The 72,089-nt window shown below is 41.3% G+C and overlaps 1 protein-coding gene across 1 annotated transcript; it reads left to right on the forward strand.

Annotated features, from left to right (window-relative positions):
* The first annotated feature begins 22,493 nt into the window (after window positions 1-22,493).
* LOC147641945 (uncharacterized) lies at window positions 22,494-24,532 on the forward strand. Its single transcript, XM_086801434.1, has 2 exons — window positions 22,494-23,805; window positions 24,092-24,532. Exons 1-2 carry the CDS (start codon window positions 22,734-22,736, stop codon window positions 24,169-24,171), a joined length of 1,152 nt encoding a protein of 383 aa, XP_086657560.1. The 5' UTR covers window positions 22,494-22,733; the 3' UTR covers window positions 24,172-24,532.
* The last annotated feature ends 47,557 nt before the right edge of the window (window positions 24,533-72,089 follow it).

Here is a 72,089-nt window from a genome sequence, read left to right on the forward strand (position 1 = left end):
GAGAGTACTTCTCTAATGAGTTTAGTGAGTACTTGAGAAAGCATGGAATTCAGAGGCAATTCACATGCAGGTACACTTCGTAACAAAATGATGTGCTGAGAGGAAGATTAGGCACATTGTAGAGATTTCTTATGCATTGATGGTAGCTGAGAAGAGCATGCATAGCATGGTGTGACTCCAGAGCACATAAGTATACTGGCAGAAAACCAAATTTTTCACACTTGAAAGTGTTTGGATGCATTGCATATGCTCACAATCTAGATGAGCTATGCAATAGTAAGTTGGATCCAAAGGTTAAAACATGTGTACTCCCTTGAGCAAAAGAGGTACAAATGTTATGACCCTATCACGTGAGATGAGGGTAAGCAGGGATGTTATCTTTGATGAGATGACCAGTTGGTATGCTGATGTAAAAGACTCAAGTGGGGCTGATGCAAAGGATCACGTGGTTATGTAGAACACAGGTCAACAATCACAGTCATTGAGATGAGTAGGGATGTTATCTTTGATGAGATGAGTAGTTTGTTTGTTGATATGTAAAAGACTTGAGTGGGGCTGATGTACAGGAGCAGGTGGTTGCATAGAATACAAGTCAACAATCACAGTCATTGAGTGGACCGAGAGAGTTCTCTAGCAGTGGATCTATTGATAGACCACGAAGTGGTAGACTGCATGAAAAAATCAATTATGCAAGTTCAACAAGTGCATCATATAAAGGTAAAGAGAAGGTTGATGAGTCTCTTGGTATGCTTGACATTTCAGCAAAGCATTCATATGTTGATGGAGAGTGTAATGGCTTGGAGAAGAGCCTTCATGAAGTTTGGGATTCATGCTATTAGGACACTTGGTGCAAGGAAGGCTAAGGTAGACAAAAGGACACCAAGGATATATCTAGGATCACGTAGGTTGGGTAGGGTCAAAAAACCTATTCAAAGAGTGATGTATGATGCTTATGTAGCTCACAATTATGCATACATGGCAAAGGTTGTGTAAGAGGTTGAACCCACATGTTTTGGAGATGTTGTTGGGCATGTACAATAGGAGAAAGCCACATATGAAGAAATAGTTGCGTTGGATGCAAATAATTGGTGCCTTTGCTTGAGGGTAAAAAGACTATTGGATGTAAGTGGGTCTCAACTCAGATAGAAGCCTTAGCACGTACAAGGCGAGGTTGGTTGCCAAAGGTTATGATGAGACCTTCGGCATTGATTATGAGGAGAAATTCAGCCATGTTACCAAGATGGCAACAACTATGAGATCTATTATTGCAATGGTGTTATGTGCACATTATATGTGCATATACTAGGAGGCTAACCCACCCTAGGCATGTAAACATGGGAGTATGGGAACATGCTCTAGTGATGTAAGGATTAGGTCTAACCTTGGGTTGAGGTTAAGGTTAGGCAACCAAGGATCACACATGGAAATGGAGAGTCAAGCGTCACTTGAGGGCCCTCCTATATAATAAGGGCATGGGGCATTCTCAAGGGATGTTCTCTTGTGCAGAGCATTGTGTCTACTCTCTTGCCATTTCAAGCTAGAGTTAAGTGCTGCTGGAGTGAAGTCATATCTCTTGGCGGTATGGGACACTAAGGTAAGATATGTGATAACCCAACCAAGGATCACACATGGAAATGGAGAGTCAAGAGTCACTTGAGGGCCCTCCTATATAATAAGGGCATGGGGCATTCTCAAGGGATGTTCTCTTGTGCAGAGCATTGTGTCTACTCTCTTGCCATTTCAAGCTAGAGTTAAGTGCTGCTGGAGTGAAGTCATATCTCTTGGCGGTATGGAGTGAAGTCATATACTAGGAGGCTAACCCACCCTAGGCATGTAAACATGGGAGTATGGGAACATGCTCTAGTGATGCAAGGATTAGGTCTAACCTTGGGTTGAGGTTAGGGTTAGGCAACCAAGGATCACACATGAAAATGGAGAGTCAAGAGTCACTTGAGGGCCCTCCTATATAATAAGGGCATGGGGCATTCTCAAGGGATGTTCTCTTGTGCAGAGCATTGTGTCTACTCTCTTGCCATTTCAAGCTAGAGTTAAGTGCTGCTGGAGTGAAGTCATATCTCTTGGCGGTATGGGACACTAAGGTAAGATATGTGATACTTCATTGTATTTATGTGCACCCTTGTGCTTAGGGGTTGTTGGCTAGATGAGTATATGCCTAGTTCATGCATGATTATTAGCTAGAGTGATCTTTAGGGTTTTAACAGTGGTATCACAGCGGTCTCTAGTTAATTTTTTAATGTTTTTCTCCTCTTATTTTTCTCTCATTATTCCAAAAATTTTTACATTTTTAAGTAAATTTTAAACATTTACTAAGCAAAAAAAAGTTACTTTTTGGTTTGTTTTGGTGGTCTATGCATTTGGAATGTCAATATGGCAGTTAGAACGCGGTGCTTCTTAACTTGGATGACATGTCGACATTGCGAGGAAATTCCATGAGTGGAAATGCTATTTTTCTTTATTTTTATGGTTAAAATAAGCATTTACATATTCTTTAACCAAAATACTGCACATGATAATGTGGATATTTTGCTTAAAAAGGATTCCCCTACATCTCAAACAAATTTAGGATTTTTCTCCTAATTTTTAGGACATTGTTTGAGCATTTTTTGGTTTAAAAAGCATTTTTAATGCATTTTTTGGTTTAAAAAGCATTTTTAATGCATTATTTACAGGTTTCTCGCGGGCATGCTATCAAATCTCTACCGATTTTTTGCTGAAATGCAATAGGGGATAGCATGTTGATGCATCGGGTTCTCTTCCGTGTGCATGGCATTTTTTCCATCTCTCAAATCTGAATTTTCCTTCATATTCTTCTCCCTTGTGTGAACACCTCTTAGGTGGGGTTGATTAATATTAAATATCATTAAGCTTTAATCATGATTAACAAAGAAAATTATGATTAAGACTTTAGTCACATTCACAGAATAGAGAGTGGAGAAGAAGGGTTGAAGGAAGAGAGAGTGGAGATGGAGGATGAGTGGGGGAGTGAGCTTTGCTCCTCTCCCCTCTCCCTTTTAGTCATGCGTGCTACCACCGAGGGGGGGGGGGGGGGGGTTCTACAGGCCGCCGCCACACAGGCCCCCCCACGTTTTTCTTGAAAAGGTCCCCAAGGCCTTGTCTTTGACATCAACAAGGGTTTGAGTGTGAATCAGGTACTACACATGAGTGCAACACATGTTTAAAATGGCTCCAAGGCTAGTGGCCCATAATATTCCAAGATATGTTTGAAATAGCCTTCTAGATTTCCTACAATAGCCCAATACTAGTGTGCATGACTTCTATTGGCACTATTCCATCTACTACTAGTAACTCCCGAACCCATGCCACCCCAACTCTGATTCCGAGGACAAAATTGTGATTAACGAGGGGGATATGTTAGCCACATTGGTTGACATTACTTCGGACATGTAGCTGCACCATTTTGGTCACGTCTTGCAATGCATTAAATGTAATAGATTTTGGGATATATCACCCAACAACTTACGACTTATGTAATGCATGTTGATCCATATTTACCAAGACTACGATACGCTAGTTGATCCATACTTACCAAGATTTTGTGTAATGGTTTGTGATCCATACTTGTTGCCAAGCTTATGACATGTGTAGCATAGCTAAGGAAACTAGCTTATTTTAGCTTTTGGGCACCGGGAGATTATTCCTTGGTGGTCAAGCATTGCACATAAGGGTACATAAGAGGTTTGCATATAAGTCATTTTAGACTAACAAGAAAACACATAACCTCATTCCTTGGTGGTCAAGCATTGCACATAAGGGCACATAAGATGTTTGCATATAAGTCATTTTAGACTAACAAGAAAACACATAACCTCATTCTCACAATTTGAGTTTAGTTTTTTGTGCCAGGTTGCTTGCTCGTTTACTTTCTCTTGATGCTTGCTTGCTTTGGATTATGTGTGAGTGTATTGAGTAAATATTACATGCTCTTCTTTTCTCCATCTCATTATCTAGCTCCATCTCTCCCCCATTCTTTGCACTCATGTTGGCACACTCAGGTAGAGATAGAGCCTTCTATAACTCTTTCCTTCCTTGCTCCATGCATAACTCCATTGGGGTGACACCAATGAAGGCAAGATATAGGACCCTTCAATCTTGAATAGCGAAGGTTGCACACTGGCTATGACACTTACATTCATTCCCTTGCTTCTCCACAAGAGAGGGTTGTTCTATCTTGAATGGATAAGGGTGAAAATGGGCTATAACTCTTGCATTCATTCCTTTCTTCCCCTCATGTGCAAGGCACAAGAGCTCCCCTTGTGGGTGGTGAACATCTTTGGGGTGATGCTAAGAGAGGCAAGGCTAAGGACGCTTGCTTCTCCACAAAAGAGGGCTGTTCGATCTTGAATGGCTAGGGGAACAAACCAACTATGATTATTTCATTTGTTCCCTTCTTCCCCTTGTGAAATCCCCTCGGGCACAAGCCACAAGAATTTCCATTTTGGTGAACATCTTGGCACCTTAAGCATAAATATGGTGGGTCAAAGATAATCTAGGCAAGCACATGAGTTTTATAGATCCATGAAGCCAACTACCATAGTAGTCAAGTAAGAGCAAGAGGGAAAGGATGATAATGTAGATGATAACAGTGGTGGTGATGATGTAAGAGTCAAGTAAGAGCAAGAGTCAAGTAAGAGCAAGAGTCAAGTAAGAGCAAGAAGGAAAGGATGATAAAGTAGATGATGACAGTGGTGGTGATGATGTAGGTAAACCATGAGTTTCAAAGATCCATGTAGCCAACTACCACAGTTAAGCAAGAGCAAGAGGGCAAGGATGATAATGAAGATGATGATTGTAGTGATGATGATGTCATCAAGAGGGGAAGGAGGCGACCACATGATCTAACCCTAGAAGGTGGCACATGTCCTCAAGGCCCTCCTATGGGAGATCGATCTTCTTCTACTACCCCCTCTACCAGTTTAGCTATTCTAGTAACTAGAGAGACTGCCCAAGAAGCCTCATACCCACTGCCACCATTAGTGGATCTCCAGCCTCCCTCTACCACCACCGCCACTCATAGGATGCTTTTTTATGGTGCATCGTTTTTGGATGTGCAACTCACAATAGTGACCGCACCCCTCTTTCCACCACTTCCACCATGCCAAATACTCCCTTAATGGCCACACCCCCTACCTCATCAATCCCACCCTCACCTCCCCAACTCTTTTTCGAACCACCACCGCTTTCCCACTTCCATCTTGGGAGACTTCCTCAAGGGACTAGACATGCCTACCACTTGACATGCTTTCATTTCCCATGTCGCCTCATCATCACTACCTCACCAACTACCCTTGCAAAAGGCCATTTTTTGTTTGGTGTTGGTAGAGGTATAGAGACTCTACCTCTAAAGTTGATGCTTGGAGGTGCGCAAGCTTCCCCTACCCAATAATAATATTCTACATCAACCTAGTTAACTGGAATTTACATATTAAGAACACATCTTTGATGCAATGTGTAAATTAAATATAAATGACAATGTAAAAAGGCATTGATCTTTGTATTAACTGCTCTCGGCATGTACAAATTTTTGTCATGCGGGATGCTAATAAGGCATTTTTGTATCTCCATGTTGTAATGATGATCTCTATGATATAGTGGGTAGTACCAAGAAAACTTTCTTCGTGGTAATGTCTTTACATGAAATGGTCCTTTCATTCTCCACGGTACCTATATGCAGAATTCAAAGTAATGTATATAAGTAATAGCCTATTATGGCTTAATGTTGAAATCTAGACATTTTCAAGGTAGAGGAGCAAGGATGCCTAGGATGCGTGGTTGCCATTGAAGCAAATAGAAAGAAAAATATATAAAAAGAAGAAAGAAGTAAAATTTATACAACACATAGACCAAAGATAATTCTTGAAATCTTATTATAGATGGAAAGGTTACAATCTCAAGATGATTCCATAACCTCTAGGATAGGTGGTCCGATACAAATAGAGTAGGTTTTGGAAGCTTCAATCCTACTTCCGATTTTCCTACCATCTAACTTAAAATATAAATCCCTCGGTGCATCACTACATATCAATTGGATCTCTTGTCTAAGAAAGGCCAATGGCTTTCTAGATTGACCACCACTAACGGTTCTTGACCTTGTGATTGGATTACAACATCTATGATAGAAGAGTGAGTTCCATCACGCACATGTCTTGATCCAAGCTTTGCCAGATGCCTCTCCCCTGTCGCCATCTTCTGTAACAAAATCACATGCATAAAGTTTTCCTCCCAATGAAATACCTAGTTATAGAAACAACCAATGCTAAAAATTAACGGCTGTCACCCTAACAGAATTTTCTACATACACAAATAAACTTTATATTCTGATTTTACCTGAATGTAACATCTGGCATTGTTACTTTGTATTCAATGGTATGTTCTACAGAGGTTCTCTTTACATCCCGTCTCTCCCCTAAAAATCAATTCATTGTTATGGGCTACCACACCTCCAAGAGGGAACTCAATGTACAACTGTCGTAGGGCACTTACCAATGCTTCGAACTTGAGTCCCTTGAGACCTCCAAGCTCACTTGTTAAGCTCCAACCTCCACCTCAACACTGTCACCGTAGAGTTTCTCACACCGTCGCCGCATAAGGCAATCACTCTCTCTCACTCTTCCACACAAGCATGAATCATACAAGCATAGAAGAGGAAAAATGCTAGAATGCTCTCTCTCTCTCAATCTCTCTCAAGACACAAGGAAGAGATCTCTATAGCACAAAGGGGATTGTGTCGTTTCATTATGAGAAAATGCCTTGTATACATTTGGCCCTTATTCACACTTAGGTGCCCAAAACTTGCTTAACTAGGCCTTGGGTGGCCAATATCTCATAATGTACAACTTTTATAGTGCCGTTTCATGACACTTATTAATGTCCTCAATTGGAGGATCATGTTTGTTAATACAAAATGGGATTAACATCCCCCCCTTCCCTAATGTAGGTTCTGTTTGCCGCAGAACCTATTTTATCGAGGTCTAAATACCTAGTCACCGAACTCATGTCGGTAGAAATTTCTTCTCGACTGGAGCTTTCTTAGTGTGCGTCAGAATGCTGAGTGGTGGGGTCTCCAAAATCCTGTATCCACCATGTCTTAGAATGTTATATGCATGTAGCCCGGAAGACATCTCAATTGGTGGTAGTAGAGCATGATGCCCCCTGTCGGATGGCCCTTGGTTCATGTCGACGAACTTCAATTATTCTGCTTCATAGCCATCGTAGTGCTCCTTGGGTTGATCTATCAGCAGTTATATGCATGTAGCCCAGAAGACATCTCAATTGGTGGTAGTAGAGCATGATGCCCTTGTCGGATGGCCCTTGGTTTATGTCGAACTTCAATTATTCTGCTTCATAGCCATCGTAGTGCTCCTTGGGTTGATCTATCAGCACCACCAGCAATTTTAAAAATCTGATGCTATCCAGAATTGCTGAGTTTGGAATTCTGCGCCATGCCCATATCCATGTAAGCATTTGCTGTCTTTGCTCATGTATGTTTGCAAATGTTGCTGGTATGAAAATTGGGAAGCTATAGCAACCATGTGAGTCGCACCTTTTGGCTTCCTGAAATTCCAGCGGTGTCCATCTTCTTTTAACTGGCATGTATAAAGAATCAACCCTATGTTGGTGCGCACCCATATAGACCTGGCTATCAGGTACTCCTTCTACTAGTCTAGTTGTATGCCAAAATCTTCCAATCTCTGGGTTGCCCTTCATTGGTGACTATGGTGGCATAGCCGCCTCTTGTGTGCACAGGGTGTGCTTTCCTCCACCTTCAGAAGAAGTAGCTGATCATGAATGTAACAATCCGTATTTCCGAGCAGATTAGCTAACTGGGGGTTTGCCAACCTTGTGTGCTTTGCCACATTTGCCCATAATGTGCCCTCTCCAGCCAAAGGAATTAATTCTTCTAAGTCAGGGCAGCATGGAGCTCGAAGAGGGTATGGCACATTATGCTGTTTTGTTGGGGTGATCTCCGAGTAAGCTTCTGGCATGATTCGTCTAGTCAACTCAAATGGAATTATCTGCATGAGGACCTTGAACATTAACTTTGTCTTCAAAAGAGGGTTGCCAGCACGAATGAAACCCTCATACTCTACACCTGACAAAGATTCTAAAATGGTGTCATCAGTGAATGCCTCAATATTATCTTGCAGGATAGGATGTCGTACCTCTTGAGAGTTTCTTTGTGCAGACGGGTGAGGTGCCAGTATCTCCTCGGGGGCAAGAGGGTTAGTGGGAAATCTATCTTTGGAGGATTGAAGGTTGAGAAAATGCAGTCAGCTTGAAATGTGTTAGTAGGTGGCGTGTTAGGATAGGGGTTAAGGAGCTTACTAACGACATTAGAATAGACAAGGTAAGTTGATTTTGAAGATGAAGAAGAGGATTCTTCTTGACCCTGACCTATGCTAGAAGGTGAGTGGCTAGTCTTATGAGACTTAATAAATTCTTGTAAGTCTGGAATCTCTTTGGAATTGATAGTGGGATATTCAATGTGGGTAGCATCAAAATTGTATTGTACATTTGTTAGCATGGCTTCTAAGTGCTTGTAGATATTAGAGTAGAGTTTTAGAATGCCAAAAGGATGATATAAAGTGGACTCACATAAATTTAGATGCTGGTGAGTGTTATATACTTCTAGCCACACATGACTTATAATCCATTGGTAACTATGTACTACTACCTCATAGTTGGCGAGTGTCTCACGAATGTCATTTGGGACAAATAGGTCTAATTTTTTGACACTGTTGTCCAAAATTTTTTAATTTTAGAGGATGCGACACCAACTATGAAGGTTTAGCACTATAGGATGTAAAGGGTAGAAGAACATTTCTTGTGGATTAGTTAATGATTCTAGGAAACGATCCTAGATCTGTGCTAGTAAATGCAATATCTAATGGGAAGAAATGATAGCGTTGTTAAGCACGAGCAACAAAATCATGTCCATACCCTTATGGAGCATGACAAAAGAGGAAAACAGATCATAAATGATGAAAAAACAACACCGAATACAGTGGCAACATCTCTTAAAATAGAACAAGCATCAGTCCTCCCACAAAGCTTGCACACACAATACCCAAAATCTAAGGGTACACAAAAGTGGGTACCCAAAATCTAAGGGTACACAAAAGTGGGTGCCCAAGATTCAACTTAAAAATCAACCTGACAAAAAGGACACCATGAATAATATGGGGACCACAAGAAGAATCTGCAAAAAATTCAAAAGTCAGACCTTGCTAACACAAACAGATTGGCAGGACTCCAAGCATCCTAATAGACCTCAAAGGTTCCATAAGCAATGGGTCCGAAAAGACTTATTACGAGCACAAGGATACTACCAAGGTAATACGGCAATATGGATACCCAAACCCCACTCAGTGGCCAACACCACAAGCAGTTCAAATCATAAAAACGAGAACCAAGTCAAAGCTGGAAACCCTTGTATGGAGAAAAAAGCCAACTCAGCAAATTGGGTTGGGAATTGCCAAAGCAACGACAGTAGCCACTGCGATTACAGAACTGAACAGGGAGCCTAAAGATAGAAACAAAGAAGTGCAGCAAAGGGACAGAGATAGAAACCCTCCACCACAAGGCACAGTAACAACATTGTTCAGTTGGGTGGAAGGAACAATTAAAAACTCCCACATAGAGCTAAAACGACTGCATCAACAACAAATGCCTAGGTGACCCCTTGGTTCTCGTGGCAGTAAAACAAAAGGGTGTCCAATGGTTGCACAACGGGTACAAGGTACGCAAGGTATCATTCATTCATTATGTGCACGTCAAATTCAAAAAGGTTCACGTCGTGAACATATTTGCAAAGGTTCACGCCGTGAACAAATTCAAAAATGTTCACACCATGAAACGGTAATTTCTCACGGGCCAATCAAGCAGTGTCATGTGGTTTTCTTCATTAAGGCAGCCGCCTTGTCTGATGGCTACGTTATAAAATCAAATTTCTTTCCCCTTTTATCATTTTGCATCGTGTGACCTGCACTTTTGATTGCGCGTCGCTTCCACTCTTGATCGTTCTACATCTCCCATCCTGGATTTTGGACTTAATCGACTGTCTCCTTTTGAGGTGGGAGCTTGATCCTTTTTCTTTTCGTTTTCTCTTTCTTCTTGTATTTTTGTTGATCTTCATGATTGATCAAAATCTTGTCAACACTACTTTGTGTACATACATTATAATTATTGTAAACAATTTCTTCATGGTATCCTCATGTGCATCTCTACAATAAAAGCAAACCCTCATAATAACAAAAAACCTTAACTAACGATTCACGATATTAACACCTTGCAGTTTCACGGAGCCTCTGGTTCGTGAACCTGCGGTTTCATGGAACCTACAGTTTCACGAAACCTGCAGTTTCACAAAAACTAACTTTTTCACGGAACCTGAATGGTTCACACCTAACCGGTTCATGGAAGCTCAAAGGTTCACGGAACCTCAATGGTTCACAGAACCTGCAGTTTCACGAAAACTAACTTTTTCACGGAACCTCAATGGTTCACGCCTAAACGGTTCACGAAACCTACAGTTTCACGAAAACTAACTTTTTCACGGAACCTCGATGGTTTATGCCTAATTAGTTTCAAAGGTTCATGGAACCTCACTTTTTCACGAAACACAATTTTTCACGGAAACTTACTGTTTCACGGAACCTGACTTCACAGCTTACAGATTCACGAAACCACTCTAGCCCTGCACCTTCATGCCATAGCCTTCACCTGTCTATTAACACACCCTACGATTCCTCCTACACTAACAAACTCCTCAATTCAACTAACCAATTACCCATTAAAAAAAACAAAGAAAAGAAAAAGATGGTACCAACCCCACCAGTCGATAGACTGATGGGCTATTCATGTACAGATGTTGGCCTTAGAGTTGGAATCTCTCGAGACCTCAACTCTATGACTCAAGCCAGTACCACTGGATCACTAGTAAGTCAGAGAAAGAGGCCAGCATGGGTCCCAAAGTTGAACTTTTTGGGCCCTTATGCCCAGGCCTTCCATGGGGCCATAATCAGCAAAGAAGCTCTTCGGCCCATGGAAAGGTAGCCCTACATTAGCACAGCCTAGAATGCCTCCAAATTCTAGAGGAGGCCGAAGTCAAAACAAAGCTGGGCAAGGTTGGTCTGGGAAAAATGGCATAGATACTGTGAGACCCCTCTGCCCCCTCCGCGCACCAAATTCTCGGTTACTAGTAGCAGAGCAAAAGTAGCTTCCTCTTGCACGGGGTAGGGTTTCCCACTCGGGGCCTCGCCCTCGAATGTCCGGACACGAGACTAATCTGGTGGTCATTCTTCCGAAACCGAAACCGGGAAAATTTCCCTTGCCCAAAAAACGGGGACAATTCCACCTTTTTGATTTTCTTAACGAATTTTCTAACGGTGTCAAGAGATTAAACTATCCTTCACCTTATTAAACAAGATAGAAGGAAAACAATCACTGACTTAATTTACAAAAATCAATGCTTTTTCCTAACCAAAATCAGGCACAGCCGTTGATCTAAATCATCTGAGGAAATCAATGCTTTTTTCCTAACCGAAATCAAGCACAGCCGTTGATCTACTTATTTGAGAAATTCTTCAGGGTTTTATTTAACTACTCGAATTCTAAGCGTATTCCTATTATTTCAATTTGATTATTAAAACTCCACTAACCCCATCCGGCCCATGGGTTAGCCACCACCCAACCACCACTGGAATCCGTAGAACCAGACAATTACTCACCCACCCATAATTGAATGCCTTTCTTAACTTTTGCTTTCGAATACAGATACGCACACACTCCTCTTTAAAACTTTAACTTATAAAATAATCCATTGACAAACAGTTATTAGTTACAGATATCATAACTCAAAATTTCCATCTAGTCCCTTGTTTCTCAAAAAACAGTATCACTCTGGACTCTGTGTTGAGACCAACTGGTCAGCAACAACGAGATCTGTTGAAATTAGAGCAATGTGATGAGCTATGGTGGATCAAATACTAGAATCAACATCATTAACAAAGTGATTAGAAAATAATTAAGATGTAATTAGTGAGTAATTAGCAAATAGCTTAATGTAGGCATCGCATGGTCAGAACCCTCCAGGATCCTCCTTAGGTGTCCTGGCACTTCACTCAAGGACCGCTTTGTTGGCCCTCGTCCATCGTACCAAAAGTACACCATTTTTTAACCATACCGAGGCTGGGCAGGCTTTGCCGTGAGCCGTCCTTTGAACACTCCCCGCCAACTTCTTGATCGGAATTCTAAATTTCATACCAGAATTCCTCGAATTCTATAACCTTGATCCACAGATCAATTCGAAGGGTCTCAAACTTAGTTTCAGATTTGGAGGGAGTTTTGAGAGTATTTTTCTAAACTGGTCACACCTTCTTTCCTCGAAACTAGCGAAAGAGTTTGGTCTTGGTCATGGTCTGATTCAAGGTTCGAGTCGGATAAGATTTTTCCTGAACTATCTTTCTCGAAAAGGTTTGATAATTCAGTTTACTGTTTTACTGAATTTCTTTCTTTGAATATTCACTTAACTAAATTTCTCTCTTAGAGTATTTAATTATTCATTTATCAATTACTCATAGCATTTAAACATAGAATTTAAGAGAATTCTAATTTTGATATAAAAATTCTTTATGCATCTATTTATGCATAAAAATCAACTTCAATGGGAATAACACTTTTATATAAAAGAAAATCCTTTTATGCATCTATTTATGCATAAAATCAATTTAATAGGAATAACACTTTTAAAATTAAAAAAATCCCTTTATGCATCTTTCTATGCATAGAAATTAAATTTAATGAGAATAACACTTTTATAATTAAAAAATTTACTTTATGCATCTTTCTATGCATAAAAATTAAATTTAATGAGAATAACACTTTTATTTTATGCATCTTTCTATGCATAGAAATCAAATTTAATGAGAATAACACTTTTATAATAAAAAAATTTCTTTATGCATCTTTCTATGCATAGAAATCAAATTTAATGAGAATAACACTTTTATAATTAAAAAAATTCCTTTATGCGTCTTTCTATGCATAGAAATTAAATTTAATGAGAATAACACTTTTATAATAAAAAAATTTCCTTTATGCATAAAAATCAAATTTAATGAGAATAACACTTTTATAAAAAAAAAATCCTTTATGCATTTTTCTATGCAAAAAAATCAAATTTAATGAGAATAACACTTTTATAATAAAAAAATTTCCTTTATGCATCTTTCTATGCATAAAAATTAAATTTTATAATTAATATCAGTGATATCCATGCATATTCATAGGTAAATATATACATGGAATAATTAGAATATTTCTTTTCGATGCAAAAATGGTGGGAATTACTCTTTTGGAATAACATAAAAACAAACTTTCTTTTCCACAAAATTTTGGAAAATTTTGCCATAACCTCCTTTGTATGACTGACCATTTCTCATTTTTATCATTCTTTATTTTGACTTAAATTAACCCAAATTAGATTTATAGAACTCTAATCTACATAATTTTCTAAATTCAAGAGAGTAAACAATAAGAAGAGTTTAAAAACAAGATCTTTTATTATTCTGAAAAGGGGATTGATTACAGGGGAAGAAACTGGACATCTTGAGGGCTGGGGAGGAATCTTACAGATACTCCCAAGAAGTATTGACACAGAACTCTGTGCCGCGAGTACATCAAGACCTATGAGACAAGGGCACCAAAATGGGAACTATCACACCAAGGCTGACAGCACTACCGAGAAACTCCTCATCACAGAAGAGCTCATATGGGATGCTCTGCAGCTCTCGCCCGTAGAGTAAAGGTCCATGCACACGCCATCGACAAAATGCCTCTGGATGCAATGCTCAAGAAAAGTTCTTATAACTCAAATGGGGCCGAGTATGAAAACATCACGGAAAAAGCTTGAGGGCCATGTCTTTGATGATGCAGGTGAAGCCCATGGATAGATATAACAGGGTGCCCTTGAACAAAATTGCAAAAGTACATGAGGAGAAAGAAGAAGATTGGGCCTACTATGTCCATAGAGATATGGAGAACTACTTAAAGGCACACTAATCCAAAATCAGTAACCCATACCTACTCACACAAGTTCTGAATCACGTAGCAAAAAGGCCTCTCCCAAAGCCCGAACCAGCGGAGCACTTGAAGTTGGCATGACTTCCAAAAGAATCCACATTAACAGTTGAAGATATGCAAGAGGGGCAGGCTATCTTGATAGAGACCTAGGCAATCATGAAGGAAATCAAGAAAGGGAGAAGGAAGAAGACATATAAGAAGATGACGAGAGTAATTCCAGATATAGTTGCTGAGTCACAAAGATTAGAGGTGGAAGTGGCCCAGGAAATCCAAACATACCAAGAGGCATTGCAAGAGACCACTCAGCCAAGCCACACATGAGCCCCTGCAACAAGTTACACCTTTGACAAGCCTGGCTCAACTAATATTTACAGATCTATCCCCCCTCAAAGAATCAGAGCCATCCAGTCCAAGCAAGAGAAGGCGGTTGGAAGATGAAGTAAGAATACCCTAGCTGGCCTCCCTGCAGAACATAGACTATCAACAATTCTTGCAAGAGACCATGGAAGGACTAGATGAGCTGCTCATCAACCAACCACGGACTCGACTGGAAGAAGAAGCAAGCACAAGTGCAAGCTAGGAGCAAGAACAAAAGGTATGGTAGTGCCACCTCATCACAAATGCACATGCTCCATGACCGTAACGCCGCCTTTGGAAATAGTTTAAGGATGCATGCACACAAGTGCAAACATTAAAAGACCACTTGGCAGCAGGTGAAGCTACCCATAAGGATGTAATCATGAAGAGCTTGAAGGCCACGAAGGAGCAAGAGAATAGGTATAAAGCCCTGGAAAGCAATAACACGGTCCTCAGCCAAACAATCGTGTGCAAAGAATCAAGGAAAATGTGGACCTCAATGCAAAATTAGAACAAGCTAAGGAGCAGCTTCAGAAAGAGGTCACCCACACAAATGAGCCCACTACACTTCATGCACACCAAATAAAATAGCTCCAAACCAATGCCAGGGCCAAAGAAGAAGACTTGCAATGCCAAATCTAGCAGCTAACAGCATAGCTAAAGGTAGCGAAGGAAAGGGCAACTCATTTACAGCGCACGAGAGGGAACTAACAAACAAGACCCATGCAGGAAAGATTAGAACACTTAACGACACAATAAATGCAAGCCAGGCCAAAGTACAAAGAAAAGAGTTGGCACACCAAGAGGCAATGGCATAGCTTACACAACAACTACACGACATTCAGAGGCTGGCTTTCTCCAACAAATCACCTAAGCTCAGGAAAGAGAAGCAACAGCCAAGCGTGCCCAAGAGGATGTAACTAGACGGTTTGAGGAGTTAGATGCTGCAAGGATGGTACAGGAAACATCAATTTCAAACCTCCTCAACAACACTGACTCCCAATTACAAGAGTTAGAGCGTCAGCTATGGTGATCCAAGATAGAAGTCAGCGGCCGGACCCTAATGATGATCTTCGCCTCCTCCTTGAGCGTGCCTCCGAGTTGGGTCAGCTGCCAGTAACTCCTCAGGCCCCTCCTCAAACTCTCACCTTGTTTTTGTCTACACTAACACTCTCTCTACTTCAGTATGGCATAAATCTATCTAAAGATATAGGCCTAGGAGAATTAACCCTACTTAAATAAAATACTGAAAGAGATGCTGACCCTACCATAATAATGGGAGTTTTGCTGGGAGACTTAGTATTTCCTCTTCCATAGAACTTGCAGGTATGACAAACACCTTCCCGAGACCAAGGAATTATTTCTGATGGAAATGTTAACATTTAAAAATCCCTCAACTCTCGTAGTTATCAAGTGAACAATATATACTTACGCATCAGTGGGTTCGAGGCGTGGTCTATCTAATGCTACCCAGGTTTCATATGAGATCAAGTTATGACTTAACCCCATATCTATTAATGCCATGCTTGTTGCATGGCCTTTAGCTATAGTAAGTCCCACCTTGCGTCGTTGTTGCTGGCTCAATGTTTAGTTCCTCTTCGTCCAAGAGAGTCACGGAATCCATGTTGACATGTATTAGCCTCTTTTGCAGTAATTGTTTAGCTTTGGCCTCCTTGGCCTTAGCTTCTTGAGCTTGCTGGATTTTTTCCTCTGCGAGCTATTTCTGTTGTTTTAAGAGATGTTCTAGCAAGAGCATCTCTTGGGTCAGTGGTCCAAAATATTTTTTTAATTTACTTCCATTGACATAACCCGCCATTAGTATGACGTTAATTGTCTCAATTCGAACATACCCTTGAGGCGTGATCTCAGATACTCGGAATGGTCCCAAGCCTTGGTATTTGAGTTTCTTTTTCCTGGTGCTCCCTACACCATACATGAGGACAAGGTCCCCCGTTTCCAGTTCTTTTTTGTTTTAGATTTTTGTCGAACCAATGTTTCCTGCATAAGTTTTCGACCATAAGTCCATGTGATGCTATCAGCCTGGTCTCATCAAGCTTCTCTAAGTCAATTAGTCTTTCAGCTAATGCGTTCTCCGTCAGACGTTCTTGTATTGCAATCCTTAAGCTTGGGACTAGGTATTCCATGGGCATAACTACTTCAACACCATAAGCTAGACGGAAGGGAGTGTACCCCATCGCTACCTTATAGGATATTCGATACGCCCATAGGGTTGCTTCTGTCAGCTTATGTTCCCAATTTGTTCGACTTGCTTCCAAGGTTTTTGTCAAGATAGTACACAAAATTTTATTTGTACTCTCTGCTTGACCATTGGCATGTGGATAATAAGGTGATGATTTTCGATGGACCACTAAGAATCCTGCAAGTAAATGATGAATCGCCTCATTTATAAAATTTGAGCCGCGATCACTAAACTAATTCTAATGGGCAACCGAACCTTGAGATAATTTGCTCGTATAAGAATTTTGTTGTTGTTCGTGCATCAGCTCTCCTTGAGGCTTTGGCTTTTGCCCATTTTGTGAAATAGTCCGTGGACACGATCACGTATCAGGCTTGGGATGGATGTGCCGCTGGACTAATAGGTCCAACAAAATCTACTCCCCATTTCTTGAATGGTTGTCTTACAATAATAGGGGTGAGCGGCATCTTGTCCTTTTGTTGTGGGATAGCGAAACGTTGACATTCTTCGCACCTCTTGACAAATTCTATAGCATCTCTGAATAACGTAGGCCACCATAGTCCTGCTTGAAGCACTTTTCGAGCTATGATCTCTCCAACAAAATGCTCACCTGCTATCCCTGAATGAGCTTCATCCAATATTGTGACGAACTCATCTTCTCTAACGCATCTTCTTAGCACATTATCTTTTCCTAGCTTATATAGTTCTCCCACAATCAGTTGATAAGGTGCAGCAAGCTTGATAAGCCACCGCATTTTATCTTTATTCAAAGGTATTTCCTCGGCGAAAAACCATAAGCTAGATAATTGGAGATTTCCTCACTCCATTCGGGTACCATGTCGAACTTGAACAAACAAGCATCAGGGAGATCATCATCAACACCAATTTGCTGGTTCCACATTTGGAATTCTTGACATATGATTGTCTAACACATGATGTGTTCCTTTTCTTACCATGACTGTAAAGTCGAATTCCAATAATAATAGCAACCATCGTGTGATCCTTCCCGTGGTGCAAGGCTTATTCATCAGGTATAATAAGGTTTGATCTTCCACGAAGAATACAAATTTGTTGGCCAAGAGGTAATGTCGATATTTATTGACGACGTAAACCATGGCCAATCCTTCCCTCTCTATGGTGGTGTAGTTCACCTCTGCATCATTTAATTGACGACTAGCGAAGCAGACTGGATAGTCCAATTTGAACTCACCAAGCTGGGCTAGTATGCAACCAATAGCAAAATTTGATGCATCAATATGCACATGAAATATGAGATCCCAATTGGGGGGTCGTAGAATTCGTGCGCTAGCCAATGCTTGCTTTAGTATGTTTCCTGGCATTCCTCAGTCCATTCAAAGACAATGAGGATCTTGTACAATGGTCTGGCTATTTCAGCATAGAAAATTATGAAACGGTGATAATACCCCACATGGCCCATAAATCTTTGCACACCCTTGTAATTCGTGGGCGGTGGTATCTCTAATATCAACTTGACCTTGCTATCATCCGTGGATATACCATTGTTTGAGACAATGTGTCCCAATATCACACCATGTTTGACCCAAAACTAACACTTTAAAGGGTTCAGGGATGTACGATATAATCGACATTGCTCGAACACTTTTCTTAAGCAGGCCACCAATAAGTGCATCATGTCCTTCTGCTTCTCATAAAAGACCTGTGCAGTCAAGTTGGGTCGATCTTGGGCAACCTGACTTGGTAATAAAGCATTGGTTATTTTGTCCCACTTAGGATTGCAAGTAAAGGTGATAAATAGGTCAAGTTTACCTATCTTTCTTACAATAGCCATTGAATCTAGGTACAATTGATGCATATATCTAGGCCCCCCAGTAGATGGCAGTACCACCCTGCATCCAGCAATGTTAATAGAGTCTCTCTCTCTCTCTCTCTCTCTCTCTCTCTCTCTCTCTCTCTCTCTCTCTCTCTCTCTCTCTCTCTCCACTTTTCCTTCTTATGAATTTTTAAGTGGCTACTAGTGGTTTTTTTTTTTGGCTTCTACACACATATAGACACCCTCCAAGTTTGCTTGGATAGTAACCACTCTCAACAACGAATAGCTCTCAATTTTCTAGCTCACCTTTTTATTTCTATACACCTTATTCATTTCTCTTATTTTTTTTATCACTTTTCAAAATTGGATCACACATATTCATGGAATCTTGCTTAATGGCTACATCCCATCGCAAGCATGCTAATCCATCTTGGCTTGGAGTTTCCCTACTCACATCTATCTTGTTTTTTAAAAAAAGTGAGATATTAATTTTTCTCATCAACTATGTTTCTCTAATTCAATAATTTGGTCCACCTATTCGCTCTCTCTCTCTCTCTCTCTCTCTCACACACACACACACACACACACACACAAAAATTTAAGTGGTTGCTAGTGGGTTGTAATGTGTTTTCACTTCCACACACACATACACAAAATTTTTAGTGGCTAGTGGGTTGTAATGTGTGTGTGCATGTATGCATAGACACATTTATGCTTACATGCAAAACAAGTATCCATCCACACATGTGCATGGACACATGCATATGCAGGGCTCGCGCACGTGCGCGCGTGCACACACACACACACACACACATTTTATCATTTTATAATCCTTGGGATAATTCTCAATGATATTTTACAATAAGGGTTTAAGTAAGAAATGTTAACTCAGGCCAAAGGCTTAGTAATAAGCATTGTGTAATTAAGTATAACCTAGAGGGTATGTCTTTGTCATCATTACATTTTCTATACAATTTTTGGGATGTATCAGTGGTGCGAATTTTATATAATCAAGGCTTCATTCAAGACTTGCAAATTGATGAATGAAAAAATATTTAAAAAAATAAATGGAAATCAAGAAGATGAATATGCACTAGTTATCACACACTTATAGTAGTGGAAGTGAATTAACAAAAAACATGTAGAAAATCATTTTTGTGTGTGTGATAAATGACACGTTTGGCTTTGGAGGCCCAAATTATTATGGGAAATTAATGCAGTTAAAGCTTTTATTAATAGATGCATTATGTTGTGCATGCTCGTGCTATTTACTACCTAAGAGTTGCATTATATTATGCTATACTCTCTCTCTCTCTCTCTCTCTCTCTCTCTCTCTCTCATTTTATGTATGTGTGTGTATGCATGCATGTATTTATGTATATATGCATGTATGTACATATGTGTACATGCATATATCATCTTTCTATATTCTTGAGAGCTTGGGTTCATAACTATATTCTCTACCATTGGATGAAGATTTTGAACTCCACATAACATGCACTACTCAACATAAGCTTTCTTTGTCTCTCCAAGTATTCCCATATTTATAAAGAGGGGCATTTTATCATGGTAACCCTATTTAACAAATGCTAGACTTTAATAAACATTATCGAGCATTGTAAATGACTACTCCTAATTTCTTTTGAGATAGTGCCCTATATTTCTTAGGATTCAAAGGTGAGGCTCAAGCATGAGACTAACTCTTTTGTTTTTTTATATTGCGAGGACTATTTTTATTTTATTTTATTGTGAGGAAAGGGACATGCCACATGTCACTTAGGCATGCGGGAGGAGGGGGCGAGTATTGAACCCAAGCTGTGGGGAGGTGTAGGGCAAGAGCCTTTACCGCTGGGCTATCCCCCCTACCTCATGAGACTAACTTATAAGAGTGCTTTAGACTAATCCATCTTTGATATTGCACTTTTTTGTAACATACATACATTCATTGCACAATTTTTAATTATTCCACTTTATCATTTCATGTTAAGATGTCTGTAGAACCTAGCCAAGGAAAAATGAGATGAAAGTATGTACCGATTGTTATACATGTGTGCTTTTATAAGATCCTAACATGGAGATGCAAGTTCACAAAATTTAAAGTCATTGCAAACTATCTCTTGCACATGAAATTGAACTCAAGATTGGACATATTAAAGCCCGAATTTGTAAGATCCTAACATGGAGATGCAAGTTCACAAAATTTAAAGTCATTGCAAACTATCTCTTGCACATGAAATTGAACTCAAAATTGGACATATTAAAGCCCGAATTTGTAAGACTTCTTGATTTTTACTTGGTGATTGTTGGTGGAGTTCTGATATTTGGCTAGGTGGTTGGTGGAGTCATTCATTGAGTTATGCATGTGCATGATTGTGATCTTTTTTACATGGCAAGTTTGTGTTTTGACATGCTATTCATAAAATTGGTTAAAGAATTGATGAAATTATTGCTTATACATCTATGTAAAACTAACATTGAAAATGTGGTGTTCACATGGAAAATAAGCTTTGCAAATACATTAAAAATCAATTTAAGCTTTCTAGAGCAATTTAAAGATTTGACTAGTAATAATACATTGTTGTATGTATAGCAATAATGCAACATTCTCACATGCTTGAGATCTTTTACAGGATCCAATGAGGGTTTGGAATTGTGACATTTCACTAAATCACTATTTAAATACATTGAAGGTTAGAAGTGTGAGGAAGAGAGGGGTGGCCCATTGGATCTATGTGGTAGTGGCCAAGTTGGAGGATTGAAAAGGAAGAGAGGAATAAAATGATGCATGGAGAGGTTGGAACTACGTGGTAGTGGCCAAGTGGGAGGATTGTAAAGGAAGAGAGGAATAAAATGATACTAGGTACTCATGAATTTTCCTTACTTCTTTTAAGCTTATCCTAAACTCTAATGTATTCCCATATTGACTTGAAAGGCCAAGTTTTTTTTTAAAAAAAATGTATGACTTGAAAGGTCAAGTTGGTGGATGTGGGGACCCATACATGCTTTTCATGTTAGTTGAAGGTGAAGGGCATGAACTTCGAAAATTGTTTTTATTTAACAAATTGTTAACAAGATGGCATTTTTATTTGTTTATTTATAGTTGAAGGTGAAGCACATGAACTTTGAAAATTGTTTTTTTAACAAACATGCTCTTATTGTTGACGGATAGCATTTTTAATTGTTTTATTTATAGTTGGCATTAATGTTTTCTAATCTCTGATTAATTGTTTTATTTATAGTTGGCATTAATGTTTTCTAATCTCTGATTATGTTACACATTGTTAGCAGAGAAAGAAGGTACAAACATCATGGATGCCAATACATTTTGGATTTATCTTCTATTTGGGAGTTAATTTAAATGGAGATGGGAAATCATGCTACTTCAACAAATAATGAAGGGGGACATTGGCCGAGGATTTGGTGTTGTTTTAGTGGGAGATGCTAATGGAATATTATCAGGAACATTATTGGAAAGAATTTTATGGTGGTGGGTTTGGGGCCCCACCTGGCCAATCATGGAGGTAAGGTTGATGACTCGTGAGGACACGCCGTGGGGGTAAAGGCCGCCCATTTGAAAATTATTATTTTGAAATTCATGTGAGAAGAATATTAAAGATTTGAAATCAAACAAAGGTGTCTTCGCCGTGACGCGTCCAGGGAAGTGGGCAGGTTGTTTGAAAGGGTTGACTTTGAAAAACCACAGTTGGCGTGCTTTGATTGGGAGTTTCTGCAAACACATTTGTTCCATTTCTGATTTTAGTTGCCACGTGTAACGGAAGTCGTGGCAAGCCTGCCAACGTGGGGAGAAAGTGGTTCGTTGATGTTTACAGCTGGCGTTTTTCGCTTGTTAAAGTAGCCAAACACTTTTTCTGTTGCCACGTGCAGCAGAGTGGGTGGCCGTGTATTGCTGACGTAGGAAAGCGTGCATTAGGATAACGTGGCAGGTTTGCCGACGTGGACAGAATCGGGGCTGTTAAGACGCCAAAGACGTTTAGGGTCGTCTCCTTCTCTATATGGGGAGGAAAACCATGCATTTTCCTTATTTGCCTTCCTGCGGGAAGGGGGCCGAAGGCTCTCTGCAGGCCCTCCGCCACAGCCTCAACCTCTCTCAACCTCTCTCTTCAGCTTCCTTCCCTCCTCTGTCTCTCTCTCTCTTTTTCTCGGTACAAAGAATAGAGCTTACTCGCAACAGCAGCCATCTCTCTCTCTCTCTCTCTCTCTCTCATTGTGTGTGTGCGTGCGTGTGCGCGCCTTGGCCCCCCTGGAATGAAGGAGAGAGCCTCTCACACTCTTGCTCAATGGCCAAAGCTGGGCATCTCTGCGCCTGAGAAAGACGCAGCAGACCTTTACCTTCCCTTTTCTGAAGAAGATAACCAGAAGCCGAGGGGGGCCTTCGAGGCGCCCAAGCCCTTCGCAGCATTCGGCTCCTTCAGGCAGAGACATGGAGATGTGTTTGGGCTTAATCATGCCGGCAGCGGCCTCTGTATTGAAGCTCCGGCTAAGCTCGAATCAGGTATAGCTGGAGGGGCCCATAGAGGTGCCCTGTCTCAAACCCTCGCTGAGCATAATGACAGCGACTGGAGCTTCATCGAAGCGACTTCGCCGATAGGCTGCAGACGGCCGGCCATGGCCAACCCCAAGCAGCACCACCACCACAGGCTCCAGCCCAAAGGTAGGTCTTTCTCCACAGATCTTGACCGTGAAGAAGCCTGGGAACGCAAGAAAGAGCAGTACTTGCTTGAAGAAGAAGAAGATGATAATGGTGGTGGTGAAGAGTATGATGCTGATGAGGGCGTCTATGATGATTTATATGATAGTGATAGTCATAGTGAAAGCAATGCTGGTGCTGTCCATGATGAAGGGGGTCATAGTAAACATGATGGTGAAGATGGTGACAGCAATGATGATGGTGAACATCTTGACGTCGTGCATGGTGATGATGGTGGCCGTCCTTCTGTCGTACATGTTGATGGCTGTCCTGGTGATGATGGCATTGAAAAAGCAAGCAAGAGGGTGCCTGGCTACAAAAAGAAGCGATGTTCAAGACCACCTAACAAGCCGCTGCTAAGATTGAGAACCAAGAGCTTGACAGATGAGGATATGGAAGAGCTGAGAGGTTCCATTGACCTGGGTTTTGGGTTCAGCTACAATGAGAGATGCAACTTGAAAAGCACACTTCCTGCACTGGAGCTTTACTTTGCCATCAATCGGAGCTTTGCCGATGCAAAGTGTCGCTCTTCGCCTGTTTCCCCGCTTGATGGGAATGCACTTGTTCGGACCAACAGTGCAGGCAGCACTTCCAGCCCTTCCAATGAGATTTGGCGTATCTCCAGCCCAGGTTTGTGCTTTTGAACTCTTATGTTTGACATGTTTTATTTTGATTAGAGTCTTTCCAATCTTGGGTATGACATTTTTTCTATTAATTGTGATGTCTGCACAGAATATTGTTGAGACCCTTAAAATGAAATCCGAAAAGGTCACTAGCTGTGGCATTTTTGTGTGATTCTGTGAGAGTCCATTTTAATGTCAGCGTTGTGCCTTGAAATATGAATGCATGTCTGCTTCATGAGGATTGTATGTAATCCTTTGAGGATAATCTTGACTTATTAGTGTCCTGAATGCAGGTGACCATCCTAGCCAGGTTAAGACACGGCTACGACATTGGGCTCAGGCTGTGGCATGTTCTGTCAAGCAGGGGTTCTAGCATATGCCAATCAAAACTTAGTAGTTCTGTGAAGTAATACTTTTAAGAGATTCAGTACTTTAACATCAGTTTTATGGGGTTTTTAGAGATACCTAGGTTACAACTATTAAGTAGTTGATAGAGATTTGAAGTATATTCTATAAGGACTATTGTTTATGCTTCTATTATTTGTCAATGCTTAGGTAGCAGGGGGTACTGTGGATCTTATTTATTGTTAGTAAGGAGTTGTATATCTATCACTTGACCATTGTTAAGGCAAACATGTATGAACCTATTGGGGTGTATGTTTGTGTTTTATTTGTTCTGGTTGTTGGTTGTAGTGGTGTAGGACTTTGATCAATTTGAACATGCTTCTTTGCCACACTGCCTTACACCTACAGCATTTGGTTGACTAATGAGCAATTCTTATGTTGGCTATCAAACAGTCCAAATGTAATTTGCATGTTCGAATTATGACCTTATACTTCCTACTTATCAAGTAAGCACTCTAAAGCACCGAAAAGCTGCACTTCAGACTTCATTTTCAGGTTTTAGATTGACTAAGCCTGCATACTAAACTTTCCTTGAAAGCCACCAAAGTGGAGTCTTAGATGTTTTTATCTAGTATCAGGAATATCATAGTTGGATACTTGGGATTTCCTTGTTGGTTTGCAGCTTTGAGTAAATTGTGCTGTGGGAAAATAGAAGTTGTACTATACTTGTCACCTTGTGCTGAGGTGCAAAAGCAATGTGCACTTCTATGAGCATGAAAGCATGTACTTCTAGGAGTAGATACAAGGCTCATGGTGCAGAGAAGAGACTTGTCATTCCATTACATGAAACCATGCACATCTAGTAGTAATTACGAGTCCATGCTTTGTATGGATGCTCTCATGGTCGAATATTGCGAACATCTGAGTGCTACGTTGAGGAAGAGGCTTTGATAATTGAGGTATCCAAATTGGATTGATGCCTTCGTAGTAGTAGCCTTGGGCTACACGTAGCTTCTTCTCCACCCACCTTTTGATACCATTAAGATACCTTGATTTGTGTTATCTTGGTGGATTTTTCTTTTTGGTGGAAGTGGAAGGTTTTGGGCCTTCCTTCACATTGGTTGGCGTCGAGGTTGCAGGTTTGAGACTCATGGGTGTTGTTGACGATGAGATTCGAGTCTCTTGTAGAGTGGTGGTTATTGATGTGAAGGCTTTTGAGCATGCAACCCTCTCTTTTAGCGAGGTTGGTTGATGAGAGGAGGCGTTTGCTTTGAGGGTTTTCCCTTGAGTTTTTTGTTAGATGGTTGCACTTGGGGAACTTCTTCAGGAATAGAAGTAGATTGCGAGATTGTGGCATTGAACTTTGTTTGTGAGGATGGAGTTGAAAGAGTAGATGCTCTATTGGAGTCGGTCGTTGAGGCAGATGGTAGGTTATTGTGTAGAGGGGCTTCCCGGTGGGGAAGAGGCTTGTAACTTTTTGTGTTCAGTATCATAGAAATCCATTAGGGTTGGATTCTCTTCTGTGCAATATGGTATTGTCAACTCTGTGTCATTGACTGTCATGATGACCCTATCGCTAGAAGCAAAGCACAATGGTGCTTGGGCAACAATAGTCCATTTATGTCCCAAGATCAAATTTGCTTCCAACACATACTCAACCACAAAAAAATGCAAGTAAGGGGGTTAGTTTCAATATACATTGTATGTTCAAAGTATCCCAGACATGGCATGTGCAAGTCTTGTGTAAATGGAATTCTTTCAAAAAACAAGTCATGGGGAGTGGTTCAAGGAGATGAAAAACCTTGAAAGACCAGGTTTTGCGGAAACAGGGGATGACACTACTCATCCAATTGCCCATGTTGGAGATGTACCATTGTCTATGCAGGATGGCAAAGTGAAGTACCTTGTAGATGTACTTCATGTTTCGAACATAACAAAGAATCTGGTTTCAGTTGGCCAGATGATTGAGCAGGGTTTGCAGGTTCGGTTTATTCTTGATGGTTGTTATGTTGAAGACTGTAAAGGTAACAGAGTGAGCAGAATGTTTACATTGAATGTAAACATGCCTGAAGTGAGTGCTGCGATGTTTGCAAATGGTTCAGGAATTGTTGCAGACACAAACATTTGGCATAAAAGAATTGGACATGTGAATGTGCAGAGAATGAAGTCTATGCAGACTAAAGGAATTGTGACACGGCTGCCAAAGTTTAATGTAGAAGGTATGCAGAAAATATGTGAAGCATGCCAATTTGGAAAGCAAATAAAGCATGTATTTTCACGTGAAAGAAATGTGAGCAGAAATGCACTAGATGTTGTGCATTCAGATGTATGGGGTCCTACGAAGACCATGCCTATGGGAGGCTACAGGTATTATGTGACATTTATTGATGACCACACAAGGAAAGTGTGGGTATACTTCATGAAGGAGAAGAGTGAGGTGTTCACTCATTTTCAGAATTTCAGAGTTATGGTTGAAAAGCAAACAGGGAAACATGTAAAGTGCCTAAGGTCAGATGGAGGGGGAGAGTATTTCTCCAATGAGTGCTCTAAATTTTTGAAGAAGAATGGTATTCAGAGAGACAGTTTACATGCAGATACACTCCGCAACAAAATGGAGTTGCTGAGCGAAAAAACAGGCACATTGCTAAGATTGCGTGAGCATTGATGGGAGAGAAGAATATACCGCATAACTATTGGGCTGAGGTTGATTTTGCAGCAGTTTATATCATGAATAAGACTCCAAATACAGTCATACATGATGTAACTCTAGAGAAGAGGTTTATTGGTAGAAAACCTGATTTGTCTCATCTGAAAGTCTTTGGATGCATTGCATATGTGCATGTGCTAGATGAGCTGAGAACTAAGCTGGATCCAAAAGCTGAAAAATGTGTGTTTATTGGGTATTCCCTTGAGCAAAAGGGATACAGGTGTTATAACCCTGCTACACGTGAGTTGAGGGTAAGCAGGGATGTTTTTTATGAGATGATCAGCTGGTATGTTGCTGAAAAAGAAGTTGTTGGGACTGATGTGAGTGGAAATGTGGTTGCACAGAATGCAAGTCAACAATCACAGTCTTTGAGTGGACCAGGAGAGTCCTCATCTAGTGGTTCAGTTGATAAACCATGGAGTGGCAGGCTGCATCATAATACCAGTCTTGCAAATGTGATTAGTACATCACATAAAGGCAAAGAGAAAGTGGTTGAGCCCCTTAGTATGCCTGACATTTCTGCAGGGCATTCTCATGTTGATGGAGAGTCTAGTGGCTCAGAGATGAGCCTTGATGAGGATCTTGGGATACCAGCTATGAGAACACCTGGTGTAAAGAAGGCTATGGAAGCCATGAATGCAAAGTTGCGAAGATCTGGGAGAGTGAAGAATCCTGTGCAGAGGTTTACCTATGATGGTTATGTGGCACATCACTATGCATACATGGCAAAAGTTATACAGGTTGTAGAGCCCACATGCATTGATGAGGCTGTTGAAAATGTGTGTGGGGAGAAAGCTATGGATGAGGAGATGGATGCACTATATGGAAATGAGACTTGGGATTTAGTGCAATTGCCTGAAGGCAAGAAAGCCATTGGATGCAAGTGGGTGTACAAAGTAAAACATAATAGTGATAGAAGCATAAGCAGGTACAAGGCTAGATTGGTAGCCAAAGGATATGCGCACACATATGGCATTGATTATGAGGAAACTTTCAGCCCAGTTGCCAAGATGGCAACAGTGAGGTGGCTGTGTCAAAGCAATGGTCTTTACATCAGATGGATGTAAAGAATGCATTCTTGCATGGGGATTTGCAGGAAGAGGTGTATATATTGTAGCCACCTGGTTATGAGGATGTGAGTCACCCCGAGCATGTTTGCAGGTTGAAGAAAGCCTTGTATGGCTTAAAACAAGCACCAAGAGCATGGTCTGACAAGATTTTTGAATATCTTGTCACTATTGGCTTTCATGTAGCCAATGCAGATTTCTCGCTGTATATGAGACACAGTGATAGAGGGGTTGTGCTTGTTGTCATCTATGTAGATGACTTGATCATTACGGATGACCATAATGCAGAGATCTTTGATATAAAGATCTTGCTTAGACAGAAGTTTGAGATGAAGGATCTGGGGGAGCTCAGATATTTCTTAGGCATTGAGGTGATTAGGTCACCACATGGTATTGGATTACTGCAAAGACAGTATGGCTTGGACATGTTGTCCAAGTATGGTATGACAGGCTGTAAGCCTATCTCAGTGCCATTAGATCAGAATGGCAAGTTGAGTGCAGATTCAGGAGAGATTTTGGAGGATCCTACTATGTATAGGCGCATAGTAGGAAGCTTGATCTACATGACGATCACCAGGCCAGATTTGAGCTATGCTGTTGGGTTGGTGAGTCAGTTTATGTAGGTTCCTCGTCGAAAGCCGCATTTGGATGCATTGAGACACATACTGAGGTATGTGAGGTCTACTTTGCATTGTGGACTATTTTATGAAACTGGGACAGAGATATGTGTACATGTGGTAGTATCTCAGATAGAAGATCTACTAGTGGCTTTATATTTTCTTTGGGGAGCGCTACTGTAACTTGGAGTAGCAAGAAGCAGCTACGGTTGCTCTATCCAGTACTACAGAGGCCGAGTACAGAGGTGCTGCTATGGCAGCATGTGAGGTAGCTTGGTTGAGAAAGCTACTTGCAGATTTGGGTCTGTCAGTGGATAGACAAGTCATTTTTTGTGACAACATTAGCAGTATACAGTTGGCCATGAACCCAGTTTTTCATGCTCGCACGAAGCATATAGAGGTCCACTACCATATTGTCAGAGAGAAGGTTTTGGTAGGAGACGTTGACCTTGAGCACACATGATCAGGTCGCTGACATCTTCACCAAAGCATTGGGTAGTACAGAGAAGCTTTGCAGATTCAGGGCTTCGCTTGGTGTACATGAGATGGAGTTAAGCTTGAGAGGGAGTGTTGAGATATCGAGCTCATCTAGTGAGACGGTGGACACTGATGACCCGCCTGAGAGATAGGCCCCACACTTACACCACTGGCATGGCTGGTGAGATCATGGGTGATATGTGGCCAATGGGATGATAGGCTGTGTGACAGCCATTCTAGAGACGGGCATAGTTATAGCGCCAGCTCATTTAGTTGGGTTCACACTATAGAGAACCCTAGTATGTATTTGGTTGAGTACCTTTTCATATTGTGTGTACTCTTATCTTTGTATATGGTGTGTTGAGTGGTGTGAAGAAGAAGAAGATTTTCAGCCTCTCACCTTGTGTTGAGTGTTGTGTGAAGAAGAAGAAGATTTTTAGCCTCTCACCTTGTGTGCTCTCTTTTAGGGTTTTGTGAATGTGTGTGTGCTTGCAAGAGCTCAAGCTCTCTTCTCCCCTACATACTCCTCTGATTCTTATATGTTGGTTTCTTTTTTAGGATTGGCATTATTAGGTTCAATCACAACCGGTGATCCTGTATTACACTCAACAATGGCAAGCATGCTCTCTTGAGCTTGCTTTTTGTGTTCCGCATATGTCAATGATCATGATTTTCAATTTGGGATGGTTGGACGGGTTCTAGTTTCTTGATTGGTCTATTAAGTGATTGAGTGACGAATCAGAACTTGTTTCATCCTCACTAAGTGAAGTACTAGAACTTGTTTCATCTTCTAACTTTCTTTGAATTGTCAAGTTTTCATTATGTTTGCCCATGTGACGAGATCGAATTCGGGTTTTTCTATCCTATGTTGCACATGTGGGTGTTGTGGTTTGAGTGGTGACCTTTGACGTGGATGCTTTTGCATCATGTGTAGCTTTTGGCTCTTTTGGGTTTATGTTTTCCATAGGTTCCTTTTCCATGTTCTCTCTTTCAACCTTGGTTTTGATAGTTTATCGTCCCTTGTTTTTCTTGGGTTTAGAAGGTTTTATTTTTTGAAGTGTTATTTTTAATGTTCTTTTTGACCATTTCTCATGCCTTGGCTTGCAATCGCGTAAGCACATTCAAGGATACCATGGACAATTGTCCATTTTGCACACTTAAGATGTTAAGAGTTGTATTTTGTGAGATAGGTTGCGTGTAGTGAAGCAACTCGCCTTGGGCAATCTTGGAATAGGTGATCGATGCCACATCGTTCATATATGGTTTGCAAAGTGTCTGTGACTATGGGCATGAAAGTATTCCAAACAGTGCAATCTACCACCTTGTGCGGTTCACGACAATAGAAACACTGAAGTGTTTGCGGTTCACGACAATAGAAACACTGAAGTGTTTGCTTAACTGCTTCTTGAGCAGTTTCTACCCTTTGGATTGTTTCTGCTTGGTGCACAAGAGATGGAGGTTTTGAGTTATTTGTAGATGAATTGGGACACTGGGTAGTGTTATAACCAAAGGTTTTGCAATATATGCAGTACAAAAAAACAGGTATCTTGTACGCACAATGGGGATTGGGATGGTGGTTATATATTGATTGCACTGAACACAAGGCATTTCGCTCATCACTTGGAGAGGCAGTAAGGATGTTTGGTTTTGAAGGATCTCATCCTCTCTTAGAGATGTCAATTGAAAGCTTTTAAGCAAGGTTGCATAGAATTCAGGGAATGAAAATTTCGAGATCAATTTTTCTTTTGCCATTGCATGTGAGCCTAGCAACAAAGAAAAAGAACTTTATATGAAAAAAATACTTATATGAAATAACTCTCATACTTGATCCAAAAGCACCCATGACATTTGATGCAAACTTAATTTGAACTAATTGCAGCGCATCAAACTAGACCTTCTAAAAGCCACCAAGCCTTCAATCTTAGCAAACAACCATCAAGGCTAGACTCCTTCGGATCCACCTCAAGCGAGGAGATTTGGGAAGAAATGAGCTAATGAAATGTGGGAGGAGAAATAGTGGAATACCTAGAGGCAGGAGTTGCCATGGTCCTCTGAACTCTAGATTCACCAACATGCTCTTTAAACATCACCCTAAATTTTATGAAGAAGGCTTTCAACCACTCTGTCTCTTTGGGTGTAGCTCTAGTGAAGGAGCGGGGTAGGAACCTCAAGGTTTGCTCCCATAGGAAGCGGTTAAACCATGTTCGGATGCCACAATGTTTCAAACATTTAGTGTCGATTCTGATGTGGGTTTATCTCAAGCAAACCATGACCACAACAAGTAGCCCAACAACCATAGTTGTGGCAAACATGATATGTCTCCTTTGTTATACCACTAGGGAAAAATGTTCCATAGTATGCCCAACATCAAGCACACATAGTACAACTAGGAGTCCCACTCTCCACAGGAGCCCATTAGAAGCACCTTTACTACAGAAACTAGTTCTAGTTCCTCTCCATTTGGACAAGGAACATAGAACATATAGAGGGGTAAGTAGCTAGTGTATGGGAATACCTGGTCAGAAAGGGATCCACACAAGTATTTACAAAACGTGTCCTTAGCTACGCTAGTGAGCCAAGAGCCTCAAGACGTGTGGCTGGTAGAGGATAAGTGCCATTGGAAACCGCCCATAGGGCAAGAAATCCCAAACCTTGGAATAGGGAGTTTTGTGTAACCACTCCCTTACATTCTGCTGTGGGCGTGAATATGAAGAAGACATGTTTAGGATGACATTTGAAATGGGAAGGGGGGTTATAACTAACATATCACCTAGAAGCTCAGAGTTGAGCCAATCCACATCTTAAGGATGATGACCAAATTTGATGGACCTGGAGATCCCATTTAGTACCTAGAGAAGTTCGATCAAGTTTGTGAGGCCATGGGACATATTGATGATTCCACCAAGATCTTCTCAGTTGGACTTTGCCTTAAAGGCAAAGTAGGCTGGTGGTTTAGGTCACAAAATCCACTTGAAAAGGCCAGCTCTACAAGGTCTTGAGACACACTTTCATAGTGGGATTCTTGCCCAGTGGAGCTAGATGGAGCCCTATTGCACATATATACAACCTCAAGTAGGAGGAGGGCGAAACAATATGGGAATATATTGCTAGAACCAAGTACCGCCACATGAGATGCAATACCCATGCGCGAAAGACGAGATGAATTATTACTCAAAATCGATTGATTAATGAACGGTCTTAAGATAAAGAGGCTTCACGACCATCTGTATAAGTCTAGGCACTACATATTCAATGAGTGCTACCGTGAGGTAGTAGATCTAGTGAATAATCTACATGACAAGGATGTAGAAGTCGTCCACACAAACCAAGAGGTAGGGGGGGACACATCATCCAAAGCCTCATCAACCAAGGGTGCCCAACAACGAGCACAAGTTAGAGTCCTAGTCAAGGGCATGAGCATGGATGACTTGGCATAAAATATTCTTAACCATTTAGGCTAACAAGGCCAGCCCCAAGGCCCAAGGGCCAACCTCAAAGCCAACCCCAACTAGCACCTTAAGCAAGGCACCTACACCTATTCCCCCATGAAGAGATATGGTTTGGTGTGTAATTTATTACCAAAATCATACAAGCACCGAGTGTCCAATGTTGAGGCCTAGACAATAACAGTATTATGCGCATTATTTTGCTAGTGCCATGGGAACCATGACAATACTCATTATGATACCAAGGAAACCCGACACCATAACCTATGCCCCGGTGCCAATGCAACCACATACCCTATCTCCCATACCAAATACGTCTCAACCAATACATAATCTAAGGGTTACATCTTATAACCCCGTATCATGAAGTATGTACAAACCACCACCAATGCCATATCCACCTTTGGTATTACCACCCCAACCAGTTCCTCTTGGAACTGCACCAACACAATAGGATTTGGTGACATTGCCAGTGGACTCAAAGAGTCTAGAACAGGAGAGCTATGAGTCATATGAGCAATACGATTCATATGGATATCTAGAGCAACCTCTAGCCATAGACTATCCCTCTTTGTTTGAAGTCATGCTATAAAAAAGAGTGAGATACCTCAATAATATGGCATGCATGCCATATTATTGAGGTATGATTCATATGGATATCTAGAGAAACCTCTATCCATAGACTATACCTCTTTGTTCGAAGTTGTTCGAAGCTATGTTAACAAAGAGTGAGAGACCTTAATAATATGGCATGCATGCCACCTCAATGTTTCCATTATAAGGGCCTGCACTGTGTTATTGAGTGTCCTCATGGAACCACCATCACACCTCGAATCTAGTGCCAAACCCTAATGTCATTCCATATGGATACACATGTTACAAGTGTGGATTTGAACATGCCTTCATCCAAAAGAAGAAGAGATCAAACAGCTCGTGGGAGCATAACACATGATCAATTGTCAGGGGCAACAATGTTGGTGACCATTATTGAAAGTGGTTCGACAATAACTCCGAAGCTGCCTTCCTCGCGCAAAGACAGTGAGCGATCTCCAATTTAAACTAGCTCTTCCCAAATAAAAGAAACCCATTGACTATGCAAAACCTCCAAAGAAACTCAAGGAGTACCCCAAACTTGTGGATAAAGAGAAAATGAAGCAAGCGCATGCTGAACTAGAGCCAATACTTGAGCAAGTGGTTGAGAACCACTAACCCTGCGTGAGCTAGTTCTTGATCCCATTCTAGAGCTAATTGTCGAACCAACGAGGGAACCTCAGTAGAGCATACTAAAGGCCTTGACTAAAACTATATTCGTTCTTAAGAGGCCACAAAAAAAGCCAGTTTCAGAGCCTCTTCCTCTAGCACCAAATTGGTGAGATTTTTGCATTACTATAGAACTAATGAAAGGAGGACTTAGGGTGAGGTGAAATTTGGCCTTCCATGGGTCATCATAGTCAACATAATATTTTCTCTAATGTGATAGGTGACAACTTCATTTTGACCCCATCATCAAAGGCGGTGCCCCCTAGGGAAGGATTGATGCATATTCCCTACATTAGCAGGTCCAAGCCCACCTCCAAGTGAGTATAAGCTAAGTGAGCATAAATATCATACAAGGAACATAGCAAGCCTCACAACCTTCTTATCCTCATCAGAAGTCTAAGTCTCAATAAGCTCTCTTTTATAAGGGAATTCTCAACTATGGAGATAGTTATCCGACTAGATGAATGGGAATTTAAGACTTGAACTTGAACTCGAACCTAAAGAGGAGGAGGATGAGTCTTTCCATAGTCATCAGCACTCTCCTTCCATACCTAAGATGAAATGACTACTAGAAGTGCCCAATGAACAAGCGGGGACACTAAAACGATGAAATGAACACCGTGTTACCTATCGTTTATAAAGTATTGGTGGTCTCCACAATCTTAGATGGTGGTGCTGGTGTCAGCATAATCACTAAGGATTGTTGGGAGGCTTGGGAAAGTCCACCACTTGTTGTAGGCACGAGCCTTGTGGTAAAGCTTGCTGATGGGAACACATCCAAACCCTTAGGCATCCTTCAAGATGCAAAGATTAAGACCTTTAAGCTCCCACCACACATTCGTGGTGATGGATTTTCAGAGAAGAGAGTCGTACACCATGATCCTCGGAAGACCTTACATAAGAGGTGCAAGTCTAGTTTACAATCGGAAAACTAATCACATTTACATACGTAAGGGCAACTAGTTTCTAAAAATAAACTTGAAAACATCAACGACTCATCCCATGGGTTGTCATTATCACCAATGAGTTTAACACAACTGCTTGGACCGTTCATTTGATATTTACAGAGCATGCAACAACGCAGAAGCTCATAGCATGATGATTTGACATTTATAGAGCTTGTAATAAGATATTGGATGGTGAAGATGAGGACCATGAATATAAGCCCCTCCTATAGCCTACCAACTTTGAGGACTGGATTCACATTCCTACAACCATGGACACTCTTCAACATAAGCTTGGGACAAGGTTTGCACAATTGGACGGTACCAAAATCACATCCTTGTTAGTGGTTGATGTATTTGAGATAGAACCAATAGAATCATTGGTGGAACCGAGTGGTGGAACCGATTCACATCACATCACATCTCATTCATTCACATCTATCTCGATTCACATCACACCACATCACATCCATCTCACATCACATCACATCTATTTCACATCACATCACATCTCATCCATTCACATCTATTTACATCTCATCCATTCACATCTATTTACATCACATCCACATCATATCTCATTCATTCCATCCACATTACATCACATCCACATCCATCCATATCTCTTCGCATCCATACACATTCCATCTCATTCATCCACATCCATCTAGTCATTCACATGCACGTCTATCCACATTCATCCATACATTCACATCCATATCCACATATATTCACATCACATCACATTCCATCCATATCTCATCACATTCACATCCACATCCATCTACATCACATCACATCTTATCACATCCACATCCACATCCACATTCATTTGCATCACACCACATCTTATCACATGCATATCCACATTCATTTGCATCACACCACATCTTATCACATCCATATCCACATTCATTTACATCACATCACATTTTATCACATCCATATCCACATTCATTTACATCACATCACATCCTATCACCTATCCTCACATCTCATTCTCATCTCTTCATTCACATCCACATCCACATCCACATCCATTTACATCACATCCATCTCACATATCCTCACATCTCATTCTCATCTCTTCATTCACATCTATTCACATTTAGTAACATTTTCTATTTTTGATACCGATGGGACTTTTCTAAATTTCTACCAATTGTTTGGCCTAGTTGAAGGTACTTTTTCTTGACAGATATTTTTATATTCTTTCTCAAATTCCTCAAGTGAAATATATTCAATCATCTTCTTTTAAGTAAAAGATTCATAGGATTTACAAAAATCAATTCTACCCATATTTCTCAATAATGCTCAAAATTTCACTTTTGATAAATACACATAATTTGAATTGTGCTAAAAATTTCTCTTTTTTTCATTTAATTTCTTGGATCTCAAATATCATGGGAATTCCTCTTTTGACACATAAAACATAAACTTTTTTACCAAATAAATAATGGAAAAACCTCTTCATAGCATATACCACTTCTCTCTCCATGGTTGTATAGTTCTTCTTAGGCTCATTTAACTGTCTACTAGCATAGTAGACAGTTAACTGTCTACTAGCATAGTAGACTAGAAAATCCATGTTTTTTTCTCCTAGTTAAGCTAATATATATCCTATAACTTAAGCCGATGCATCAATATGCATATGGAAGCTACCATGCCACTAAAGCCTATTTTAGCTTGTGTAATGCTTCCTCACATTCTTCATTCCACATGAAACATACCAACAGGGCATAGATAAGTCTTGCTATCTCTACATATATGAATATGAATCATTTATAAACCTTGTGTGTCCCATAAATCTTCTTGATTTCTTGTCTTTTGAATATGAATCATTTATAAACCTTGTGTGTCCCATAAATCTTCTTGATTTCTTGTCTTTTTAGTTCTATAATAGCATGGCTCTTTCCTTCATCTATGGTTATCCCATTTTTTTGACATCACGTGCCCTAAGATTCTTCCATGTTTAACTATGATTTTGCACTTGTTTGGGTTCATGCACAACCTACAGTATCTACATCTTTCAAAAACTTATTATAGATGTGGGATATGATCTCTTCTCAACTTTGAGTTCACACAGAGGTCATAAAGATCTCTAAGAATTTCTATAGAAAATTATTGTAAGCAATGAGAAATGGATTTAATCATTTTGAAACATAGTTAACATGTTTATGAATCCAAACAGCATTACTCCTAGTATGCAAATGTTCCAAACTCAATGCAAAGGCAGTCTTTTATTGGCGTGTTTGTGAGTCCAAACAACATTACTTAGTATCCCCACTAAATTAAAAAGGTGTTCTTATGTTGGTCCTTTGGATCTATGGATATTTGATTGTATCCAAAAAATCCATCTAAGAGGCTATAATCTTTTTTTCCTTGCTACTCTTTTGAGCACATGTTCAATGTATAGCAATGGGTAATGGTCTCTCACTATGGAAACATTTACCTTTTTCAAGGTCACACATATGTGGACCTTGCCATCCTTCTTTGGAACTGGTGGTGGGTACCCAAACTATGTGCTCCCTCTCATATATAAAATCTCATAGATGCGGATCTTACCATCCTTTTTTGGTATTGTGGTGACACCCAACCTGTGTGCTCCCTTTTATATATAAAATCTATAGATATAAGTCTAATGATTCTGAAGAGGTTTCATTGTAAGTGTATAGCCTCAATTGACCGGCCTTACACCGTCGACAAAAGGAACCGTATGTTGGAAGGACTCTTTTTTCAAATCTGAATAGCTCTAAGCAAACACATCTATGTATTCTTTGAGTAGCTCTGTTAATTTAGTCTTCTCCTCAGAGGTTAAATCTATAGAGATCCAAACCTTTTTAGGTTCTTCCCCAAGTTATTCTAGGTCTGTTTGTTTAGCATTCTTGGGCCCATTCTCATAAGACATACATGGTTCCTTTAGTCTCTCTCTTTTTGTTCTACGTGCATATACCTTTATATTTTGTTCTCTCTCTTTTTGTTCTACGTGCATATACCTTTATATTTTTAATCGTGTAGCTCCTAGAATGTGAGGGTACCTGCCTCTACTTCTCTTCATGGTCACTATCCTCGGAACTAACCTTTTGGGATTCTTCTTTGATTTGCCCCTCTTGTATGGCTTTGATTCGTCTTCTCCATCCAAACTTGGATATCTTTTGGAGTCAAGTGAGATTGAATCCTTGGGATTATCATTAGATCTAGGATTTTAGTAATCTTAGGATCTATTTTCAAGGAATCAATGCTTGACTTCTTTATGAGATCTTTTGAGTGTGATTTTTGAGGGAGATTGGTGGAGGGAGCTTTTCTTGGCTGTCCTCTCTCTACTTGAACTATCTCTCTCTAACTATTTCCATCACCATCCCCCGCCCACCACCGACGAACCCAGCCATTCTCTTCCCTCCTCTCTCCATTGTCCCACCACCACCCAAACCATACTACCCTCTCTGTCCCTCCCCCTCTGTCTTCCCTGTCTTTCACTCACTCTCTCTCTCTCTCTCTCCTTCTCTCACACTCCCTCTCTCTCTCCTCTCCCTCTCTCCCTTTCTCTCTCCAACCCTCCCTCTCTCTCCTTCTCCCACCCTCCCTCTCCCTCCTCTCTCCCCCTCCCTTTCGCTCTCTCACCCTTCCCTCCCTCCTCTCCTTCTCCCACCTCTTCCCTCTCTCCTCTCCCTCCCTCCCTTTCTCTCTCCCACCCTCCCTCTCTCTCCTTCTCCCACCCTCCCTCTCTCACCTCTCTCTCCCTTCCTTTCTCTCTCCTTCACCCACCCTCCCTCTCTCTCATCTCTCCCACCCTCCCTCTCTCCCACCTTCCCTCTCTCTCCTTCACCCACCCTCCCTCTCTCTCATCTCTCCCACCCTCCCTCTCTCTCCCTTCCTTTCTCTCTCTCCCCACCCTCCCTCTCTCTCTCCCTTCCTTCTCTCTCCCACCCTCTCTCTCTCCTTCTCCCACCCTCCCTCCCTCTCCCTTCCTTTCTCTCTCCCACCCTCTCTCTCTCTCCTTCTCCCACCCACCCTCTCTCTCCCTCCATTTTTCTCTCCCACCCTTCCCTCCCTCCTCTCCTTCTCCCACCCTCTTCCCTCTCTCCTCTCCCTGCCTTGCTTTCTTTCTCCACCCTCCCTCCCTCTCTCTCCTTCTCCCGCCCTCCCTCTCTCTACTCTCTCTCCCACCCTCCCTCTCTCTCTCCCTTCCTTTCTCTCTCCCACCCTCCCTCTCTCTCCCTCCCTTTCGCTCTCCCACCCTTCCCTCCCTCCTCTCCTTCTCCCACCCTCTTCTCAATCTCATCTCCTCTCCCTCCCTTTCTCTCTCCCACCCTCCCTCTCTCTCCTTCTCCCGCCCTCCCCTCTCTCTCTCTCTCTCTCTCTCTCCCACCCACCCTCCTCTCCTCTCTCTCCCTTCCTTTCTCTCTCCCACCCTCCCTCCCCTCTCCTCTCTCTCCCTCCATTTTTCTCTCCCACCCTCTTCCCTCTCTCTCTCTCCTTGACCCACCACCGCCCAGCCCACACTACCCTCTCTCTCCTTCTCCCACCCTCTTCCCTCCCCCTCTCTCTTCCCTCCCTTTCACTCTCGCACCCTTCCTCTCTCTCATTCTCTCATTGTCCCTCTCTCTCCTCTCCCTCCCTCCCTTTCACTCTCCCACCCTCCTTCCTCTCTCTCCCTCCCTTTCACTCTCCCACACCCTCCCTCTCTTGCTCCTTGTCCCACCCTCCCTATACATAATCTCTTTATCCAAATGTTATTACGTGTGGATGTTATTGCATCTAGATGTTATTATATGTGCATGTGATTGCATGGTACTCCATGCCCTTTGCGCGTGATTTCATAGCATTTAAAGCCGTTACATGTGATTGCATGGTACTCCATGCCCTTTGCACGTGACTTCATAGCATTTAAAGCCGTTACATGTGACGGCATATCATTGCATGTGAGTACAATTAACAAGGTGAATAATTTCAAGATTTGTACATACAAGCTATCTACTATGCCTTGCGTAAGAAGTAATGATGAATGTAAATTTATTAAGGTCAAGAAATTTTCAATTGGTGATTGAGATCATGGCCTAATTATTTGAGAGGAAGAGGGAGTGAGAGAGATAAGAACATGACGTTGCTATTCAAAACATACAATAAACCAAGAATTTGACATAATTAATCATAACAACAACAAACCCACAATTAATACAAAAGACATGGCAATCTATAGTTAAAACCACTTTATTCCAAAAAGGTTATTACATGGGCTACTGCAATCTAACATTGTTTAAAATTGAAAACATGGGCTACTGCAATCTAACATTGTTTAAAATTGAAAACATACTATAACTACCTATGGATCCTACACCTATATACTTTTTTTGGCTACTTTATTCTTTAACTCCTCCCATAAGGGGTCCTCCGTCTCTTCAGCAATATATCCGAAACTTTGCCAGGTGTACTGATGGCACTTTCAATCTTTATGTTCCACACGAACAAATCTCCAAAATCAATAGGCTTATTTGCTAGCATCTTTGTCCAAATATTACGAGCCTTTGCTGTGATTCTGAGATGCTCTATTGCATCTCCGCCCGTTTTATTGCGTAAATATTTGCAAACCCTTTCCAAGGTTTCCTTCAAAGTATAGCTAGGTCCATTAGAAGAAGCCATTAGAGATGAACAAAGGTAGTTGATGGTCGTGAGGGTTGTAAGGAAGAGAAGAGTAGAGAGGGAGAGAAATACAATGAGAGGGCGAGGGAGGCAACAATAGGAAGAGGGAGGCAACAAGGTTTGGAAGTGAGGATTAAAGTAAGATGCAGAGATCAAATTTATAGATACACAAAGCAAAAGAAAAAAGCTACTTTGCATGGTTACCCACTAAATTTAGAAAAGTAGATGCATGGCTTTTCCCTAAATTTAGAAAAGCAGATGCATGTCTATACACTTTTTTTAAAAAAAGTAGATGAATGGAATGAATATATTCAAGGCACTTGGCATATAACCATATTAATTGTCTTGCTAAAACATTAAAAAAAAAGTAAATAGTACTTGCTAGAGAATTGAGACATCGGACATTTTATTATTGCAACATGAAGGATCTTTTCAAAACTACAGTATAATGTCATAAATAGTACTAGGTCCTTTTCACATTGTTCTCCGCTGTTGAAAATTCTCATTAGATCCTACTTTTTTAGAGTGGGTTCATGTATAAACATATTATGGTTCACATCTAACCCAAAGATAAGTAAATATACAAAGTAAAGGTACTTGCATGCACAATATGGTCGTCTAACACGTACCTTGATTTAAAAATCGAGACATGTGCATGATGGATTCGTTCCCATAGTCACTCGGTATTTTTCCTTGCGCACTAGTGATTCCTTAGTCTCAATTTACAAACACTTCCATATGCCCGACCTTAATGACCAAATGCTCAAAGACCGTAGCTATACTTGAAATTGTCGAATCTATTCTCTTGCTGCCATATCTGATATGCCACTTCTATACCTTGTTGAGCATTGGCCTACATCATTTGCTTCCTGACATTGTCCTTTTGCAACACAAACCCACCAGCCTCCAATCCTCAAATCTCATCCACAGTCAGGTTTGCACCTCGTCCCACTGGCCAAACAACCCAGGGGTCTAGCAGGTGATTGATAGATGGCGTTACATACTCTCCAAGTATGATCCACGCTGCTGTTACAAAACCACATGAGATGATGCCTTTGCCCCCCATACCATTCTCTCATACCATAGAAAGAAGAAGCTGAACACCTTACCTGCAGTTCTTGATGCTCTTTTTGCACTTGCCATCTTGGCCACCTAACCATCCTTGGCAAGTTACCTTACTATGTAGAGATGTTCGATGTATAGCCCACATTGAATCGTGTATGTCACTCTCCACAATTTCTTGCACCTCTGCTTCAGTTGTCTCTCCCTCTACATTACTTTAACCACATGTAGTTAAAGGAATAGTAGTGGGTGGAAAGCTTAATCTCCTACCTTGTTTCTTGCGTGGCTGGTTTTCTGTGACATACTCTGGATGATGTGATAAGTTATCTTCCTCAAGATTTATAATTGTGGGTTTTTCGATGCTGGCTAACAGTAATGTTATCACCAAAAAAAGTTTGGTTGCACATGCATTGGTGTGCCACTCATTGCTTCCCCCACCAATCTGCTAGTGCTTGACTAACTTGGAGCTTTTAATGTTTGGCCTTCTCCATCAACTTTGTTATCGTAGGGCCTGCTCCGTGATATTTGCCTTGCATGAATGCTTGCTTCTTTGTGGATTTCAAGAGGGTATTAGCGAGGTATGAAACAACTACATCATATAAAGAGATGGGTTTCCCTTGAAACCCTCTCCTACTAACCAAATTGCATGCTTCATTTCTGCTAGATTGGTGGTCGGCATGTGCAGCACACAAGCATCGTCGACATCCCACAATAGGAAATTAAGTTAATTGCATCCTCCAACTGCATTCTATAACCAGATAGTTAAGGTACTCCTAGTTGGTGACCCCCACCCCCATTAAGGGCGATGTCCACCCCAATGGGGGGTAGACTAAGGGGGGTGTTGGACTAAGGGCAACCGTCGCCCTTAGTCACCCCCATGCCGCCCTACTACGGGGGGTGGACTAAGAGGGTTAGTCAACATGTCACCCCTAGTAAGGTGACACATGGTCGCCTTACTAGGGGCGACACATGTAGTGGGCAACCCCCACTAAGCCTTGTAGGATTTAGGGAGGTAGAAAATCTCTGAGAGGAAGGACAAGGGTGTGTGAGAGCTTTGTTTTTAAAGAGAGGAAGGGACTGTTTTGCTATTAGGAGGGAGGGGGGAGGAGGAGGGTATTTGGGGAGAGAGAGAGAGAGAGAGAGAGAGAGAGAGAGAGGGCATTTTGCTTTTAAGGAGGGGGAGAGGAAAAGGACGGGCACTTTTTTTGGGGGGGGGGAGAGAGAGAGAGAGAGAGAGAGAGAGAGAGAGCTTCCGCACTGCAGGGAGGGGACACTAAGGGCGATGGGTCACCCTTAGTGGGGGTTGCCCACTAAAGACTCTCTCTCCCCCCCCAAAAAAACAAAATGTGCCCCCCTCCCTGCAACGCGGAAGCTCTCTCTCTCTCTCTCTCTCTCTCTCTCTCTCTCTCTCCCCCTCCCCCCAAAAAAAAACGTGCCCCTTCTTTTCCTCTCCCCCTCCTTAAAAGCAAAATGCCCTCTCTCTCTCTCTCTCTCTCTCTCTCTCTCTCTCCCCCCCTCTTAAAATCAAAACACCCTCTTCCTCCCCCCCCTCCCTCTCCTAATAGCAAAGCAATCCCTCCCTCTCTCTCTCTCTCTCTCTCTCTCTCTCTCTCTCTCTCTCTCTCTCTCTCCCCCCCCCCCCCTCTTAAAATCAAAACACCCTCTTCCTCCCCCCCTCCCTCTCCTAATAGCAAAGCAATCCCTCCCTCTCTTTAAAAACAAAACTCTCACACACCCTTGTCCTCTCTCTCTTAGAGATTTTCTACCTCCCCAAATCCTAAAAGGATAGCTCTCTCTCTCTCTCTCTCTCTCTCTCTCTCTCTCACACACACACACACTCACTCTCTTTTTTCCTCTCTCTCTCTATACCTTTTCCTCTCCTCTCTTTTCTTCATTGTTTCTTCTCTTCTTCTTTGTTTGTTCCTTCTTTCTCTTCTTTCAAAACCCTAATTATTTTAATTTAATCTTTTTTCTCTATTTATATCACCTCTATTTATATATATTACTTTTTTTCTCTATTTCTATCTTTTGCTTTCTTATATCTTTTAGGAATCTTTCTTCCTTGTTCATTCTTCTTCTTCTCGTGTTACTCCTCTCATGGCATCTCCCTAATTCCAAAGAGGGACGCAAGTATCCTTGATGTTCAGTGATACCAAGGTAGCTACTGGGACCATTTTGCATGTGCACCACTTTTTATCAAATCTTACATAAGGTATCTTTTGGATTACCAAGCATAACGTGTGTGTGTGTGTGTGTGTGCATTGCAGGTGGTGAAATCCACTCCTTTGCCACATACATACTTGTGCCTAGCCCCTCTAGACAAAGACTACAGTTTAGGTACAAGAAGCTGGCAAGGGAATTTTATACGAATGGCTATGTTGCCGATAGATGCAGGTTCATTTTCGCCATCTCCTCATCCCATAATCATGTTAGAGAAGTGACTCAAGATGATGTTATTGCATGGGATGACATGTGGCGATTGAAAAACGAGGAGTTCAAGAATATGATCAAAGGCACAGAGTGGAAATTCATGAGATTAAGCTGTTGTATGTGTGGGACAAAAATCATCAAGTTGTGGCATGGATGGAGGAGATTAATAAATGTGAGTCCACTTAAACTGCCTACTTTTTTGAATGCAGTCTTTTGTTTTATAATATAGTTTTGGGACTAATTAGATTTGCACTATCTAACTGTAGCATTCAAGAATGTCCCATCACCACATCCTTGTGTTGACACTATCCTTATTGAATTCAATGAGGATAGTGAGGGGGAGGTTCTCATAGTGATCGCTCGCTCAAACAAGTAAGAGAATATATGTTTTAAGACTCTTTGAATTAGGAATATTCGATGGACTATGTTTCAATCTTTCATCATAACCTTAGGATGAATGAAGTGGGCTATGTTTCTTCTTCCCTTGTGGACAAAGTGCGCCTCATTAGGGGTCTTGATCTCATAACCTTAAATTTTGTTGCCATAGGATGAATGAAGTGGGCTAGGCTTCTTCTTCTCTTGGGAAAAAGTGTGCCTCATTAGGGCACTTGGGCTGGCAAACAAAGAAACAATTATGAAGCACACTAGAGAGATGAACAAGGCATAGATGGACAAGCATGCCTCAACACAGAAAAAAAAGGACCACCCATCTTTGTTTAACTGTGTGAGCTTTTGGAACTTTCCCAAATAGTATTTATTCCAGGTAAACCTTCAATTGTTAGACACTTGCAATATATGATAAACATTTGCATATCATCCACTAATGTTGTAATTCATGAATAATAGGATGAGTACCTCACAGCCACCCGAGATATTGACCCCCTAGTAGATAGTTTATCTACACAAGAGTTTGAAGAGAGATGGAGAACGGCATTTTATAAAGATGAAAGAAAGTGGATGCATGCTACAAGGTGGCTAGTGGCGATTGCAAACCCTACACAAGGGGAAGGTTTCTTTGAGTAAGAAATCCTACACTATTTTCTCTATCTATTTCGTAGGCAATAACATTTTATAGTTTTAATGTTGCGGTTTAATTATGGTGTTGTGTTGCAAACGACTGGTGCAAGTTAATTAGGACAAGAAACTGGATTGTTTGACAGAGGATAGGCTATATAGCTTGGCAGCTAGCTCATTGCCAAATGACCACAAAGCACCGATTTTGGATATTTTTATTGATGGCAATTTGTAGAGGCTGAAGGATTCACAAATCCCTAAAAGTATGTAATAATTACTTTTTCTATCTTCTTGATATTCACAAAGTACTCTATTTTGTTTGAATAACAGTTTCAATGGTAATGCAGCAAATGCAAGTTTATTTAGGGATTGGCTTTGAAGAGGTCATATGGCATGAGATTGGAGCACATGGTGTAGTTGTCCTTGCAAAAATATAAAAAAAGTACAAGGTAATTTTTCCAAATACATTCCAGGATGACCTCACCAATCTTAAGAGAATGTATTTTGGGAAGATGTTTGAGGAAATGGTGGGATCCCTTGAAGAAACAAGGTGTGGTAGCTTTGAACCCTATTGTCACCAAGCATGCTTTGTTTAGGTGCGTAACATTCCATAAAGCATACTTACTACTTTGTACTCTTATATTTGTAAACTAAACGGATGTAATAATCTGTAAATGGATTTGTAAGGGCCATGCGGAGAGATCTATTGCAGATGTTCCTGTAATCTTAAAAGAATGGCGTAATCCAAAACATGAAAGCACTATGTATACATAACAGCAACTTCGAGACCTTTGGGATGCAGAGATATACAAGAGATGTCCATTTTTCCTTGACTTTCCAAGTGGCAAATTTTCCAAGAGCGAGAAGGAGATGTATACTCGGGCTTGTAAAGCAAATCAATTAACTATGGTATATGAACTATATACAATTAGATATTTCACTTTAATTTAAATATTATTTCTTATATCTTTTTGAATGGTGAATTCTATTATGAAGCCTAGAAGTCTACGTTAAAATCACATGTTCAAGGCAAAGGTAAAGGTCTTATGAAAGATGAAGGGGATGATGAAGATGAAGAGGATGATGATGATGAAGAGGATGATAATGATGAAGGGACAAAAGTGTTAAAAAAGGATGCAACGAAGGGAAAGAGAAAAGGAAAGTCACTATAGAAAGAGGACGACTCTGATACCTCTCCATCAGAGTATGACGAAAGCGATTCTGATGATAGCACATGCAAGATTGAGGAAACCCCAGAAGTTGAAGAAGTTGGTCATGCAACATCACAAGCAAGACACTCTTTTACTTGTGGTTCATTGGTATTATTATTACATTGTTTGCATATTAAAATAGATTAAGTTATGGATTTTGATAAGCTTGGCGAGAGGTGAAGCGCCAAATATGCACCATTGCGACCAATTCATCCACCTAGCATGGGTGACTTGACTCCAATCCAAATGAATTTGCTAGGTATGATTTTACTCATTGGTAGTGAGATAATGTAAAGTATTTATGTGGTGCATGCACTTACAAAATGTACGCTTTGTAGGAGCGTCTCGTCTTACCAACAACGACAGTAGTCCTCAGTGACTTTCCTTTTCCCTTTCCCTTCGTTGTGTCCAAGGAGAAGCCAGAATGCTCGGTGTGAGCTATAATGGTTTCCACTTGATACATAGTACCAATGACAATAATAAAGCCATTGTCGTCTAATATGGTCTCATAAATCTGAAGCAATACATGCTCCTCTCTATCCACATGGCATTAGTTAGAATGACATACACATGGCATTAATTATAGCTCACGCCAAGCATTTTGGCTTCTCCTCTTGGACATCTTGGTGAATATGTGATGTATAACACAGATTGGAAGGGCCTTTGGAGACAAGAGGTAAGCAAGACTAACCATAGAGGTTTCCATATTAAGCATCACTTTTTGATACAAAAAATCATCTCATACTCTTGTGCAGATACATGCCCTCGTTGTTGAAATGTACAAGTGAATAGGGTGTGTGCGGGAACAAGCCCTTGGTTAGAGGCTGTAAAAGAGAATGAGTAAATGTGAAAGAACCTATGAAAAGGTGAGAAGAATCTACTGGGAGAGAGAATAAAGGGTAGCATGAGAAGATTTAGAAAGTGTGGAGATATTCTGGGAAGTGTGGAGATATTCTGGGAGATATTCTGGGAAAAGTGAAGAGGTGGAGAGAATCAGGAAAAAGAGGTGGAGTGAATCATGGAGAAATCAGTGGGATTTGATGCTTGGATGTAAGCTCTATAAATTGAGGCATTGCCCTAATGAGAATTTGCTAGTTTTTGAGTATCCATGCCTACATTAATCTATTTATTAATTACCCACTAATTACGTCTTAATTATTTGCTAATCACTTTGTTAATGATGTTGATTCTAGTGTTTGATCCACCATAGCTCATCACAATGCTCAAATTTCAACATGGTATCAGAGCCAAGCCTAGAATCCATCATTTTGTAAGCCCATTATCTTGCTAATTATTTTGATAATTAGGATTAGTAGAAAATTATAATTTTCCCTCTTTTTTCAACTAGTTTCTGCACCCCCAGCCAGTGGAGGAGCTCCCTCTCCTTGCACACATCACATTAGGCCAAATCCTTCCAGCCATAGTAGCTAGCCAACATCATTGGGCTCTAGCCTATGCAAGAATCGTAGCAAACCGCCGAGTAGAAGCACCGATTTTTGTAGATTAAGGGGCGTCGTTTTTTTGAGCTATTTTTGACATTACTACTTCACCAAATCAAAGTTCTCTAATTCCTCTTAGCCCAAGGTGTTTTCAAGCATGATCTACAAGCTGGTGAAGACAGAATTCAGTTTCATCAAGTCTACAGTGAGATCCAAGCTCTTCATTAAATCTGCAGGTGACTGGTAAAACAGAGATTAAGCTTTCAATATTTGGTCAAATCTTGTGTTTATTGACTTAATCCTCTACTAGACTCATTGCTATTGTTGCCTTTGAAAGCATTTGAGCTCATTTGAAGTCTAAGGCACCAGATCTGGACTCCCCGAATACTCTGTTTTTTACACACAAAACAGTGGATTAATTTGCTAATCAATGATTAATCAGTGCTAATCACTATATTTTGGTACAATTGAGGGTTCAAATTAACCATTAGGTATCTGATACAGATCCCTATAACTTTAGATTGCAAATCAGAGTTGGTTTGATACTCCAACCAGTCCGTACAAATTGGTTACCTTTGATTTAATGTAATTTCTGGGAAAATTGTGCTGATAAAATTGTGATAATCATCATTTTGCATTTAACCCTTGGTTAATGCCTGTAAATCTCACTCAAATTCAAGATTATTCACAGCTAGCGTTGCATTTGGGAATGTGTATAAGAATGGATGCTATATGCATTATGTATTGGGCACATTGCATCAGTGTAAATATGGGATCAGACACTGTCCTTGTCCAGAATAAGGCAAGAGGTAAGACCTCCCGCATAAATTTGGGTTTGCATTGCATAATGACACAAGATAAACATCAAAAGCCCAAAAGAACTGTCAACAAAATATTTAAACATGTTGCTCACATGGAGCAAAAAGACCTGACGGACAAGCTCATGGCCCCAGCCATGAAAGAAGAAGAATATCTTTTTCTGAGAAGAAGATCCACACCAAGAAGATCTAGAGGAAGCATTGAAGGAAGACATGGACACGAGAAGAGAAGCTGCCACACAAGAAGACTGGAAGAAGAGACGGACGCGTGGAGAGATGCTGCCACGACAAGAAGACTGAAGAAAAGAGAAGATGTGAGGCTCCAAAGAGTGAGGAGCCATGTGAAAATCTCTGAGAGAGAGAGAGAGAGAGACCCCACAACCCAATGTAACTTGCCCCAACAAAGTAAAACCACCTATGAGCCACCGATGATGTAGGCCACATGGTAGATGTATGTGTGAGCACTTTAGTCAAGGTCGCGGGCACTTATAGTAGCCTTGGACACATAGAGAGAGAGTGTGTGTCAAGGACTATGGAGTTTAGGGACTTGAGGCACTGGTCGCGGGCTGTCAAGTAAGAGAGAAACTTGATATAGGGTCCATGTGTGCTAAGATAACTTGAGGGGAGGAGTAGACACTGGTCGCGGACTATCAAGTAAGGGGAGGCAAACTTGGTATAGGGTCTAGGTGTACTAGGAGTATTCACTTGAGGGGAGGTGTTGAAATATACAAGTGAATAGGGTGTGTGCTGGAACAAGCCCTTGGTTAGAGGCTGTAAAAGAGAATGAGTAAATGTGAAAGAACCTGTGAAAAGGTGAGAAGAATCTACTGGGAGAGAGAATAAAGGGTAGCATGAGAAGATTTAGAAAGTGTGGAGATATTCTGGGAAGTGTGGAGATATTCTGGGAGATATTCTGGGAAAAGTGAAGAGGTGGAGAGAATCAGGGAAAAGAGGTGGAGTGAATCATGGAGAAATCAGTGGGATTTGATGCTTGGATGTAAGCTCTATAAATTGAGGCATTGCCTTAATGAGAATTTACTGGTTTTTGAGTATCCATGCCTACATTAATCTATTTGTTAATTACCCACTAATTACATCTTAATTATTTGCTAATCACTTTATTAATGATGTTGATTCTAGTGTTTGATCCACCATAGCTCATCACAATGCTCAAATTTCAACACTCGTCGTGCTGCTACCTTCATCATGAGCATAGTTGGACAAAACCATACACAACCTTTCTCACCTGATTATATTATTAATCCTTGCAACATGATGCAGTGGGGTAGATGCCGAGATGGGACAACATGGCGAGGTATGGAATTAACTCTTCATGTGCTCCTAAATAAGGGACTTTTGGGATATCTTGTTGAGCCATCATGTAAAGCAAGGGCAAGTGTTATTAGAGATTCATGCTGGATGTGGAGATTGTGCTATGGTACCAAAAAAATTAGGCATGAACATTGTTTGTATTGATCCCGAAGAGGATGCAATGGTGGAGGGTGTCTTGATGAAGATTTCATTGTAGTGCAGTAAGCATATTTATTTGTGAATATTTAAGTGACTGGGTCATGATCTTATTTGTAGTTAGCAATTGTTTATGATTGTGTCATGATCTTATTTTTCATATTAAAAAAGAGAGAAAGAGGGTGAGAGCAATGCATGTTGGGTTTTTGCAATAAGACATCATTCCCCTCAAATATACGTACAAACCAATAAATAATTGACATGTTATGTATTATGTGGATGAATAAGGTGGTGAAACGTTTGCAAACTTGAGGATCTATATACAAAACATGAGTTAAGTAAGCTTTGTTAAGAAATGAGAAAGAAATATAGAGAGAGTGAGCAAAGAGAAGGACATAAAGAGTGAGTGAGAGAGAAAGCAAGAGAGGGAGAGAGAGCAAAGAGAAGGGAAGAGAGAGAGGGAGGATAAAGAGCTTGAGCAAAAAAAGGGACTAAAAGAGTGAGAGAGAAGGGTAGAGAGAGTAAGCCTAAAAAAGGATTAAGAGAGAGAGAGAGAGAGAGAGAGAGAGGGGTAGAGAGAGAGAGAGAGAGAGAGAGAGAGAGAGAGAGAGGGAGGTGAGAGTGAGCAACGAGAGAGAGAGAGAGAGAGAGAGAGAGAGAGAGAGGGATAGGAGAGAGAAGGAGAGCCAAGAGAAGGATAGGAGGTAAGAGAAGGATAGAGAGAGAGAGAGAGAGAGAGAGAGAGAGAGAGAGAGAGAGAGAGAGATACAAAAGAGAGAAGGATAGAGAGAGCTAGCAAAGAGAAGGGGAGAGAGAGAGAGAGAGAGAGAGAGAGAGAGAGAGAGAGCCAAGAGAAGGATAGGAGGTAAGAGAAGGATAGAGAGAGAGAGAGAGAGAGAGAGAGAGAGAGAGAGAGATACAAAAGAGAGAAGGATAGAGCTAGCTAGCAAAGAGAGAGTGAGTGAGTGAGTGAGAACGAGAGTGAGAGCCAAGAGAAGGATAAAGAGAGAGGGGGGAGGATAGAGAGAGAGAGAGAGAGAGAGAGTAGAGAGAAGGATAGAGAGAGAGAGGAGGATATAGAAAGCGAGAGAGGGAAGGGGCATAAGAGGTAAGAGAAGGATAGAGAGGGAGAGGAGGATATAGAGAGTGAGAGAGGGAAGGAGGATAGGAGGTAAGAGAATGATAGAGAGGGAGGGTAGGAGAGTGAAAGGGAGGGAGGGAGGGTGGGAGAGTGAAAGGGAGGGAGAGAGAGGAGAGGGCGCGAGGGTGGGTGGGAGAAGGAGAGAGAGGGGTGAAAGGGAGGGAAGAGGGTGGGAAGAAGAGAGAGAGGGTGGTGTCAGCTGGGATGTGGTGGGACAAGGAGAGAAAGAGAGGGAAGAGAGTGGAGAGGAAAGAGAGGGAGGGTAGGAGGGTGAAAGGGAGAGAGAGGGAGGGTGGGAGAGTGAAAGGGAGAGATAGAGAGAGAGAGGGAGGGAGGATGGGAGAAGGAGAGAGGAGGATATAGAGATGGATATATCCCACACCACACTCTCTCTCCTAGAGAGTGAGAGAGGGAAAGGGAGGGAAGAGAGAGGGGGGAGGAAAGAGGGTGGGAGAAGGAGAGAGAGGGAGTGGTGTGGGCTAGGCTCGGTGGCAGTGGTGGTGGCAATAGTTAGAGAGAGATTGTTCAAGTAGAGAGAGAGGGAAGCCAAGAAAAGCTCCCTCCACCAAGCTCGCTTGGTGACCATCCCTAGATCCTTCTAGCTAGCACAAAACTCCTCAGTGGCTCTTAATTGATGGCTCTCAAGGCTTTCACATATGGATTTTTAAAGATCTTTTAGGTGAGATTCTATCTTTTTAAGAAATTATCTAAGGAGTGGCACCTAGCTATTATTGAATTAGGGCTAGAAGATAGTTTTTCATATGTCATATTACATCGGAAGAAAACTCTAAAGAAGCATGGGATGAACTAGAGAAGCATGGGATGAACTAGAGAAGCTATTTAGTGCCCAAAAAAAAGAACTCTAAAATTAGTCTAAATTTTTTTAGTTTTTTGGATTGTACATTAAAGAGAGTGAGTCACTCCAATCTCACTTAAATAAAATGAAAAGTGTTATGTAACAACTTGTACATGTTGGGTTCCCAGTGGTGGATGAGGAGGATGCCATAGAAATCCTTCTCATCAGAAGCATGACCTTGGAATCATTAAGCCCTTTGGTGGCTACCTTGAAGAATCTGTTGGAAAATCATTTTCTCAATGCTCCACTCTCGTGATGTTTCTGTGTGAGTGATGGATGTGCTCTATTTTGTAAGCTCCCTTTATGAGAAGCATCCATTGCGGTGAGAACCTGGGCACCCGATAGTTCCTAATTTAGACACTAGATGGTGGCTAAGTGTGGCTAGTTGATTAAGAGATGACTTAGACTTGGCACTCTGCCAAGTATAGGATGCATGCTTATGCGGGCTATGTGATCGCATTTGTGAGTGCTAGTAGATAGAAAACTGAGGACACACTATTCTCGGATTGCGAGGCCCATTTGTGAGGTCTAGGCAGTCTTAGAAAATGGTGCTAGAGTCAGATGATGTGGTCAGTTGGCCATTTTTTACCAAGTCGTGGGTTGGCGGGGACATGGTCGACGACCTACGTCCGTGCCCATCCTAGGTACTATATCCTATGTACTATATATAGACTAGTTTGGTAGTCATAGTTCATCGTCAAGTTTATTATGTTCAAGCACTCTTGTATGTAAGATATTCTCTGTCCAAAGCCTATCTAGATCACCATTAAAGCTCCTTACTCAGAGTATACAGGTAGGCAGATGCCATCAATTTGTAATCAAGTTTTTGCAAGCAGCAATATTGTTTACTCTCCACTTTCATGAAGCAGAATTTGAGCTGTTTGTGGTGGAAATAGAAGAAATATGTGCAAAAGCAGAATATTCCTCAGCTTGATGGTTCATGGATCATCTATAATGGAGCATCCTAACAAATGACCAGTCAGAAGGGCTGATATACCCTCCCTCACTGTGGGGGAAGTCCATCCTGGTAGTAGCTGGGAATGATACTAAATTCCCAAGTGTGGGTTCAGGTACCATTTCTTTTATTTCTAGCAACGATGATACTAAGAAGTTGTATGATGTCCTTTATATTCTAGACATCAAGAGGAATTTGTTGTCTATTTTTGTAGCCTATAGTTGACCCCATGACTTGAAGATTCTCTTTGATCAGGCTAGTGCAGTCATAATCATAGATGCCATCATCGACAATGTCGTTTTGGGAAAGGAATCTAGCATAACAACTCGTATAAGCTATTGGCTTTTATAGCCCAAGTTGATATGGGGAAAAGCAAGCTATGACATGAGAGATTTGGGCACCTGAGCTTTGTAGTGTTGAAAGAGATGCAAAGGTTTGGGATTGTGGCATACCTCTACTAGCATTTTTAGAGATGTCAAATGTGTCTGAAGTTTGTATGATGATGGGAAAGCAGGATCGACATGCATTTCCACACAAGAAAAGAAAGAATCATGCCAAAGACTCTTCTAGAGCTTGTGCATGTAAATCCCTGAGATAAAATGCCAACCACTGCATTAGGTGGTTCGTCCTTCTTCTTGTTATACTGATCCATAATGTTAGTAGGAAGATGTGAGTGTATTTTCTTTGGGATACGGCTGAAGAAAATGCTTTTTGTGGAAAGTTCAAAGTATGGCATAACTTGGTAGAGAATGAGATAGAATGAGACAAGAAAGAGGTTCAAGAAGTTTTGAACAAATCAAGAGAGATTAGAAAGTTACTTATACTTCACAATAAAACAATGTTGCAGAGCGCAAGAATTGCACAGTGGTGGAGATGGCATGGACTCAAAGCCAAAGGATTATATAATTCTCTTCTTTTGTCATTAGCTTTATCATTAGTCTTAAGTTCTTTCTTGAACTTCACCTATGTCAAGATGTTGCTTCTAAAACATTTCTACACATGTTCAAGTCAAGAGCTTCCCTTAGCCTTGCCGAAGCATGTGTCGTTGGGTTTTACCGTAGAGCTGCAAATGTAACTTCCCATGTGGGTGCACTAACGCGTCCATCTTGCATTCCCTCACTACATTGTCATGCTATAATTATCCTTGCTAAATACGTGAAGGGAAAGCTCTCAATGCCTAGATGGAGCCAAGTAGAGATTGTGATGCTTATCATGAAATATGTAGTTGATATGCATGGGCAATGGTGCAAAAGGTGTACCTGTGTGTGTACACTTCTCTATTATGAAAATTTCTCCAACTCAATTGCTTTCTTCGAATCTCTTTGCTACTTTCTTTGACATTTACTTCAAATACCTTTTCTAGGGAAATCAAAATTAATACTTTGTTTGAGGCATAGCAAATGTGGGCAGAATTTGTGCAAGGTTGTGCCCATATCTGCAAATGGAGGCATAGTAATGGCAAACTTTACACAAGGCTATGCCCATAGCTACAATGGAGCTAGGTGACCTCTACGGCTCAAGGGATTTGGCAATGTCGAGTACTACGGATAAAGATAGGAACGATAACCTGAGCTTACATGATGTGGCAATGTGCGCTAACGTGATGATGTGGTGATGTGAGCCAACTTTGTTTTCCTAAGTTTGTGTTTGGGTCTTTCTGTATGTAAGTGGAAATTGTTTCCTAGAGGGAAGAGGGGTGTTTCAAAACTTTAGGGGGGGATAATTTTAAAGGATCTAAGGGGGATAAATTTTAAAAAGTCCTAAGGAATGGAGAGGGATATTAACCACATATTGGTTAACACATTCCTACGACAACTATGGCCGCACACTTATGTAATGTGAGATTGTAAATCTCCTCATTTGATGAGAGAAAACTCCCTAAAGACACTCCCAAGTATTGAGCTTCAAAGGATAGACAATGGGATCTTGGTCAACTGGCCAATTCATAGAGAAAAGCCTTGTAACTATCTTTTCGGTGCCTCGAGTCACTTTCTCCCAGGGCGACCGTGGGAAAAGGCTTAGAACTATAAAAGCCAATTTCTCTTGTTTGTAACTCATTTTCCCATTTGTGCAATAGAAGTGGAGTGTTCTCTCTCCCTCTCTCTTGCAACTCTAATCTAGCATGTGTGGTGTGCTTAGGGTTAGGGTTTGGGAGTGATTAGCAGTGCTAATCACTTGTTCTCTCATGCTTCCTTCTTCTCCCCCTCTTGCTTGAGTGATTAGTCTACCAAAGTGATCGTCTTCCACAAAGATCCCACACGATCTTTGTGAGAGAGGTTGCACCACCCATTGGATAAGAGCAACCGCCTCAATGTGAACGAGTGTGCAAGACGATGACGGTGTACGAGCGGCTACAATGGAGGTCTTAAGCCTAGCTCGAGCTCAGGGATAGGCAACTTCCCACGTCGAGTGTGCAAGATGACGACGACGGTGTACGAGCGGCTACAATGGAGCTCTTAAGCCTAGCACGAGCTCAGGGATAGGCAACTTCCCACGTCACGTTAGGATAGGGTTCCTTAACATCTTTGGCGCTGCTTCTGTGGAGCACCATCCGCTACTTATCTAAGCCATCTTTGATTCCAATCCCACAAAGTAAGCTCTTTGGCATGTGTTTTTTTGGTTTAAATGTGATGTGAATGGAGGTGATGTAATGTGATGTGGATATGGGTAGATGAGAATGGATGAGATGTGATGAGGATAGATGTGGATAGATGTGATGGGATGTGAATCGGGATAGATGTGAATGGATGAGATGTGATGTGAATGGAGGTGATGTAATGTGATGTGGATATGGGTAGATGAGAATGGATGAGATGTGATGAGGATAGATGTGGATAGATGTGATGGGATGTAATATAATGTGAGAAGTAGTTCTTCTATGTTAGGGCGTGGAGCACGGAGAGGGTATGGTTGACAGGTTAGGTTTCTTATTTAAGTTCTGCAATTTGATTAATTTTGTTGTGATTTCTTTTTTTATACATATTTATCTATGGTAAAAGTACCTATTTTTGTTGTTTATGTTTTGACAGACATGTCTAAGACTACCTTTACACATTGTACATGCCTTTGTCGAGGATAGTAGGTGAGTTATTCTCTATATTTCCATAACTTTTCTTGATTACAAAGTATGGAACATGACATTCTATACTGATGTCTATCTGTACAGAGTCACCGGGCCGCTATGGTCACCTTCTATTACTGCGGGTCACATAGATATAAATAATTGTATAACCTATTTGTTATGCTTTAATTTTAGGATATTGCATGACATTGATACGTTTATGGTAAGAGTTGTCAACGAAGGCATCGAAACATGGATGTTATTTTGAGATATGTATATATGAAGTCACTTGAAATAATGTATTGTGTTTACTTAAAACATGACCTAAATCTTGGAGAAACTGAGCCTATTTTTTCTGGAACTCTACCTGCCCCCGCAGCAATGCGCGGGTCCAATACTAGTTAAGTTTACTCTCATGAGAAAAGGGCTATATGTTGTAACCAATGGGAAAGCCAAACACTAGGGACAAAAAAAACTTTATGGATTACCAAGGATGAGAAGGCTTTGCCCATCATAGCCTTATAACTCAGTGACACTTATATCCTTCACATAGATGGAAAGGACTCATCCAATGAGGAACTTGGAATACCTTAGACACTCTCTTTGGAGCATAATTAAAAAACTCCAAAATCATCCTCTTAATTAAATTCATTGAGCTAAAATTAAATCCAAGAGATTCACTCTCGACTCACCTGAATTATATGAAAAGTATTCTCACCCAAATAGCTGGGATCAAGAAGAATATTGAAGAAGATGTGATCGTAGAAGTCCTTTGAAAAAGCTTACAACAAGAGGAGTTTGGTAACATAGTTACCACTCTCACTAATTTTCTAGCACCAAAGATAATGGATGTGGAAGCATGCCTCTTAGAAGAAGATGTCAGAGTTAAGTAGAGACAAGGCATTACAGATGGTGCTTTCTTCAATGAAGGAAGCTCCAAGGAGTCCGACAAAGGGTTCTTCAAAGGATCAAATCAAAAGAAAGACTTCTCCAAGAAATCTTACAATTTCTGTGGGAAACCAGGGCACGAGGAAAAATAATATTTCTTTAGAAACAAAGCAAAAAAATCTCTTCTTGTTGCAGGGACAGACAACTCAAATGAAGAAGAAAAAGAAGAAGGAGCCTTAGTGGAGAGGCTAACTACATTGAGCATGATTGGGCTTTCTAGACCAACTAGGGCATGCCTACATGTAGTCACCCCTCTATCCTAAGCAAATGTAGACATAACTAGATTCCTAGCATCTTTCATCAACTTTTGACATTGTAAACCACCATGAGTGCGACCTATGGGGCGGGCACTTGGATGGTCATCTCATAACCATAGTTGTAACTAAATAGTAAACTAGGGCAAGCATTATCAGTATAGGCAATGGATATTTTGTTGAGGGACGGTGTTGAAACAATACACCAAAATATCATATTGTGACATTGGGGATAAGGGCATATGGTCCAAAGATTTATTAGCCTTAGAACATTTGACATACTATGGTTAAATGGCATCCAAAGGAGAATATTCTAGATGCTTAGCTCTAGTGGAGGAGGATCTCTCCCACCCTCTACTACGTATACTTCCAAAGATGGGGCAATTATGAAATCACGAACTGTTATCAGCAAAGGGTTGCTCAAGACCGAGCCCTACCTCAAGCCCTTCCAACAAACCCAAGGTAACCTCTGGCTAGGAAGTGGACAAAAGAGGAATCTTTAGGGTACCAAAAATTCCCTTACCACCCCCAGTGCTCCCACCTCAACCCCCATTACCATGAGTCACACCTGTTCTCATCAGCTAACCCTAATAGAAATTTTCAAACAAGGGGATGAGGGGGAAGTTGATGAAGGTCCCACTTATGAGCCTCTGGAGCCAAAAAGTCCACCCTCCTAGATTTTAAGCCATTATGTAATGGAGGGCGACCAAATATTCCCTGTATACTTAGCCGCCCCAATTCCACCTGCTCGGGACATGAATATTATGGCTAAATGACCACCCATGCAATGCTACCATTGCACAGGACCTCACCAAATGTGGCTGAGTGTCTAATAAAAAAAGGGATGGCAAGTATCTCTGTAGGCACTTCCGCATTAACCCCTTTATGCGTTGGGTGTGGGATATACCAAATGTAAAAGGATTGTCCCCGCCGCTGAGAGCAGGGACAATAGGAAAAGATCGTGAAGCTAATCCCAACACCAACATTAACTTTGTAAGATTCCTCCTCAGCCTGAATAATGAATAAGCTTTACTTCAATCCCCTGTAATCATTCCCTATTTCTGAATACAAGAAAATATTATTTTTCCTTGTTTTTGTCTAGAGAGAAGAAAAATTCTAGAGAGAGGTAATTCAATATTAAGATATTTTTGGATAAACAAATTCTCCTAATATCAAAAATATATTTCCCTGAAACATAAGTTCAAAATAAATTCTCCAAGGTGCATTAGAAATCAATTAAAAATGAAATAAGTGACCTTAGCCTAAGGGTCAAGATTTTTTGAAATTTTTGGATTATGGTCCAATTAAGGTTTCTATGGGCCAATAATATTAATCCAAGTGTTGGGATAAGATAAAGCCAATGAATAAAGGAAAATACCCAAAAAATGAGTGAATGCTCACATAAGATGAAGAGTTGACTGAGTACAAGGTATATTAGTTAAAAAATATGACATATTACTAAAAAAATGAGATATTTCGGAAGAATGATGAATTTTTGACACCTTGGTAAGGAGGGGGAGACCTTTGAGGTAGGCGCTTCCTTCACATGTGTGGGGGGGTTTTTACTTCAAAAATATTAAGATATTTTTATCTCTCCTCTCTCTTGAATCAAACTAGATCAAAATGGAAGCTAAACCAGTCCAAATAACTAGATCAAAATGGGAGCTAAACCGGTCCAAATCTTGTCCCCCCTCCAAATTCAGCCAAACTGAAGTTGGAAAATTCTAGAACTTAGTTGGACTCAGTTAGTGGCCTCCCTCACCTATAAATAGACACTCATTCTTTTGTATTCTCAATTGTGAACTAGAACATGTCAGTATTACATTAAAATAAGAATATTTTCTATTATCTCTTAAAAATCCTCTACTTTTGGAGAGATTGGAGCTTCTCTCTCTCTTCAACAATCCTTGGAGCTTTCCTCTCAACACACTAAACCAATTGATTGGTTGGGGGCTTCCTTCTAAGAGAAAGAAGCAAGCAAAATCAAGAGGTAAGATGTAATTTCATGGTTTTCTTTAATATTCTCAATGATTTCACTTCTCAATCCCTCTCAAGATTGAGAAGTTTCAAATGAATTGTTTTTCAATGCAAATTAAGCTTTCTATAATAATTCTAATGATTAATCACAAAAAGTTTATATTTATGCTTAATTAGGATGCTTTTTATGTATATCTCTCTCTCCCCAAAAAGTTTATATTTATGCTTAATTAGGATGCTTTTTATGTATATCTCTCTCTCTCCAAAAGAATGGTCATTCCTATGACTAATTCTTATTCAAATGGATGCTTCTCATTAATAAATTCTCAAATCAAAAATGAAACTCTATGCTAGTTAAGCTAGAGGTTAGAAAATGGCTTTTTTATGCTTTTATCTGCTAATAAAATTATAGTAAACTTATGATTTAATTCCATAAATTGGATTTAGGTCCAATAATAGTTAATCTATCATAATTGTATTATAAAGTCCTATTCTTTCCAAAATATTAAAAATTATCAGTAATAGCAGAGCGGAGCTATGGCAAAATTTTTAGAAATTAATACATAACTCATTTTTATGCATAATGTGAAAAGAGGACTTTCTACCATATTCTAGGATTAGTCATGCTATGCTAAAAGAATAATTTTCATTACATTCATGGAAAACTAATTTTTAGTATTTATGTGTAAATAATTAATTAAAGAAATGAGAAATTTTTGGTATTTCTATTTTTATGCAAAAAGAGGAATTCCTATGATAATGGAGATCCATGTAATTAAATAGAAAAAGAGAAAATTTGATATATTAATAATAAATATTTTTATTTATATTTAAAGAGGAATTTTAGATAAACTTATTTTTATGTAAGAGAAAATTTAAATGATAAAAGAGGAATTCCCATGACATTTGGAATTCAATCATTTAAATAGTAAAAGTGGAATTCTTGGCATAATTGAATTAACGGATATTTTTAATTAAATTTTAAAGAAGAATTTTAAATAAATTTATTTTTATGCATGAGAAAATTTAAGTGATAAAAGAGGAATTCCCATGACATTTGGAATTCAATCATTTAAATGGTAGAAGTGGAATTCTTGGCATATTTGAATTAATGGATATTTTTATTTAATTTAAGAAAGAATTTTAGATAATTTCATTTTATGATAAAAGAGGAATTCCCATGACAATTGGAATCCAATCATTAAATGAGAAAAAGAGAACAAGGCCAATATACATTGGGGATGACCTCTCTACCGAGGAAGAGTCCAAACTCATCGCCCCTCGCTATACTCATATAATTTCAGGATTACTTTGCTTGGAAGTACACGGATATGAAGGGTGTACCTCCCAAAGTAGTCAAACATACCATTCCTATGGTTTTGATGGAGCGAGACTGGTTAAGCAAAGGGCTTACCCTAGAATCTAGAGTACTCCAAGATGGTCCGAGAAAAAATCAATCGACTCATTAACACCAGATTCATCTACGAAATTGAGCACACAGAATGGGTATCTAGAGTGATAGTGCCCAAAAAGAATGGAAAAGTACGAGTGTGCGTGGACCTCAAAAAGGTCAATGCCACCATCATATAAGACCACTATCCCTTTCCCTTCACACAACATGTTCTCAAGAGAGTCATAGCAGGGAAGGAAGCCTACATCTTCCTTGACGGATTCTCTAGCTATAATTAAGTGGTGATTGATCCAAATGATCAATACAAAACAGCTTTTGCAACAGAATGGGGCACATATGCATACCGTGTTATCTCCTTTGGGCTAACCAATTCCCTTGGCACCTTCCAACATCTGATGTGCATGGCCTACAAGGAATATTTTTGAAGATTCCTTGAAGTTCTCATGGATGACCTATGTGTCAATTCCATGTGGAAGACGCACCTAGAATGAATGCTTATGAAAAGTGCTAGAGAGATGTCAGCTCTACCGGATCTTCCTAAACCCTCTTAAATGCCAATTTGGGGTTTAGCATGGAATAATGGGACATATTGTCTCAGAACAAGGCATCTCCACTAATAATAGCAAGGTGCGGCTCACCCTTGAGCTGTGAAAAGATGCAGGGGGGAAGAGAGCTTGAGCTCTTGCAAGCACACACACACACTCACAAAACCCTAATAGAGAACACACAAGGTGAGAGGCTGAAAATCTTCTTCTTCTCTACTCTACACTCAACACACCATATACAAGATAAGAGTACACACAATATGAAAGGTACTCAACCAATACATACACGGGTTCTCTATAGTGTGAACCCGACTAAATGAGCTGGCGCTATAACTATGCCAGTCTCTAGAATGGCTGTCACACAGCCTGTCATCCCACTGGCCGCATATCACCCAAGATCTCACCAACCATGCCAGTGGTGTAAGTGCGGGGCCTATCCCCCAGGCGGGTCATCAGTGTCCACGGCCTCACTAGAGCTCGATATCTCAACACTCCCCCTCGAGCTCAACTCCATCTCATGTACACCAAGCAAAGCCCTGAATCTGCGGAGCTTCTCTGTACCCAATGCTTTGGTGAAGATGTCAGCTACCTGATCCTCTGTGCTGACATAAACAAGGTCAAGGTCTCCTGCCAAGACCTTCTCTCTGACGAAGTGGTAGTGGACCTCTATGTGCTTTGTACGAGCATGAAAGACTGGGTTCCTGGCCAACTGTATACTGCTAATGTTGTCACAGAAAATGACAACTTGTCTATCCACTGATAGACCCAAATCTGCAAGTAGCTTTCTCAACCAAGCTACCTCACATGCTGCCATAGCAGCTCCTCTGTACTCGGCCTCTGTACTCGATAGAGCAACCGTAGGCTGCTTCTTGCTGCTCCAAGTCACAGCAGCACTCCCCAAAGAAAACATGAATCCGCTGGTAGATCTTCTATCTGAGATACTACCAGCCCAATCAGCATCTGTGTACCCATGTACACATATCTCTGTCCCAGTCTCATAGAATAGTCCACAATGCAAAGTAGACCTCACATACCTCAGTATGCGTCTGACTGCATCCAAATGCGGTTTCCGTGGAACCTGCATAAACTGACTCACCAACCCAACAGCATAGCTCAAATCTGGTCTGGTGATCGTCATGTAGATCAAACTTCCTACTATGCTCCTGTACATAGTAGGATCCTCCAAGATCTCTCCTGAATCTGCACTCAACTTGCCATTCTGATCCAATGGCACAGAAATAGGCTTACAGCCTGTCATACCATACTTGGACAACATGTCCAAGCCATACTGTCTCTGCAGTAATCCAATACCATGTGGTGACCTAATCACCTCAATGCCCAAGAAATATCTGAGCTCCCCCAGATCCTTCATCTCGAACTTCTGTCTAAGCAAGATCTTTACATCAAAGATCTCTGCATCATGGTCCCCCGTAATGATCAAGTCATCTACATAGATGACAACAAGCACAACCCCTCTATCACCATGTCTCACGTACAATGAGAAATCTGCATTGGCTACATGAAAGCCAATAGTGACAAGATATTCAGAAATCTTGTCAGACCATGCTCTTGGTGCTTGCTTTAAGCCATACAAGGCTTTCTTCAACCTGCAAACATGCTCGGGGTGACCCACATCCTCATAACCAGGTGGCTGCAACATATACACCTCTTCTTGCAAATCCCCATGCAAGAATGCATTCTTTACATCCATCTGATGTAAAGACCATTGCTTTGACGCAGCCACTGCTATCACAACTCTCACCGTTGCCATCTTGGCAACTGGGCTGAAAGTTTCCTCATAATCAATCCCATATGTCTGCGCATATCCTTTGGCTACCAATCTAGCCTTGTACCTGTTTATGCTTCCATCACTGTTATGTTTAACTTTGTACACCCACTTGCATCCAATGGCTTTCTTGCCTTCAGGCAATTGCACTAAATCCCAAGTTTCATTTCCATATAGTGCATCCATCTCCTCATCCATAGCTTTCTCCCAACACACATTTCCAACAGCCTCATCAATGCATGTGGGCTCTACAACCTGCACAACTTTTGCCATATATGCATAATGATGTGCCACATAACCATCATATGTAAATCTCTGCACAGGGTTCTTCACTCTCCCTGATCTTCGCAGCTTCTCATTCATGGCTTCCATAGCCTTCTTTACACCAGGTGTTCTCATAGCTGGGATCCCAAGCTCCTCATCAAGACTCATATCTGAGCCACTAGACTCTCCATCAACATGAGAATGCCCTGCAGAAATGTCAGGCATACCAAGGGGCTCAACCACTTTCTCTTTTCCTTTACGTGATGTACTAATCACATTTGCAGGGCTGGTATTATGACGCAGCCTGCCACTCCATGGTCTATCAATAGACCCACTAGATGAGGACTCTCCTGGTCCACTCAAAGACTGTGATTGCTGACCTGCATTCTGTGCAACCACACTTCCACTCACATCAGCCCCAATAGCTTCTTTTTCAGCAGCATACCAACTGCTCATCTCATCAAAGACAACATCCCTGCTTACCCTCAACTCACGTGTAGCAGGGTTATAACACCTGTATCCCTTTTGCTCAAGGGAATATCCAATAAACACACATTTTTCAGCTTTCGGATCCAGCTTAGTTCTCAGCTCATCTGGCACATGCACATATGCAATGCATCCAAAAACTTTCAGATGAGACAAATCTGGTTTTCTGCCAGTAAACCTCTCCTCTGGAGTTACATCATGTATGGCTGCAGTTGGAGTCCTGTTCATGATGTATACTGCTGTAGAAACAGCCTCAGCCCAATAGCAATGCGGCATATTTTTCTCTTCCATCAATGCCCGCGCAATCTCAGCAATGTGCCTGTTTTTCCGCTCAGCAACTCCATTTTGCTGCGGAGTGTATCTGCATGTATACTGTCTCCGAATTCCATTCTTCTTCAAAAATTCAGAGAACTCATTGGAGAAGTACTCTCCCCCTCCATCTGACCTTAGGCACTTTACATATTTCCCTGTTTGCTTTTCAACCAAAACTCTGAAATTCTGAAAGTGAGTGAACACCTCACTCTTCTCCTTCATGAAATATACCCACACTTTTCTTGTGTGGTCATCAATGAAAGTGACATAGTACCTGCAGCCTCCCATAGACACGGTCTTCGTAGGACCCCATACATCTGAATGCACAACATCTAGTGCATTTCTGCTCACATATCTGTTACGTGGAAACACATGCTTTGTTTGCTTCCCAAATTGGCATGCTTCACATATTTTCTGCATACCTTCCACCTTAAATTTAGGCAGCCCTGTCACGATTCCTTTTGTCTGCATAGACTTCAATCTCTGAACATTTACATGTCCAATTCTTTTATGCCATATGTCTGTGTCTGCAACAACTCCTGAACCATTTGCAAACATCGCAGCACTCATTTCAGGCATGTCTACATCCAACGTAAACATTTTGCCCACTCTGTTGCCTTTTGCAACCAACCTGCACTTGTCTTTGAAATCTTCAACATAACACCCATCAGGGTTAAACCGAACCTGCAAACCCTGCTCAATCATCTGGCCAACTGAAACCAGATTCTTTGTTATGTTCGGTACATGAAGTACATCTGCAAGGTACTTCACTTTGCCATCCTGCATAGATAATGGCACATCTCCAACGTGGGCAATTGGATGAGCAGTGTCATCCCCTGTTTCCACAAAACCTGGTCTTTCCGGGTTCTTCATCTCCTTGAACCACTCCCCATGACTCGTCATGTGGTTCGAAGCGCCTGAGTCCACATACCATACATTATCTTTTTGTGCTGCATCAACATTTTCAGACATGGCATTTACAACATGCTGCATAACAAACAACCTTTCATTGTCCTCATTATTTCTGCTTGAGGATGCATAGTTGTTTTGCTGCACTTTCCCATTTTGCATGTCAGCCTGTTTCTTATAACATTCTGATTGCACATGTCCTGGCTTACCACAATAGTAGCATTCACGTGCATCATTATATTGCCTTTGCCAATTTCCACGGCCTCTTTGACTCCCCCTACCTCTGAATCTGCCTCTTCCACCTGCGTGTTGTTGTTGTTGTTGATTCTGGGACTGTTGTTGTTGTTGCTGCTGCTGGCCATAATTCTGATTACCTGTTCGGCCACCTCCTTGACCGCGTCCACGGCCTCCTCTACCTCGTCCTCTTCCTGAACTCGTGTAGAAGGCCTGTTGCTCTGAACTGTTTTTGCTTTGTGAAGACTGTTGATCTTCACCCAAGTTCTTCTCTTCGATAATCAGCATAGACACCAAATCTGTAAAGTTGGGAATGTTTTCCCGAGTCTGAATAGACGTCTTGAACGCCTTGTATTGTGGCCCGAGACCACGTAGACAGACCTCCACCTTGTCATCATCATCTACTGACACACCAATAGATGCAAGGGATTCGACAATGCCCTTTATCTTCAACGCATAGTCATTCACAGACATGCTCTTTTTCTCCACAGTATGAAGTTCATTCTTCAACTGTATCTTACGTGCCTTGGTATTTGTTTCATACAGCTTTACCAAGGTGTCCCACGCCTCCTTGGGGGACTTGGCATCCTGAATGTGCCCAATCATGGTGTCCTGTATACTAATGGAAAGCCAATACATTACTTTCCTGGCTCCTTGATTCCAGTCTTTAAACTCTTTCACATCTGCAGCAGTCGGATTTATATCCGGTATCTCCGGTGCCTCTTCATGCTCACCTTCAATGTAGTCCCAATAGCCTTTTCCCATCAGGAAATTAGTCAGCCTGAACCTCCAAGCATGGAAGTTATTCTTGTCCAGCTTCTCAGCCACAATCTGTGTTATGCCATCATTAGACATCTTGCCAAACACACAATTTTACCAAAAACTGCACTCTGGTTTTTCTGCACAAATGCTGTATTTTCTGCACAGCGGTACTGTAGTACTCTCAAATGTCACAACCAGTGACTTCAATGCACATACATACACCCAATGGCAACTGTAGACCTCTTTGCAGCACCCACAGTGTCTGCACAGTCAATCTGTCTTCCTGCAGTTCTTAAAACAGAGTTCTGCAGAGAATCGGTGACTTACCCGCAGTGCTCGAAATCGCCTGCTTTCTGAAAAACCGAGGTCCAGACGCGCCCGAAACGCGTTTTCGGCCCGAAAATTGTAGTCCAAAGGACTGTATAGTTGCCCTGTAGCTTCACTCCCGCGAAGAAAGCTCCTCAATCGGAGATCGTTTGCCGGTGCCTCCCGTAGAGCTCCCGACAAGGGTGTAGTCACCAACACAATAGGAAAGAGTAGTTGTAGCTCTTACCCTCGTACCGCTTCTTGTGGTTCTCTTGCTTGCAGCTCAGCCCTTAGCACGAACCAGGCTCTGATACCATGAAAAGATGCAGGGGGGAAGAGAGCTTGAGCTCTTGCAAGCACACACACACACTCACAAAACCCTAATAGAGAACACACAAGGTGAGAGGCTGAAAATCTTCTTCTTCTCTACTCTACACTCAACACACCATATACAAGATAAGAGTACACACAATATGAAAGGTACTCAACCAATACATACACGGGTTCTCTATAGTGTGAACCCGACTAAATGAGCTGGCGCTATAACTATGCCAGTCTCTAGAATGGCTGTCACACAGCCTGTCATCCCACTGGCCGCATATCACCCAAGATCTCACCAACCATGCCAGTGGTGTAAGTGCAGGGCCTATCCCCCAGGCGGGTCATCAGTGTCCACGGCCTCACTAGAGCTCGATATCTCAACAAGCTGCCCCCACCAACCAATTTTAAGGGAGTCCAACGTTTCATGGGACATGTTGACTATTATCGACGTTTTATTTTTATGTATGGTGATATAGCTTGACTCCTTTTTATGGACTCTTGATCCTATTTGAGTGGACAGAGGAATGACAATAGGTCTATAACACCCTTAAAAAAGCCTTGGCAAGTGATCCTATTATGTGGTCCCCCAACTGGGACATCATCTTTCATGTCCACATCAACGCCTCCGCCATTGCTATTGGATGTGTGTTGGCCCAACCCAATGAACACAAGATGGATTTCCCCATCAACTTTTCCATCTACCAACTACATGAGGCATAAAGAAATTATGCCACAATGGAGAGGAAAGGGTTGGCCATGTTTTACACGGTTAAGAAGTTTCACCATTATCTTCTGGGTGGCGACCAAATTTATCTTCTTCATAGACCATCAAACTCTTATATATCTGGTAAACAAGCCCTGCACAATAGGAAGAATCACTAGATGGCTGCTGATCTTGCTTGAGTCAACTTCACTATCTGTGGAAGGGCTCACGGCATGTCTTGGTAGACCATATGTCACATATCCCCAATGACAATTATGTTTAATTTCAGAATGGGACGAGGAGGTAGTACACTTTCTAGCCAATGGCTTACCAGTTGACCCCCTCCTCAATAAGGACCGTGCATGATGCTTCATTAAACATGTAACCCTCCTACCAACTAATTGTAAACCAACTCTATAGGCAAGGGAAAGACAAGATCACTATATGATGTGTCCGAGAAGATGAATATGTCTTCCTTCTAGAACAAGCTCACTCTACCTGTGCTGGGGGGCACTTCGTCTCGGTAGATTTTACTACACACAAAGTCCTCACAGCCAGGTTATGGTGGCCCACCTTAATGGCCAATCCAATGGAATATGTCAAGCGGTGCAATGAATGCCAACAACGAGCAAAAATTCCCTGCTTTAAGGATAGTATGCCCCTAAACCTTGTTGTGTCCTTACAACCATTCAAAAAGTGGGGCATTGATTTCATTGGGCCCATTAGTCTCGCAGCTAGATACACTCAAGCCTGATATATCATCGCAGCCACGGATTATTGCACGAAGTGGGTAGAAGCAAGGGCTACACGTAAAGCTAATGCGCGATCTACTGAAAAATTCATATATGAATCAGGATGCCTCCTAGAGATTGTGAGCGACAATGGAATGCACTTTATTAATGAGGTAATCCAATTCCTCTTACAAGAATTCCTTCACTCATAGGAAATCTTCCCCATATTAACCCCAAGCTAATTGCCAAGCAGAAAGCACCAATAAAGTTCTATGTGCCATTCTCACCAAAACGGCTGCAGCCAACCGGGAACAAAAGTTGCTGGCAACACTTTGGGCATATAGAATATCCTACAAGGCTGCTACCAATGGCGACACCCTTCAGTTTAACCTATGGTACTGAAGAGGTTATGCCAATGGAGTTCTTGGTCCCGATTTTATGAATTGTTGTACAAGAAAAACTCACGGGGAATGTCATAGGTTGTCGCCTATTCGAGCTTGAAAAGCTTGACGAAACATGCCTCCTAATTGTGTATAGTATGATTGTAGAAAAACTGAGGCATAAACAATGGTTTGATGACTAGATAAAGGACAAGAAAATGAATGAGGGTGACATGGTCCTCCTCTTTAGCACAAAAACCCATAAAAAGAAACTTAAGCTCAGAGGCTTAGGACCTTTCCTAGTCACACTGAGATAACCCCGCAAGGCACAGTGTGCATACAGACACTTGACATCATCGAGATGGCGGGATATTTCATTAGGGCCATTCATGACAAAAAACAAAGAAAAAAATGACCACAAAAAAATGAAACAAGCAGCCTAACAAGAGGCTAAAGAGAGGCAAGCGAAACTTCGGGGGAAAAACATTGTGGTCAACATGGCCCAAGTTGTAGACCTCAAAGAAGAAGATCGGGAGGTGAAATCTGATTGGTTATGGCTAGGAATGACCATCCCGTTAAGCTTCACCCAAAATTAGCTATTGTAGATACAGGAGCTAATTACAGCTTAATGTCTTACGAGACATGTCTTTCCCTCAGACAACCCCCATTGAAAGAGACTCCTGCCATGGTCACAACAGTGGCCTATCAAGAAGTTCATTGTTTAGGCACACTCGCAATCTTGTTCCACATTGGAAATAATCCCTTGGAAGAGAAGTTTTATGTGATGCATGTAGGAACTATGCGTGAAGAGATTCTTCTCGAAAGAGGTTGGATGGGACACAATCGGTCAACATTGACTGGGATGCAAGGATGGCTACCGTACAATTGGCCTCAGGCCAAGTTATAGTCCTAATGATGGACAAAGAACCCATGCTTGCTACTCCCTTATGCAAAGATGATACTCCTCCCCTCACCAACTTCATTCCACCCTCCAATCCACACACATCCATAGTGCTAAAAAAGAGGCCTCTCCCCACTCTGGACACACCACTACCTCGCACATCCTCTCAACTACCCCACTTGGCAACAGCCCAATCCAAATGCTCAAACACCACCACCACTGCTGACCTCCCCACAAAACTAACAACACTAACCCATCTAACAACTCTAAGAAACGCACACAGGGAAGGCAATCTTGATAGTGGGTACCTAAAAGAATTCTCACAGCGCATGAAAGATCCCTGCCCCCTCCGCGCAACGAATTCGGGCGTGCTAGCAGCAGAAGTAGCACTTCTTGTGCAGGGCAAAGCCTCTGTCTCAGGGCCTCGTCCACGGATATCCAGACAAGAGACTAATCCCTCGGTTCTTCCAAAACCAAACCCGGAAAAACTTCTCTCGCCCAGAAAGCACGGACGATTTCTCCACGGGATATTTTTATTCTAACGTAGTCAACAGCCTTAACTAAACAAACTGATCCGACCAAACCGGTAAGTCACATAGTCAGATCAAGGAAAAGACTTGCACTTGGATCATAGAAACCAACATTTTTTTCCTCATCATCGAGAGGCATAGCCGTTGATTCTTTTCTATAGATCAAGGACTATCCGGGATTTACTTCATCTATCATACCATAATAGAATTGAGTCTCATTTTAGGGATCCATCAGTCTAGCCTAACCATGGGTTAGCCAACTGCCCAACCACTATAATGATAGGATCCATTTAGGAATTTGGTTATGTTTTATCCCGGGTACCAGGGAAAAGAGTTCCCAGGTCCCCTAGCGCTTCATATGCAAACTTCAAGATAGTCACACCACTTACACATCCAATATGAAATTGCCTTTTTTCCGGTGTCTTTAAAATAATCTTTTAATGAAACCATAATATCACTGATCATAATCCTCCAAAATATCTGGTTGAATTCTAATTTCCAATCATTCCTTCATCGGTGTACCTATGGCATCATTGGCAACCACAACGCTCACCACCTGTCCGGGGCCTTTTCAATAGTTCCTAGCTCATAGTACACGGAAATATATTCACTTATAAAAATCCAGATGGACTCTCCGTTAAAGATCAGCAAGATCAACCAACAGATCCATATGAAAGAGCCATGGACTCATCCATTGAGGACCAGCAAGGTTAATCAACCAAATCCATGCCCGAGTTCAGAAAACAACTCTAACACCTTGTTCCATTTTCTTCCTCGATGCACACGTGGGTATCTTCGGAGACCCAAAGCGCGAGCACCGTATGGTGAGCACCCTCTAGGATCCTTCGCAGGTCACCTAGCTCTTCACTCATAGGCCGCTTCCTTGGTCCCTCATCCACCGTACCGAATGAAAGATCCCTGCCCCCTCCGCGCAACGGATTTGGGGTTGCTAGCAGCGGAAGTAGCACTCCTTGCGCGGTGGAGGGTCCTCTCACTCGGGGCCTCGCCACGAATATCCAGACAGGAGACTAATCCCTCGGTTCTTCCAAAACCGAACCCGAAAAAACTTCCCTTGCCCGGAAAGCACGGGGATTTCTCCAAGATATTTTTACTTTAACGTAGTCAAGGTCATTACTGACCAAACTGATCCGACCGTACCTAAAGGCACTTGGTCAGATCAAGGAAGAAACTTGCACTTGGATCATAGAGATCAACGCTTTTTTCCCCATCGAGAGACACAGCCGTTGATTCCTTTTTCCATAGAACAATTACTATCCGGGATTTACTTCATTTAGCGTACTACAATAGAAATTGAGTCTCATTTTACGAATCCATCAGTCCTAGCCCCATCCAATCCCATGGGTTAGCCAACCGCCCAACCACTGTAGTGATGGGATCTAATTAAGAATTTGGTTAGGTTTTGTCCTGGGTACCAAGGAAAAGAGTTCCCAGGCCCCCTAGCCGGATGTTCATGCAAACTTAAAGCTAGTCACACCACTTACACACTTAATATGAAATTACTTTCTTCACAGATTCAGCTATCTTTAAAACAATCATTTAATGAAGCCATAGTATCACTGATCATAATCCTCCAAAATATCCGGTTGAGTCTTAATTTCCAATCATTCCTTCATCGGAGTATCTATGGCATCATTGGCAACTAGAACGCTCACCACATGTCCACTCAGGGGCCTTTTCGATAGTTCCTAGCTCATAGTACCCGTCAATATATTCACTTATAAAAAATTCAAGATGGAATCTCCGTTGAAGATCAGCAAGATCAACCAACATCAACCAGATCCATGCCCGGTTTCAGAAAACAACTCTTACTCCTTGTTCCAATATCTTCCTCCACGACACACGTGTGAGCATCGTATGGTCAGCACCCTCTAGGATCCTTCACAGGTCACCTAGCGCTTCACTCATAGGCCGCTTCCTTGGTCCCTCATCCACCGTACCGGAAGCTCACCATTTAAATCGAACTCGGGCTGGTCAAGACCTCGACCGACCTTGCAACGCGAGACGTCCTCCGTTGACTCTCCGTCAGCTGTTGCAACTTTATCAGTTAGGTCTCCACGACCTTATTCACAAGACGGTCAAAATGCTTCCCCAGCATTCTTGACATAAAACAGTCATTTACAAACAGGTCACAAATATAGTTTCTATAATGAACTCTCGTCTTTCCACATTGTTCCACATCAATCCATATTACTCAATCCACGTCCAATTCATATGTGTACCCATTCTCATCCAATCACATCATTTTCCATCTCATCACATCAGATTCATTCACATCACATATCATCCATTCACATCCCATATCATTCATTTACATGACATCACATCTCATTCATTCTCATTTTGATTCACATCCACATTCGTACTTCCACATACACGTCCATATCCACTCTTCCACGTACACATTCACATCCACATCCATTCTTCACATCCACATCCATTCTTCACATACACATCCGCATTCATACACATCCGCATACACATCCACATCCATTCTTCCACATACACATCCACATTCATTCTTTCACATACACATCTATATTCATTCTTCCACAT

This window comes from Cibotium barometz, chromosome 1, assembly GCF_041138505.1.
Source record: "Cibotium barometz isolate CiBa-2024 chromosome 1, ASM4113850v1, whole genome shotgun sequence".
NCBI lineage: Eukaryota > Viridiplantae > Streptophyta > Polypodiopsida > Cyatheales > Cibotiaceae > Cibotium > Cibotium barometz.

What these genes read in the sequence shown, in the direction of transcription:
- LOC147641945 (XM_086801434.1), top strand. Translation starts at nt 22,734, where the DNA reads ATGAAGGAGAGAGCCTCTCACACTCTTGCTCAATGGCCAAAGCTGGGC. An exon ending in TTGGCGTATCTCCAGCCCAG is followed by an intron (nt 23,806 to 24,091) that starts GTTTGTGCTTTT and finishes TCCTGAATGCAG; the next exon opens with GTGACCATCCTAGCCAGGTT.